This window comes from Lycium ferocissimum, chromosome 6, assembly GCF_029784015.1.
Source record: "Lycium ferocissimum isolate CSIRO_LF1 chromosome 6, AGI_CSIRO_Lferr_CH_V1, whole genome shotgun sequence".
In the NCBI taxonomy this organism is placed as follows: Eukaryota; Viridiplantae; Streptophyta; class Magnoliopsida; order Solanales; family Solanaceae; genus Lycium; species Lycium ferocissimum.
In genome coordinates, this window is record NC_081347.1 from 67,276,965 (window position 1) to 67,349,053 (window position 72,089).

The following is a 72,089-nucleotide window of genomic DNA, read 5'->3' on the forward strand; positions in this document are numbered from 1 at the left end:
TATTTTTGCTTACGCAAGTCTTAGATTATTTCTCTGTTAAAATATTTTTAGCACTACAAAAGTTTTATCTCTTCTGTACGCCAAACAAATTTTAAAACTCGGAAGATAGTAGAAAAGAAATTGGTGGCTTACCCCTCAATGAGCTGTTTGGTATCCAGTACCACCTTGGACTTCGTAAGACTGATAAGAAGCCGAGCTAGAAGATCCTGGTCCGTTTCTTTCCTCTGAAACGAGTCAGTTACCCATATCGATAACATCATTGGAAGGAAGCTTGGTGAGTTCAACTCTCCAATGCGTAGAACAACTTCGTCCTCATCAACTGCACTGGAACCAGAAAATAACACGCATTATAGCTGTAAAACGAATGAAAGAATAACGCCACATATATTATGTAAGTGTAGTTAATAGTTTTCTTTGCTATAAGTTTCCTTAACAAAGTCGGCACCCTGAATGCGAAGCTACAATCATGGAAGTACTTTCCCTTACTAGAATAACTTTCACGTTACAGATATGTACAAACAAATACTCTATCACATTAATTACATTGGGGCAGATAGTCTATAGAAGTTATCATATCTTAAGAACTTAATAATAACTTAATATTTGAATTTGTATAATTAGTCGTATTAATATGAGTTACATTTTCTAATTTAATTTTTTTTTTTTTAATATTTTTTGATTGGCCAAAATGGTAGAGGTTCATACGTTGCCAAAATGACTTATTGTAACTCTTCTAATTTTCATTAACTCATGATAAATGCATGAGTATAAAAACTCTGTAAATTTTATTTGGCCACGGCACACTCTTCATCTTCCCTCCCTATGTTTTACCCCATTTCTAATTACCCTTCCACTATGAAGCCAAAAGCCATGAAAATAGTAATATGATCCTTTATGCAATGAGAAAGTTTTGCCCAGGTGGAGTATTCTTTGGCTAACCATCACTCATTCTGAGTCAGAGGAAGTTTTGTCTCTGTCTTTTTTTTTTTTTTTTTTTGTAAGTGATATAGGGTTCTTAAAACTTATTGTTGGTTCTTGCAAAAATTGCAGTGATTTAAATCATGGGGTTGATCTATTAATCCCGATTCCTATGAATATATATGTGTTGCCATAAATAACGCTCCTACTACTGAATTGGTCTGCTTTTAGTAAAATTTTAAATTTAAAAGTAACTTTGTTTTTCGATCTATTTGCTTGAATTGATGCTAAGAATTCAAACTCTTCTCTGATGAAAGATGAAAGGTAACAACAAAATATGGAGAAGATAACGATAGAATAATGATGTTACTATCAAGTTCCGCGTACATGATAAATATTTTTACAGCCTTCTAATACTCTTTTTTTCCCCCTAATTTGTATTTTTCTTTACCGCATAAAAGCAAACTCACGTGCGATTGTATTCATATTAGTAGCATTTTATTTCTCTACATGTATGGTGTAATTTTTTGTGTTATGTTTTTGTTTGTAGTAGTGGCATATTGGTATAATCTTTTTAGTCTGGAGTGTTGAATTTGTTGTAGCCATTATATTGTATAGATCGAGAGAATTTTGCAAAAAGACAAATTGTTATCCGATTCTATTGGTGTTTCAATATTATTGGTGATAATAAGTTGTTTATTCTGCATGAATATTGAAGGATCGACATTAAAGCATGTTATACGAACATTATGATAGATCTCTTCAAAGTAAACGGAGTAGAGAATTCTCACATCTAAAGTAATGTTTCACAGAGGCAACGAATCCAAGAAGGGTGATGGCCTAATTCCTCTCTCCAAAGTAATTGATGTTAACAACTCTCAATCGCATCTTACCAATATTATGCGACCTTTTTTCTTCTCTTGTATTTCCTTTTCCAAACTACAAGCAGACCAAAGTACTAGCGTTAGAGTCTATAACTTTTACAATTCTCTTAATATGTTTTTATAATACTAACAATATAAAGAGCACTTCACTATGTAAGTTTGTAAGTATGATTTAGTGTAATACTCGGGGGGTAAATTTTTACCCCATGTCCTAATCGGTCATCTTAAATTGAGCGAAGCAATTCTTCTATTCTATTTTTTTTGGTTTGTATTTTGTTTCATCAAAAGTTTACTCTAAATAGTGATGCGGGAAAGGTTGTTGAGAAGGGGACATCTTTTCATATGTATGTCTTGACTTATATATAATTGTAATTTAATATTTTATGTAAATTATAAGAAGTTTTAGATAAATAAGATATTTTATAAGGTAGATTGTTTTTTTACTAATGTTGTATTTTAAAGATTCTTTTTAGTGTTTAAATTCAAAATATCTGAGATTTGGAATTTAATTCATTTTATTATTGATATTTTGTTTTTACATTTTTTTTTTTTTTTTTGTAATTTTGAATCGCCCTAGAGTTTATGATCTTTTGAAGATGCTTTTTGCATCTTTGGAATAACTTTGTTTAGTTTTTTGTAAAGAAAAGAAAGAATTTCATTAAGAAAAGTTGGAAGTGCATATGTGTATAAATATATAGTTTTTTCTTTTGAACTACTTTTTTTCTTTACGTTCAGAGAAGTTCCTTTGATTTCATAATTTTCTAACAGTGTAAATAACATAGTATGGAATCAATATGGATCCCATCTCTAATTTTTGCTTTACTTTTTCCTTTCTTTTGGAACATTTTAGTTTCTCCTCATCTTCTGTTCTTTTCTTTTCCTTTTTGTGCTTCATGTCTGTTCATTTTTCATGACCAAATGTCAAATATATCCTTTTTTTCCCTTCTCTAACTTGCCAAAATGTCAACAAAGATAGGAGATCAAAGAGACTCGAGGTCCTATAAAAATGTAACCTAAGGGACTCAAGGCAACAAAAGTAAGTAATAAAAAATGTGCAACGCATTAGTGAGTTAATTTTTTTAAAATATAATATAAATTGAAACTAAGGCAAAAATGGCATAAACTGAAAACAATAAATAAATAGGCAATTAATATATATATAATGAAAACGATGGACCAAATATTTTCATCAAGACTAATGATTCATATGTCAATAATAGTATCTTATATGTCAAGTTCAAATTATTAGCCGATTTATGTAATTTGAGGTTGATACACCTCTCTATGGCCTCCATTCCTATTTATCTTTTTTCTCCTTTTTTTGAATTTTTTTTTACATAATTTATTAACTAAATAACTTTAAAAAGCCTCACAAAATGAGTGTTGAACTAAATCCCACGTTAAGGTAATTAATTCAGATCTCTAGGACAAACAAATAAAGCCTAAATAACCGTTTTCCCTACATCAGCCTAAGGGTGTCAAGTGGGCCGGGCCAGCCCGAACCCGGCCCGGTAAACCCGGCCCACCACCGGCCCGGCCCAAGCCCACTAATATGTGTAAGGGCATTTGGGGTGGAAGTTTTATTGTGGGGGCGGACGTGGACGAATCGGACCGCCCCAGCCGACAAGCAGGTGGTAGCCACCACAAAATTTTAAAACCCACTTCAAAAAAAAAAAAAAAAAAAGATAAGTATTACATTTATTACTAATAATAAGTATTTTAAAAATATTGTATCCCAATAAAATAGCTGTAGTTATAATTGTGGGATTCTTAAAATTTTGGAAGCAAATATATGAAATATTTATTAATTATTCAAACCATAGTTAGAATCTTACTTTAGTTAATTAAAACTTAACCATTAATTTTAACTCATGTAATGTGTCTCTTATTCAAGTAAGAACTTGGGAAAAATGGAGACAAATAAAAATGAAGAGGAGTCGGATCCGTTAATATTTAATTTCTTAAATTAAAAACTAATTAGCTCTCTTCAAAAAATAAAAAATAAAAAAAATTAATGATCAGAGCCCCAAAGAATTAAAGTGGGCAGGGACCTTTTGTCCTTTTCCAACGGTTGAAAAGTCAACAATAGTTAGCTCTTCCTTTGTTTTTTTTTTTTTTCAATTAATGGGCAGGTGGGCCCCACAAAATTAATAAAGACATAAAGTGGGCACAAAACAATCGTTGCCAACGGTTGCTTTTTTAACAATTCCGCCGTTGGACCAAAAAAGGTCCCTCACCTTTAAGTTTAAAAAATTACAATTTAACCCATTTTTCACCTATGAATAGCTTATACATTTCATCATTTTTTACTACAATCCTCTCATTTTATCTCACTTTCCCTCTTAATTTTAAGAATTTCTATAATTTTAGTATTCTACTTTAATTGTTTTTGCAAACTTGCAATTTACAAGATCAAGCGGAAGGCTTCAAGTATTCAATTTATCAATTTACGATCACGTTGTTATTTCGTTATCTCCGAGAATTTGGTACCTTCGTTCCATCTCTCTTACTTTTATTTAGTACTTTAATTCTTGCATTTTAATTTTAATTTTCGTTATTTTAATTTGCATAATGGATCAACTAAAAAGTCTCGGTAAAGCTTTATGTCCGGTGGTAGTAGTAGCGGTAAGAAAAATCCGGTAGTGGTAGTGGTAGGGGTAGTACTAGCGCTAGAAATTATACTCGTGTTCCGCAAGCACCACCTAGTGAAATAGGCGACATAGGTGTGGGTGCACATGATATGAATTATATAGAATTACAAGAAACGTACGGTATAGAAGATGAGAATGAAGTTGAGATACAAGTAGACGATGATGATAATGACAATAATACACCCACTAGTCCCGCTAATGATATTGCTCAATCTCGAACTCAGGCTCAGGGTCGTCCTCCACTACACCGAAGGAGCCCCCAAAAAAACTAGCGCCCCGAAAAAAACTAGCTTAGTGTGGAATTATTTTGCCCGATTAGAAAATAATCCGGGTTATGTTGCATGTAAAATTTGTGAGACACCTTATAAGCATAGCACCGGGGTAGTAAGGGGGGACGGGTCAATTGACTAGACATTTGAATAACAATCACCCAAATTGGAAAGAAGAGATAGCGAGCTCGGAGGTGCCACCGGGGGATTAACCCAAACAAGACTGAACCTAAAGACCGGTAAATTAAGTGGATCATATAATAAAATGAAGGACCGTGAAGAATTAGCGAAAATGATAGCTGTGGGTTGTTTGCCTTTCACCTTTGCTTCTTCTGATGCTTTTATTCATTATATACAAAAAATTTATAATCCTATGTTTAGCGGTATTCCTAGAACTACTTGTAGATCTGATATTTTTAGACTTCATGGACAATATCCGTTTTATCTACGTTATTTATTGACATATCTCCCTTGTAGAGTTTCTCTCACCTCGGATCTTGGTCGTCGTTAATAGAAATGATTATTTAACGGCTACTTGTCATTGGATAGATGATAATTTTAATATGCAAAAACGTATTTTAGCTTTTCAATATGACGAAGACCGTAGACATACCGCACAATTCATATCTCGATATCGTCATTTGTCATTGCAAAATATTATGGTCTTACAAGCAAAGTTTTATGTATGGCCTTTGATAATGCTTTCTAACAACACATCTATCTACGATTTAAAATCGAGTTGTCTCCACCTTTACCCGAAATATTTCATGTCCTGTGCTTGTCATATTTACAATTTAATTGTTCAAGATGGTCTTTCTTTCTTTGAGCCTGTGATTGAGAAAATTAGACACGCAGTTGGTTTTATTCAAGGAAATAATAATAGGAAGCGACTTGCTGAATTTAAAAATAAATGTAGGCAAAATAATCTTAGACCAAGATTTATGCCTGAAGAAATAGACACTAGGTGGAATTCTACTTATGATTTCTTAAAATCTTGTGTTGAATATAAAGTTCCTATAAGCGCAACTTTTAACCAATTTGCTACGGATATCCCGAGTTAATGTTAAGTGATTTTGATTGGATCAAAATTAAGGATGTTGTAGATTTTTTAGAAAAATTTTATTTTGCTACTCTGGAATTTTCGGGTGCTTATTATCCTACTGTTTGTAACATTTTAGCTTATTTAGCTGATATCTCTTATTTGCTTAAAGAATATAAGTTTAAAGAAGGTTACACGTAGGTCTTTATCGCAATGATAATTAAATTCAAAAAGTATTTTTTTCCTATTCCTCCTATTTACTTAGTTGGTGCTATATTAAATCCGTGTATTAAATATATTAATATGTCGAATTGACCCGTATCATATATACTTCTTTAGATATTAAAACTATCGAGGAACCATCCCTTTCTTAAGGCAATGTGTGATGCAAATGATTACGCACAACAATTATATAACCATTATTCTACATTACTTGATAATGCTACACCGACTCTATCCCATGCGGTCTTTCTAACGAAACTTCATCTTCTAAAAGAAGGCACAAAGTGTGCCTATCATGGTGTTCCTAGATTATCTATTTGGTCTCAAATAGCACCTCAACAAGGTAATACAAACTTTGATGAGCTTCAATTTTTTTTGGAGACATGCTCATTGGAGCCTTTCAAGATGGAGTTAATGCACTTTGGATTGGTGGAGGAACAACAGAAGACAATTTCCCGTTCTTTCAACAATGGCTAGAGATGTGCTAAATGTTCCAATGTCAACTGTTGCATCAGAAAGTGCATTTAGCCAAGGAAGGCAAAGACGACTGGAGATAACCGACACTCATTGGGCAAGCAACGCAATGAATGTTCTAGTATGTTTCAGAGATTGGATTAGATCGAGTGAAGAAATCAAGGAAGAGAACAAGATCCAAGAGAAGACCAAAGAACTTGAAGATATAATGTCGCTTGGAGATCCATCGGTACAAACATCTCCAATGTATGGAGATGTCGATTATGAAAATTTTGAGCCAATTCCTCCTAATGTTAATATGGAAGAATTGAATAAAATGTGGAAAATATGTAGATTTAAATTTGAAGAGTTGTCAAATTGAATTTTCTTTTTCTAGTTTAAGTTTACGAAATCAAAGAAAAGTAGTTGTAAGTTTGTAAGCTTTAAAGTTTAAATTCGACTTTGCAATTATCGATTAATAAAACTAAAGGCTCCGAGCCTTTGAATTTCTTTTCAAATTTGTGTTATAATTTTATTTTTAATTTTATTTACAAGAATAATAATACACTAAATAAAAATAGAACTATAAATGTAATTGTGTAAAACTAATCACACAAGTAGCAACTCCAAGATAAATTTGCAAGGAGGTACAAACATTGATCGGTCCCAAAAGCAACAAGACATTATAATAGCCGACAAAATCGGTGAAATGACAAGCCTCTAAAATTGCCGATGCGTGAAATAAATCAAATACCCCTTTTAAGTTACTATCTTCCGTTGGCTTACACAAGTTCAAAAATATTTCAATAGGTTATAAAGATATAATAATATAAACTATTAGTTATATATATAATAATATATTAATATAATCTTATTAGTTTCAAATATTTTATATATAATAATAATTAAATATTTTTTAGCGTATTGAAATGTCTCCACCGATGATGGAGACGTGACAATCCACATGACATTAGGACTTAGGATCGGATGAGATAATTAAATTAAGAACTTTGGTTTAGTATCAAAACTCATGTGCATTGTTCCCATTTAGATGAGTAGGAAATTTAGAGAAAGAGAAGAGTAGGGAATTGTGAGATAATATGGAGAAGAATGAATGGTATTTATAGTTAGGGCCAAAGTATAATTTAAGGAACTTGATGGTTAAAATAAAGTTGACAACAACTAGATTTTAAAGTATCAAACTTAATAAATTTTAGCATTAGAATTTTTTTTTAAAATAATTAAAATCCGGCTCGGCCCACTAACTAAAACCCGGCCCGGCCCACTAACTAAAACTTGGCCCAGCCCACTAACTAAAACCGCCCGCCCACTAACGGGCCGGTTGCTATTCGACGTGTAGCCCCTATCCCGAGGTGGGCTGGGCCGGACACCCTTTCCCTCTCTAGCCGGCCCCCCCACCCCGCCCACTTAACATACGGCCCGGCCCGGCCCCGGCCCGGCCCCTTGTGGCCCACATTTAAATGGCCCGGCCCGGCCCACTTGACACCCTTACATCAGCCCACGTCGTAGCACAACCAAATATTGGGAGAGATTAGTGAGAGTGAAATAAATTAGTAGTCCAAATTATTACTTGCCCACTACTAGCTATTAACTACCAACAACCTTTCCTTTACTCCTCCTTAATGCTTGACTTTTCATTGGATAAAAAGAAGGAAAATTTACAGCCTATAACTACCTCTAAGACTTATTTATTAGTAATAGCTACTTTTTTTAAAATTATTTTTGGTAGCTTAATTATTTATTAAATTACCATCTATAACTTGTTTTTGTAACTGCAGTGTATTTCCCTAAAAATAAGGTAGCTCTCTCCCACTTACCTACAATCTTTTTTTTTTTCTTTTTTTTTCAAATATCTTTCTCTCACATCTTCAATTCATAACCGTATTTTACTCCTATTATTCTTCACCATAATTAGCACGATTTCTTCTTCTTCTTCCTTATCAGTTACTCAATCTCTACAGGTAACTAATTTTCGTTATGTAGTTTGTTGTATTTCTCTTCAATTGTTCATAAATTTCATCGTCTTTACGTTCACTTTTCATTCAATTTTTTTTAAAAATATTTTCAGCCATTGTTAGAATATCTTCAACAAGCTCTAACTCTCCATTTTAATGGCGGATATTGATACTCCAAGCAAAAATACACCAGTGGCAACAAGAAAAGCAATGAAGGATCTCCAGCCAATGGCCGAAGCTCAGCCATAACAATTCGTTTGCCAAATCTCCATGGATAGGCCGAAATAAGAGAAAAATCCTTCTTATGTTTGCTAATCATGTGGTGTTATTTATCTTATGAGTGATGAAAAATAGTATTGATTATAGCAATATGATATTGTAGCATCATCTAGGAGCAAGAGAATATGTTGTTGTTGTAGAAACACCATTGATGAGAGTTGTGAGCTTCATGCCCACCAAGTGTTTGATAAAATATTTCAATATATTTCAGTATATTTTCAGTGTAATTCTGTGTATCAACAAACAGTATATCTAATTTTTCAGTATATTTCAGTGTATTATTTCGCTCTATTTAAATGGATTTATTTCGCTGTATTTAAATGGATTTATCTTTCTTTCTTTTTTTGTTGTAGAGCCTATTTTTACTCCACTTTGTTTTCACGATTTTTGTATTTCGCTGTATTTCAATGTATTTCTGCATTTTGTATTTCTAATTTATGAAATAGTTTCTGATATATTTCATTGTATTCCATTGTATAAACGCATACAACAACTTTATATTTCTTAAACAATCAACCATATTTCATTGTATTCCAGCATATATTTTTCTATATTTGGAAGTTTTCGGATCTTTAGTGCTTTTTGAATTCAAAAAGTTTTGATTGATAAAAGTTGAGAGAGATTCGTGAGCTGTTATGGAATGCGTGAAATATGGTTGATTTAATTTAACTTACCATTTAAAAAGAAAAAGAAGAATCTGTTCAAAAAATATAGCCTATTTTGACTCAACCCGATTTTGTATTTTCGTATATTTCACTGTATTTCAAAAGATCTGTTCCATAAATAGCTCTTGATTTCACTAGAGCTTGTTTACTGTTCACTGTATTTCTCAATATTTAAAAAAAAAAAACAGAAATACACGCGTTTTTAAAGAAAAGTAGCTACGCTTGGTAATTTTGCATTTTATAGTTACATCTAGTTAGAAGCCAATAAAAGATAGCTATTTATGTAAGTTTTACTAAAAAGAAGGGACAAAAACATTTTCTAACTGAACTTCATCTCAAGTCAAGGTGACTTTTCTTTTACCCCACCTTTCAATTTTATTTAACTTTTCATTGTCTCAAAAGCTCAAAACCTTTTCACATGAACGTCAATTCATTAACTATATGTATATATGTATATAACAGAGTAAAGGTTCTTTCTTATTCTTCTTACAAATAAGCTTAAAAATGGCATTACATTTCCTTGGAAGTACTTATCTTTTTGTTCTAAGGATTAGTAAGTATTGCAGTGGCTATCTATTGAAACGGATTTATTTTGATTTATTCCAACAATTTATGTAGTAAATCTGGGTTTTCCCATCTTGAAACTATTCATACTGGGTTTGGAATTCTTCATCAATTTTGGCTTGTGCAAGTACTTCTCCACGCTCTTCTCTTTATATTTATGTTAGTTATGTCTTAAACACAATTTATATTTAGTGGCGAATTCAAAATTTAGAGTCAGTATGTTCTATCATTTATATATGAGCCCATTCTTTTAGAAAAAATAGACCAAGCTAGACATATTAAGTTAAATAAAAAAAGGCTAATCTAGAATCAACTTTTTTATACATATATAGTTTGAGGAGTTATTATTATAATTTTTGTTGTTTTAATCTTTATTTTGAGTACTTAGATTCTACATATATCATACCCGTATATTAATATGTTCATTTTTTTTTTAAATTTTAGAATTCCTCCCTTTAGCATGTGTGTGTGCATCTATGTATGTATGTATGTATGTATGTATGTATGTTTTATTTTAGAATTCCTCCCTTTACTTTCTCTACCTATATGTACACTATAGTACATGTTTTGTTGTCAAGATTCTTGCGGCAATATTTTTTTTCTTCTAAATTTGCATTATAGACTAATTGATTTTTAGAGGTGACAATCCAATCTACTATTGGCATATGGGGTGCTCATGACTGATTAAGGTAAAATGAAAAAGAAATTATCTTAAATTCTTGCTGAAAAGAAATTTATTATAAGTTGCAAGAATATAATTTTTATTCTTTTGCCTTTTCCAACTATTTTGTTTTTCTCCTTTTTGGAGAATTACTTTTCTCTATTTACAAGACAAACAATAAAAATATCGGAATAGAAATATTTATTTCAGCAAAAAACAAATAACGTAATAGGAGATAGAGACGAAATTAATACTAGGGATTTATTTAGATGATGGTGAAAAATTGAGAGGAAAAAGAAGAACACCGAAAGGACAAAATACAAAAAAGGAAATGGATTGAAATACTTATCTTTTTCACCCAATTTTAGTTTCATCACTTTTTTTTTTCTTTTACACGAATAGAAGAAATCCAATAAGAATTTTACCGTCTAATGAAAGCAAAAAAAGAGAAAGGAAATCTGTATGTACATGTATTTGAACTATATCAAGCCAAGAAAATCGTGTACACCCCCACCCTCCCCTCCAACCCCCCCAAAACAAAAAAAATATTTGACAATGAAATATAATTCCTTTTAGCTCTAATTCTACCAAAATGTCGATATTGTAATTTTATCATTTTCTAATTCATAGAGTTGAACCTTTTATTTCTTCTATCTCTATTAAATTTATATATAAAAAAAGGTGATATCTAAACTTATCGATTTTTCTATAACCGCGTGAAGCGCGGCAAGTTCCCTAGTTAGTTATTACCACCATCAACCATTGTATACATGTTTTAAAAGTATCTTATTGATGTAGTATTATTTATTAGTATTGTAAATAAATTTTATATCTATTATTTAGTTTTTAAAGAAAGAAAATTTTATACATTTAGATGTTTGAGAAAATAAATAGTCTTAATCTCTATTTTCAATTACAACAGTCAATCCTATATTTGCCTCTTTCAAACACACCCTGAACTTCTTTTTCTTATACACTTTATTCAAACCTTGCACATTCCACGTTGCCAGTGTCATGTTGCAACATTAGGAGTTATTTAATACATTCAATACTGGGATGTACACTCATCAGCATACAAGGACATCTTAACCCACTGCCAATTCTACTTAGTGAGTACTTACCCCTATCATATGCAATAACCTCCAGGCTATTGCATCGAATTACAAAGTACCCATTGTTAGGAAGAGTAGTTCTTTTGCTTCTATACAAACTTGTACCTAGATTTTTCTAAGAAGTTTTTTTAACCCACTTTACAATTCAAAGGGGAAAATCCACATCCCAAAAAAATTGTTGTTGCCAACGCAAAAATTACAGCAAAATATTGATCTTTTTCTCAAACTGTGGTGGCTCTGATACGAACCGTAAGAAATTATACCGATAACCAAATCAGAGATTAAAACACAATATATAAATACAAATATTTACTCTTGAATCATTTATTAACTCAATTCATTTTAACCCGTTCAAATTTGTTCATCTAAGAGTTGGGCTGAATTTGAGCTAAATATATAATTCAAATTGACCAAAGAAAAGTCTTGAAAGGATATTAAAATAATAGATATTTTTTAACTAATTTTGTATGATAACTAACAAATTATAAGAAAACAAATGAAGAAATAAACCTGGTAAGAGTTGGTCGGATTGGGCTATGACTCATTGTTTAGCCCGTCACTGACCTGCCTCATTTGTTTAACTCCATTCATTTTGACCTACCGAAATTAAGCTCAAGCTCATTTAATATCCTTAGATCAACTCAACCCAACATACCCATTTGACATCCTAATATCAACTATACATGCAATCGATAAGTAGGAATAGCTATTAGATGTTGAGCTCTAGCCATAACTAAACCGAATTTCTCAGTCATGTCTAAATCACTTGGCATCATACCATGTGGTAGCTCCCCAAAAACAATGAACCAATTGTGCTAGCACCAAGCGAACGATTGTGAGCCCTAATTGTAATCCAGGACAACTTCTTCTTCCAGAGCCAAACGGTAAAAGTTGAAAGTCACGTCCACGAAGATCGATATTGCTACCAATAAACCTTTCTGGCATGAACTTCTCGGGTTCCGGCCAAACTTCTGGATCTCTTCCAATTGCCCAAGTATTTACTAGAATTCTTGAACCTTTAGGTATATCAAAGCCATCAATTGTACAATCTTCAATGGATTCATGAGGAATCAATAGTGGTGCGATGGGGTGAAGCCTAAAGCCTTCTTTGATGACCATGTCTAAGTACTCTAATTTTTCCAAATCAGACTCTTCCACCATTCTATTTTTGCCAACTATTAGTTCCAACTCATTTTGTAGTTTTTTCATTACTTTAGGGTGCCTTAGAAGTTCAGAAAAAATCCAATCAATTGCTGTTGATGAGGTGTCCATTGAAGCTATTAGCATGTCCTGCATAGAGATTCCTTTTTGAGTTGCTAAATTAATAACATTTGCATGTATGTTAGTGTATGTTAAATACAATATCAATTACTTTTACCTAATAAATTTAAGAATTGCAAAGATATGTTGCCTCAGACAAAATTGCTCAGTCTGGAATATTAAGAAGAACAAATTTAACATACTTTTAAATAGAGTTTACGTTATATGCCTCATCGGTATACATAATTTTTATACTGTCAAGTCACCAAAGAATATCTAAAGTTAAGCTTCCTTAAAATGTAAGATTTCTAATCTTGAAAATAAACAAGTTAGATGTGATAACATGTAAAAGTGGCTTGATGGTGTAAAAATTTCTTATATCTATGGTGTATAACTTAAAGTCGAGTTTGACTTTATATAAACCGTCAGTGTATGAAATTTTAAAGAGGGAAATGCTCATTTTATGCACACCTCTTCTTGATTGAAATTTTCAATTGAGAAATTCTCAACAAATTTGAGTCTAATGAACCCAAGTCTCATATTTTTCTGATTTTAGCAGTTTTCGTCAAAAACTCAAAACTAAAATGACAACTTATATATTTCCGACGGTCTAGGCAACTCTAATTTCTATCAACTGGTGTAACCATCAGGAGTGTGGAAACATAATTTTTTGGACTGAATTCCTTGTTAGTTGTTAATATGCTAACTGCTAAGTATAGGATCCCATGAGAACTGCATCACTATATATGTGGAGGCCTATGCAGGGGCGGCTCAATACGCTAGGTGGCCTAAAACCGAAATATAAAAAGAGGCCTTATATTTATATATTTATCTATATAGTTTATTGATGTTTATTTTTATTGATTCTTAAATTGAAAGATAGTTAATTATATTTTGCTGTATCATTTTTCTCAATTGACAATATAGGCTATTCGTGAAAGTTTTCATGAGATATTGTTGATCTTAAGTAAGATCTCATTGATTTAATTTTGAAAACTTAGGCAATCATTACAAAAATATTTAAAAAATTCTATAAGCAATAGTAACATTTAAAAATACAAGTAAAACTTCACTTGATTGAATATGCCAATTAGAGTATCATTTTCTACTTATATAATTTTTTCTATTATGATAATTTTAAAAGTAGATTAAAACCATCAGTTTTTAGTGACTATTAGGGTGCGGCCCTTTCTCAGACTTCGCTAAAATCAAGAATTTGGACCAAAGCTACTGGATTCAGCCGAACTCGTAAGCTATACTTTAACTCCGCCCCTATATACACTACTTGTAATTTTTGGTTTGAAGCAAATCGTACAAAGTTAAGAGTGCCTAATGTACTTGATGTAGATGGAGAGGTTAGGCATTATCGTTTCATGTCTTTATCTATTGGTTATAACATATATACAGGTTGGAGTCATGGCCTAAACTCCCTACATGATGGTGAAATTTCAATTAAAAAATATATATTGATAGTGTAAAAGAATTATTTCACTATCAAGTCACCCAAAGTTATTTATAGGTGACTCAATATTAAAAAAAAAAATAAGATTTCTAATCTCAACAATAAGACAAATTACTTGTTACAATAGGTAAACATGACCTGCTAGTGAAATTATTTTTACACTGTCGATGAATATTAGTTAAACTTGAATAAAAATATACTGATGGAGTAAAAGAATTAGTACACTATCAAGTAAACCAAAAAAATCTACAAGTAAACCTACAAAAAAAAAGTGGAATTTATGACTTTAAAAATATGATAAGTTACTTACTATAACAAATAAAGATGACCTGCTAGTGAAAATATTTTTTAGGCATCGGTACATATTAGTTAAGCTCAACTAGAATTAAATTGCAACTCTATTCAAGTTATGATGAACAAAAATACGTTACCAGCAAAATTGCTTTGACATGACGACGATCGAACTCGAATTCAGCTTCACCAGATTGCATAATACTCATCATAGTATCAACAATATCCTTTGTTTGCTTATGTTCTTTTGAATCTTGAACATGCTCATCAATAACTCTCTCTAAAAAATCATCAAAAATCTTTGCCAATTCCTTCATACGACGATCAAATCGCTGCAAATCAAACTTCTCAAGAAAAGGAAAAAACTCGCCAATATGTGGTGTTGCTGTTATAACCATAGTCTCTTGAATCACATCCTTAAAACCCCTTTCATCAAATTCATCATCCATGTATTTTTTTCCAAATACCATTAAACAAGCCATGTTAGCACCTAATGAAGCAAGTTTAGCACTAATATCAACTCCCACGCCACTAGAAGCTACCCGATTGATAAAAGTCACAAAAGTTGCAACTTCTTGTTTTCTCATGGCTTGAAATGAGTTGATCTTGAGAGTACTAACCAATTCTAACGTGCACAACTTTCGCATATTTCGCCAGTAAGATCCATATTTTCCGAATGTCAAATTTCTCTGATTGTACGCGATTAATTGAGCAGCTCTATTATTTGGTCTACTAGCACAAACAAGATCATGGTTTTTCAAGAACTGTTCAGCAGCATAAGGAGTTGAAGCTACAATCACAGGAACTAGACCAAATCTCATCCTCATTATGGGACCATATTCTTTGGCTATTTTATGAAGATCTTGGTGGACATTTTTGCCAATCATATGGAGATTTCCTATAATTGGAAGCCCTTTTGGGCCTGGAGGAAGTTTTTTCTTTTTCTTCATGAATTTGTTGTGTAATTCTTGAAGAATGTATAGCACGGCAAGTAGTGCAAGAAGTTGTAAGAATAGTGAAGCCATGAAATGAGAGTACTGTGCTTTTTGCTTCCCAACTTGCAAATAATATAAAGAAGTTAAGAGTGGTGATTGTGAAATAAATGAATTTTATGGGTTCTTGTATTGAAATACCAACCATATTAATGGTTGGGATGCATCTGCATTGAGTCCGGAGCCTAAAGGGTACTAAAATGCTCAAAATAAATCAAATGAGGTGCTCCTTTCTACAATATACCAAAAGGGGTATAACGTGGAGGGGCCAACGTTATACCCCAAATTTTTTTTAAAACTGTCAGACAAAAAAAAATTAATTTATAAGTAGAACGTGGACTGATCCATGTTTTACTTATATATATTTTGCAAATCGTTCCTCAGTCCACGACATTAGATAGATACGCGATTTTTTGCGCTCGGACGTCCGATTTACGCAATTTTTTTTCCCAACATATTCGAAATAAAGTTACGCATTAAAAAATTAACACACTTAAGGAACACTTAGTGTTTTTTTCATTAAAAAGATCGAAACATCGTATTTTAATAAATCTTTTTTTTTCAACACTTAGTGTTTTTTTTCCATACTTTAACCAACGATTAGTCGTGTGTCAAGACTCCGAAATGTCAATATTTTATATAGAACCTGATATTTTTTTCTGTGTACTATAATGTACGCTCAATACATCAAGGATACGTAAACGTTCGGATCGTCGTTTTAGGGGTTGAAAAGGTACACGAAGTAAGTTTTGTTTGGAAACATTAGGTTTAAGCGTTTTATTTTTTAATGTTTGGATTTAAGCGTGTTATTTTTTAATCAAGACATAACTTTATTTTGACTTTAAATCTAATTCAATTAGAGAAGTTTTTAGTTTTCTTTACTTATAATATGATCATACGCAATAGATTTCAATGTAAAAATCCCGGGGCAATGTAGCTGTGAATGTCAATTTTACTTTTGTGGTTTCAATTTTCCAAAATAAAGCTGACTAATTTTCTCGACATATAAAGTTGACTAAAATAACCTTATAAAAATATAACACTTAAACCTAAAGTTTCAAACAAAACTTACTTCTGGCACCTTTTCAACCCCTAAAATGACGATCCGAACATTTACGTATCCTCAATGTATTGAACTTACAATATTGTATGCTGAAAAAAATATCAGGTTCTATATAAAATATTGACGTTTCGGAGTCTTGACACACGACAAATCGTTGGTCAAACTATGAAAAGAACACTAAGTATTAAAAAAAAAAAAAAATTGACCAATTTTTTTTCCTGGTTCTATAACGCAGTATTTGCGTTATAGAATTTTTTTTTTATTGGGTCCTATAATGCAGTATTTTACTGCGTTAAAGGTACTTTTGTCACAGTTTTTTTATTTTGGGTATTTTGGTTCAACCCCACTTTTTTAGGGGTATTTTGGTTCTGGACTCGCCAACGTTTTACAAAAATCAATTTTTGTAAAACGTCTGCTGGCGTAATAAAAGTCAATTCTTGTAAGACGTTGGCCAACCAACGTTTTACAAAAATTGATTGTCGTAAGACGTTGGCTTACAAGAATTGATTTTTGTAAAACGTTGGCCAGCCAATATTTTACCAATGTAATTTTTTTTTATTTTTTTTTAGTCTGACAGGGTGAATTTTTTTTTGGGGTATAACGTTGGCCACTCCACGTTATATCCCTTTTGGTATATTGTGGAAAAGAGTATCCCATTTGGTTTATTTTGAGCATTTTAGTGCCCTTTAGGCTCCAGACTCCATCTGCATTTGTCTAAATGAGGAAAAAACACAAGAAAAAAAAAGACAAAAAAAATCACAAGACAAAATTAGAAAAGAAATGTTAGGAGAAGATATTTATTTTCTACAGAATAAGATAAAAACTAATCAATGTTGAAAGGAACAAGAAAGAAAAGAAGAGAAGAAATGAGAGAAGATGCATGTGGCATAAAGTAATATATTCTATCCGTTTAAATATTTTTTATCACTTGAATAATTTGATAGTGTAAAATATTACAGTGTATAAGCTTAGCTTAAAGTAAGAAATTAACGGTAAAAGGGAGAGAAAAGAAAAGATTAAGAAAATCAAAGGGAAAAAATAAAGATTAAGAAAATAAAAGGGAAAAAAATATCCGATTTTTAAAAAAACACCTGTTATCCTATTCAATTTCAATTTTCCCCCAAATTGCCGTGAAGTTTTTAGTTTTCTTTACTTATAATATGATGATACGCAATAGATTTCAATGTAAAAATCCCGGGACAATGTAGCTGTGAATGTCAATTTTACTTTTATGGTTTCAATTTTTCAAAATAAAGCTGACCAATTTTCTCGACATATAAAGTTGACTAAAATAACCTTATAAAAATAGAACACTTAAACCTAAAGTTTTCATACAAAACTTACTTCGGGCACCTTTTCAACCCCTAAAATGACGATCCGAACGTCTACGTATTCTTGATGTATTGAACCTACATTATTGTATGCAGAAAAAAATATCAGGTTCTATATAAATTATTGACGTTTTGGAGTCTTGACACAAGATAAATCGTTGGTCAAAGTATGAAAAAAACACTAAGTATTGCAAAAAAGAAAAAAAAAAGTTGACCAATTTTTTTTTTTTACTGGTTCTATAACGCAGTATTTGCGTTATAGAATTTTTTTTTTTTTTGGGTCCTATAATGCAGTATTTTACTGCGTTAAAGGACTTAACCGCGCCGTTACGGTTAAGTCCTTTAATGCACCAAAAGCACTTTTGTCACAATTTTTTTTTTTTGGCTATTTTGGTTCAACCCCACTTTTTAGGGGTATTTTGGTTCTGGACTCGCCAACGTTTTACAAAAATCAATTTTTGTAAAACGTTGGCTGGCGTAACAAAAATCAATTCTTGTAAGACGTTGGCCAGCCAACGTTTTACAAAAGTTGATTGTTGTAAGACTTTGGCTTACAAGAATTGATTTTTGTAAAATGTTGAATTTTTTTAGCCAATGTAATTTTTTTTTTTTTTTAGTCTGACAGGGTGAAATTTTTTTTGGGGTATAACGTTGGCCCCTCCACGTTATACCCCTTTTGGTATATTGTGGAAAGGAGCACCCCATTTGGTTTATTTTGAGCATTTTAGTGCCCTTTAGGCTCCGGACTCCATCTGCATTTGTCTAAATGAGGAAAAAACCCAAGAAAGAAAAGACAAAAAAAAATGACAAGACAAAATTAGAAAAGAAATGTTAGGAGAAGATATTTCTTTTCTACATAATAAGATAAAAACTAATGAATGTTGAAAGGAACAAGAAAGAAAAGAGGAGAAGAAATGAAAGAAGATGCATGTGGCATAAAGTAATATATTCTATTTGTTTAAATATTTTTTATCACTTGAATAATTTGATAGTGTAATATATTACAGTGGATAAGCTTAGCTTAAACTAAAAAATTAACGGTAAAAAGGAGAGAAAAGAAAAGAAAAGAAAAAGATTAAGAAAATAAAAGGGAAAAAAATATCCGATTTTTTAAAAAAACATTTGTGATCCTATTCAATTTCAATTTTTCCCCAAATTGCCATGAAGTTTTTAGCTTTTTTAACTTATAATATGATGATACGCAATGGATTTCAATGTAAAAATCCCGGGGCAATGTAACTGTGAATGTCAATTTTACTTTTGTGGTATCAATTTTCCAAAATAAAGCTCACTGATTTTTCGACATATAAAGTTGACTAAAATAACCTTATAAAAATAGAACACTTAAACCTAAAGTTTTCAAACAAAACTTACTTCGGGCACCTTTTCAACCCCTAAAATGACGATCCGAACGTTTACGTATCCTTGATGTTTTGAACCTACATTATTGTACGCAGAAAAAAATATCAGGTTCTATATAAAATATTGACGTTTTGGAGTCTTGACACACGACTAATCATTGGTCAAAATATTGAAAAAACACTAAGTGTTACAAAAAAAAAAAAAAAAGTTAACCAATTTTTTTTTTTTTTTTTACCGGTTCTTTAACGTAGTATTTGCGTTATAGTTTTTTTTATTGGGTCCTATAATGCAGATTTTATTTTAACCGCGTTATTAAGGTTAAGTCCTTTTAATCACAAAAGCAATTTTTTTTTTTTTTTGGGTATTTTGGTTCAACCCCACTTTTTTAGGGGTATTTTGGTTCTGGATTCACCAACGTTTTACAAAAATCAATTTTTGTAAAACGTTGGCTGGCGTAACAAAAATCAATTCTTGTAAGATGTTGGCCAGCCAACGTTTTACAAAAATTGATTGTTACAAGAATTGATTTTTACAAAATGATTTTTGTAAAATGTTTTGAATTTTTTTTTTTTTTTTTTTTTAGTCTAACAGGGTTTATTTTTTTGGGGGTATAACGTTGGCCCTCCACGTTATACCCATTTTGGTATATTGTGGAAAGGAGCTCTCCATTTGGTTTATTTTGAGCATTTTAGTGCCCTTTAGGCTCCGGACTCCATCTGCATTTGTCTAAATGTGGAAAAAAACCCATGAAAGAAAAGACAAAAAAAAATGACAAGACAAAATTAGAAAAGAAATGTTAGGAGAAGATATTTCTTTTCTACAGAATAAGATAAAAACTAATCAATGTTGAAAGGAACAAGAAAGAAAAGAAGAGAAGAAATGAGAGATGATGCATGTGGCATAAAGTAATATATTCTATCCGTTTAAATATTTTTTATCACTTGAATAATTTGATAGTGTAAAATATTACAGTGTATAAGCTTAGCTTAAACTAAAAATTTAACGGTAAAAGGGAGAGAAAAGAAAAGAAAAGAAAAAGATTAAGAAAATAAAAGGGGAAAAAATAAAGATTAAGAAAATAAAAGGGAAAAAAATATCTTCTTCCTCGTGTGCCTATAAAATCAGTGGTGGATCACGTGTAACCGGTGAATTTACACGAATTTAATATATTTGCCTGTGATCCTATATACTCCATATACTGAATATAAATATTTAATATAGTAAATCATAAACAATTTAACGCAAATTTGCAATACAGTGGATAAAATCCAACCTGGGGCTTCTTCTGCTTCCATACAAACCTGTACCTCTTTCTGTTTAATTTTTCTTAACCCACATTACAATTGGAACTGGAAAATCTACATCCCAGAATAATTGTTGTTGCTAACGATAAAATTACAGCAAGCGTAATTTTGTATGCTCAAATTTAAGATTAAGTATGATCTTATTCTCATACTAGTAAACTTGTCCGCACTTCGCGCGGTTGTAAAGAAAAAATTATTAAAAATTTAAATATATGAAATAATCCTCTTAATAATATTTTGATATAGAAATTATGTTAAAAAATCATTTTAGTGTTTCACATCCGAATAGATTAAACCAAAGCCTTGATAGAATATTAGATTGTGTATTTAACTCATTTGCATAATTGCGTCTTTGCATTTTCTATTTTATTATTAGTTCGGTTAATACAATAACTTTTTACTTTTTATTCTTTCATAATTTTGCTGTTAACTTGAACTTGAAGAGTTTCCAACTGTGCATGATATTGATTACAGTTGTTTTTTTACTTAGAAATATGTGCAATCACTTTCTTGTCTATATCAAAAAGTGGTCACTATTTGAATTATTTGCCGTTCTAATGATATTATCTTGCAAATTGACTTTTCATGCTTCGAGCAAATTGAATTTTCGAAATACTTAAACTCGTTCTTTTTTTAGTTATCTGAAAATATTAAATTTCAAGTTTTAACTCATTATATTATTAACACAGTTTTATAAACTTGTCACCCCTTGGCTTAGGTTATGGTCATCAGGAAATAGATTTTAATATCATTTAATATTATTAATTTTTCTTAAAAGAGCACGTTGAGCAAGATAATTTTTTTTAATCACTTCATGTGCATATGTCTAAATATTTGGATGGGTTGTAGTCATCAAAAAGTAGATTTGAAAATCATATAATATTTTTTTCTTAGAAGAACACGTCGTGAAAGATCATAATTTCTAGAATTTTACCCTTTATGTGCATATCAGCATATATACGTCTAACAGAATTTGGATGGATTTTTCTTATGTGCATTGATTAATATATGTATATTTCTAACTTTTTCCCTTTTGTTAGAAAATTTGATTTCAATGCTTTCGTAATATTCTCCTTGTTAAACCTAATAAGAGTGTAAAGAACTATAGCAACAACAAAGATGAATGGAAAGGAGTGAGAATGCGAACTCTTATTTATCGATCCAAATCTGCGAAATCAACTTGCGTGAATTTCTTCTATTATTTTTGCTTAATTTAAATGAGAAAAAAAGGTAATTAGCTATTCTGTCTTTCTATCATGTCATTTCTCTAGTTTAAAGATGAAAAAAAAAAATACTAAGATGAAGGAGAAACACAACGACTTTTTGTTTTTGTTAATAAAAGATAGGATGGACCAATTATAATTGACGATCATTGGTTTTCTAAAATCTCCTAATTGAATGTTTCAAGTTTTCATAGTACAAAATTTCCTATTTGGAAATATAATAATCCTATTTATGAGTTATGACATCTAAAGATTTATCTTCTAAATGTGAGAAGCTGGGTTATTGAGACTTCATTAGTATCAAACCCAAATCATCAAGGGAAATTCCTTTGAAAGAGAAGAGGTAATTCATTCATGAGAATCAACATAAACTTACTATCATTTTTCAAATCAAAGTGAAAGAGATAGTAAGAAAAATATACTGTTATAAACTACTTATTTGTAGTTTCGCTGAGCATTGAGCATTCATTTCGTCCAAAAGTTACATACAAAATATGAATGGGTGTCAGTTATTAATTAATAAATCATAGTCTCAATTAGGGGTGTACAAAGCAAACCGACAAACCGCACCAAATCGATAATCCGAACCAAACCGAGAAAAAAACCCGACTAGTGGTTTGGTTTGACTTGGTTTGGTTTTAAAAAGAAAAACCCGAACACTATTGGTTTGGTTTGGTTTAAACTAAAAAAAGTCAAACCGAATCAAACCAACCCGACATTACATTTTTAAAATTTCAAACACATTTTATACATAGAAATATTTATCTATAATGTAATTTATAAATGTTTCTTTAACTTTTTCATATTTTTTTGTCTTTTAACATATTATTTCAAGTTTGGAATTAGACTTTTGAATGGTTTAATAAGTTTTATAGCCCAATGATATTAGTAACTCAAATAAAACTCAACAAAAATCAAATCAATACTAATGCTAACAAAAGAAATTCATATCTAACACTGGAATGACAATAATTTTGATATCTATTCTTTAGTTTTATATTAGTTTAGAAAGTGAAAATGCATAACTTAATTTTATTTTTTTTCTTTAATATTTAGTTATATAATTAATACTTAGTAGCCGTACTTATTTTAGCATGACTTAGTACTTTTAGATTATGATCATTTTTTACATGCCTTATAAATTAGTTGTATTTATTGTAGCATGACTTAGTACTTTTAGATTATGATAATTTTATTTTATGCAATTTCATTAATTTTTTTCGTTGAATATTTTAGTACAATGTCATCTCTCATCACGTTTTGTGTTATTTTCTTAATAAATATCTTAATTAGATCGTTGTATCTTACTAGGCTAAAGAAATATTTAAAGTATAAGTTATATGTTTTGTATGAAGACTTTACCTAAAAAAAAACCCGAAAAACCCGAGCAACATAAAAAAACCAAGAAAACCCGAGGTTGAAAAACCCGACTTTGTTGGTTTGGTTTGGTTTAAAGATTTAAAAACTTCTGATTGTAATTGGTTTCAAAACTTTAGCATATTTTTAAAAAACCCGAACTAACCCTATCACTTACGTTAATTCCCTAATCTCAATTATGAGAAGTTCTGGAAATGAAATAGGAAGACAATATAAACAAGAAGACTTACCCGTACTTCTTGTTCAGAATTAGTGCATTATCTACAGATATTTATATCACCGAAATATACAAAGCAATTATGATGAAGAACGTGGGATGAAAAATGGGGTGGGGAAGATGAAGAGTGTGCACATATTGTGCCTAATTAACCCCACGTCATCGTTAATGTGGTGTAATATGAATCCATCCCACTTAATTGAGTATGGAACGTTTTTTTTTTTTTTTACAATGAAATGCCAATTCATTTAATTGTGTAGTAATTGCATTTATTTTTGTATAATAAAAATAGAGAAATAGGGGAAATTGTCCAAAAAAAAATGAGAAAAAGATAAATGTAAAGTGGGACTGACCTCTGGTTAGAAAGCATATATCAAAAACATCACTTTTTGTCTATGCCTAACTTTATATTATATATAGATTAGGGTGACTCTCATACGAACCTTAAGAAATTATATCGATAACCAAGCATAGAAGTTAGAGATTAAAACACAATATATAAATACCATGGCATAACCTTGAATCATTTATTAACTCAATTTATTTTAACGCGCGCAAGTTTAGTACTAATATCAACATTCACGCCACTGCCTGATTGATAAAAGTCACAAATTTTGCAACTTCTTGTTTTCTCATGGCTTGAAATGAATTGATCTTTTGAATGCTAAGCAATTTTAACGTGCACAGTTTTCGCATATTTCTCCAATAAGGTTTATATTTTCCGAATGTCAAATTTCTCTAGTCGTACGTGACAAATCGAACAACTCTATTATTTGGTCTACTGGCAAAAATAAGATCATGGTTTTTCAAGAATTGTTCAGCAGCATGAGGAGATGAAACAACAATTACAGGAATTACACCAAGTCTCATGTTCATTATAGGACAAGTCTCATGTTCATTATAGGACCATACTTTTTGGCTATTTGTTGAAGATCTTGATGGATATTGTTGCCAATCATATGGAGATTTCCTATAATTGGAAGCCCTTTTGGGCCAGGAGGAAGGTTTTTCTTCTTTTTCATGAATTTGTTGTGTAATTCTTGAAGAATGTATAGCACTGCAAGTAGTGCAAGAACTTGTAAGAATATCGAAGCCATGGATTTGGAAATTATTGTGTTTTTTTGCTTCCTTACTTACAAATATTTATGAAGAAGTTAGGAGTGGTGGCAGTGAAATAAATGAATTCTATAGGTACTTGTGTTGAAATACCATCAACAATATTAATTGTTGGGGTCCATCTTCATTTGTCTATGTGATTGATGGCGAAATTTTGGCGTGTCAGTGTCTCACATGGGGATGCAAGACAATGAAATATCTGCCCCAAGTAGTGGTCGGTATAAAGTGAGAGGAAAACTTTAGAAATATAATTTTTTATAATAAATTACTAATTATTAATTACCATTTTATAATAAGTAATAATTTTTTTATTTAATAAATCATTAAATATTATGGAAATCATAATATAATATTAATTATTATATGTTTTAAACTTATTTTTTTAGAGACGTATCCGTTTCTAGTCCGTCACAATTTGTGATGGATTTATCCTTTGTTACGTCAGATATTTTATGTCCGATTAGTAAAATCCTTCTCTAATTGAAACAGACTTTTCGTCAAACATTTGTAACCGAATTATTATTCTGTCACTAAATTTTTATGACCAGCGAATTTGTATTTGTCACAAAGTCGAATTTGTGACTAAATTGTGATAGATTCTTATAACAATTTTTATTTTTTCGTTGTGAAAAGGACAAAAAGAAAAAGAAAAAAAAACAAAATGAGAAAAAAGAAATAAATTATGAGAGAAAAGATATTTTAAGGAGATAAGTGGTGCAAAGAAAAAGATCTTATATATAGGAAAGAGAAAAGTCTCATCGCTCACTTTAGTACTCAATAACAATAAATTTATCACGTGACTCCAATCCTCAATGAAAATTTATGTGCTTATAAAGGTTATTAATTATTATTCCATCTAAAAATATTCCTTAAGCCAGCTTGGTTTAAGCATTAGAAAAAAAAATCTTAGGGGGTAATAGGATTGTTAGTTAGAAAGGGAGTTATTTATGTATTAAGACTAGCATATACTACTATGTTTGTTAGCTTTTTATCTGCTTTGTATATAATTTATCACACCAATTAGGATTGTTCAAAATCTAACCGTTACCCAGTGGCGGACTTAGAATTTTTACCAAGTGGATTCAATATATAAGAAATATATAAATAACACTGTATATACATATATATTTTTAAAAAACAGATTAAATATACATGTATATACAGTGTTATTTTTCAACGAAGTAGGTTCATATGAACCCACTTGAAACCACATAGGACCGCACCTGCCGTTACCGATAATCAAACCGCAAAATTGGCTTGTTGGTATTGGGTAATCGGATGAACGGTTGGTGAGGGATTAAAAATTTATAGTTAACGGTTTATCGTGTGGGGGCGGATTACTCAATTTTCTTATCGGGTAAACCGTTAACCTGTTAAGAATTATTCTATTTACATTTTTACCCTAAGTATATAAAGTATCTATTGTGTACCCTAAAGCTAAAGTCCCATTCAGATTCAATATTGTATTGGTGAAATCCTCTACTTTTAACTGATTATGGTGATCCAGTTCGTTTCGATTTGTCATCGTGAAAATTCAGGACAATGCAAATGAGTCTATTTTGCTATCTTGTAGTGTCAGAGTGAAATTATATCCAAGTTACTTGTTCCCAGTGAGTCTATTTTCACCTATAATTCTTAACTACCACCACTCACTACCTTACCATCCTTATCCACAACCACCAGGTTACGAATCACTACAATCAGTCGTCACCACTATTAGCCACCATTTAAAATCATCACCGCCAATTATCTAACCACAACAACCACCATACTGGCAATCACCACCATCATTGCCATTTTTTTATTTTATCTTAATGAGACGGGACCCGCTTTGAGTTCGCTTCCTATTTGGCTTGACTTTTCCTTCTTCCGATGGTTGCTCCTATAACTCGGGCTTGAAGCTTCTATTAGCGCTGAGGTGAGATATGAGATAGTATAGAAGGGGAGTGTTGAGTCCCAAGGCCCTCGCACAGAATATTAGTAGGGATACGACTAGCTTGTCATTTGAAAGTAAAGGCTCTTCTCCCGTTTTTATTTTAATCCTACAACTCTCTTTACTGAGCGAGACTCCATCCATATCCCTACGTTTGGTTTTTCTTTCATTATATTTTTAACCACCATCATTAGCTATCACTATCATCCGCCACAAGACCACAACTATCAGCCTCCACCACTAACTACCGCCCTCAACCATTACTATATATCAACCACACCACTAGCTACTACACATAACATCACCATCAGCCAACATCATCTCAATCAACACCTACAACCACCACCACTAGCCATCCGCACGACCAACCGTCATATGATTTTTTTAAAATATTTTTGTTAAGAACTAGATTAATTTAGTATTTTATTAAATTTTAAATAAAAATAATAAAATTTTACACCTTCACATGTTGAAAAAATAAATAGTATCAATTATTTAGTATTCATAATTTTTTACAACATTTTAATATTTAGATGTGTATTCAAATTCAGAAATCTAGATCTTACATTTTAATATTCAAACGTTTATTCATTCAAACGTCTTGATGAAAACAAATACGGCCTTAGTGGTGCCAACTTTGTCTGCTTATCTGACATTTAGTTTTTAGCAGCCCATAAATTCATGGAGAAAAACTTGAAAGTCATGGTTCATTTAATTTTTAGCAGCGATGAAGTTCATGGAGACAAAGGTGAAAGTGATGGTTCATTTAGTTTTTTATTTTTTATTTAGGAGTTTTGCATTCGACTAATAATTTTTTATAGAGAGCATTTTGTTCACTTAGGGCTTGTCTCGTTGGGAAACAACTTATCCCGGAATAACTAATTCCAGGATAACTTATCTTGAAATTAGTTATTCCACCCTCAAGATAGGATAAAATAAGGCTACAATTCCGGGATAACTAATCCCGGAATTAGTTATTCCGAATTTTTATTTCAACCAAACATGGGATAAGGAGCCACTAAAATTTTATCGCGGGACTATTTTTGCTTATCCTTCACACCAAACGTCCCCTTATTCCGTTAACAAACCTATTTAACATGAATATGGATCTATCGAATCAATAGACTACTGGTGTCAAATGATTAAATCATTAAAAAAAAAAAAATGAACAGAGAAAGATCGAGAATGAATAGGATAAAAAAATAAAAAAAATGAACGGAAGAAAGCCTAATTATTTTTAGGCTTATTTTAAGAAATGATGCATAATTAAAACATTGTCAAAAATGAAATATAGGACTCCAATCCAAGTCTAAGTTAGGTAGGTCGGCTATTTTCCTATTCTCCATTTTTTCAAATATGGTACTTAATTAAATGAGGTTCTTACAGAAACCACTACAATTTGATAGATTTTTTTTTTTTCCAAATATGGTACTTAAATAATGCCAACATTATTCACCAACTATTATCATCTGGGTCGTTTGGTAAAATTTAATTAATAAGTTAATTTTACATTCATGATAAATAATTCTAATTTCTAACATTTCGAACATTGTGATATACATCAAAATGGTATTCTTTCTTTTGAAGGGACTCCAATCCTCAATGCAATTTTATGTGCTTATAGTTTGCTTATCATTACTTCTTGTTGCTTACTTTTTCCGTCCCAATTTATATGGCACAGTTAAAATTTCGAGAGTCAATTAAATATTTTTTTTATTTTTTTATCGAGAGGTTTTTATATGTCTTTTAAATATTTCAAGATGTTAACTATTGTCATTTATAGTACTTTTTACATAGTTTTCAAATATATAAATTTTATTTCAAAAAATTTAAAGCTTCTATGTTCGAAATCACGGTTAAAGTTTAGAAATTTGAATCTCTAAATTTCAAATGTGCCACATAAATTGGGATAGAAGGAGTATTTGTTATTGTTTGCCTATATTCATTGTCCCTTGCGAATATAAGACATACATTATTCGTTATGTCTCTCGGCCTAAACATACGTCTATCGGCCTAAAATTGCCTCCCAGTCCAAATTATTTGCCTAATGGTTTGATTAATGTTGATTGGACTAACTCATCTAGAGGGCAATTCACAGGAATGCCCCTTATTTGGGTGGTCTTTAATTTTTTCCCCTCAAATTGCTGATCTTTAATTCTTGTCCTTCGCCTAAAATACCATGAGGTTCCGGGTCGAACCCCTGCTCGGGCATAAAAATTAAAAAAAAAAATCGCAAGGCAAGACTTTTGGAAAAGTATGCTTTATGTGGCATAAGTTGCCTTAAGGCATAACTAAAGTTCTGCCGGATCCGGCAGAAGTTTCCTTATAAGGCAGACTTTTAGTTATGCCTTAAGGCAACATCTGCCGGAGACAGCATAGGTTGTCTTAAGGCATAACAAAAGTTATGCCAAATCCAGCATAGGTTGCCTTATAAGGCAAACTTTTAGTTATGCCTTACGGCAACCTATACCGGATCCGGCATAACTTTAGTTATGCTAATCTATCTTTGAATAAGGTAGACTTTTCTTAAAGCCTTACCTTGCGATGTTATTTTTATTTTTATTCTGGCGAGGTTCTAACCCGTTTAATATTCGTATTTTTATCACCTTTTCAAGCGAAGGGCAAAACTTGTGAAAAGAATACATTTTCAATTTTAGTGGGAAAATCTTAAAGACCACCCCAAACGAAGGATAATCCGCCCAAAAAAAAAATGTCATCTAGAGGGTCACCTTATATCCTTGGGCATGTCCGAATTCAAATCTCGGCCCAAGTCCAGCTAATGTCCAAATTAGTCCATATTATACTCAATATGCCAAGGTATACATTTGAATATACCAACATGCATGACGAGTTAATCCCGCACCTAATATTTATTACATTAATAATTTGGCTCATAACAAATCTGATTATCACTAACATAGTTTGATTTAGGTGTGTAAAAGTGGTGGGTTGGGTTGAATTCGGTATGATCGAAATGGGTTAGATTAATAAAAGGGCGGGTCATTAAATCGCCAAAAGTTACTTTAGCTCAAATGAGTTGAGCTGAAATGGACTAAAAAGCGGATCATAACCCGAATCACATAATTCTTACTTAATTTTCAATTCTTTGTTTCTTCTTTTATTTTTGAAGTACCTAATAAAATATTGTTTTTTTTATTATGCCTATACATAACATATCAAACAACAAAAGACTTTTTGAAAATATTTTGACAAGGTTTCTCACGGGTCAATTTGGGCTACATATCAATCCAATTTTGCTTTGGTCGAGTCAAAATGGGCTAAATTTAAATGAGTTGGATGGATCATGAAGTTTTTATGAGCTAATTTTATCAGGGAAATTTGCACGATTGTCCTTATTCGGGGGTGGTCTTTAATTTTGCCTCTTAAATTGATGGTCTTTAATTTTTGCCCTTCGCCTTAAAACCCATGGGTTCCGGGTTCAAAACCCCGCTCAGTCAAAAATTAAAAAAAATAAATTGCAAGGCAGAGTTTGCTACCTTATAACACAGAGTTTGCTACCTTAACGCAGAGTCTGCCTTCAGGCATAAGGCAAACACTACCTTAAGGTAGAGTTTGAATCCAAAACTTTGTCTTGCGAAATCGTTTTTCATTTTTTACTGAGTGGGGGTTCGAACCCGAAATACATGAATTTTTAGAAGAAGGGCAAAAATTAAAGACCAATAATTTGAGGGGTAAAATTAAAGACCAGTGACTTTGAAGGGAATCCGCGTAAAAAATTGATTTTATCACACCTAGTTGATAGGTCAAACTTAAATAGGTTGGGTGGGTCATGTTTTCTTGAGCTAAAATTAAAAACCCCCAACCCCCGCCCCGCCCCAGTTGGATTTATCTTAAGCAAGAAACTCATATGTTCTTACTTAAGTCTCCAGTGGGCCAATAGGAGGTGGCCCAAGTCTGCACTAAAGGAACGAATCAAATTTTATTCAAGCCCCATATTGGGTTGCCAGATCAGTACCTAATTTCACGATAAAATATGAGAAATGATATTAAATTACAACCATAGTTTCAGAGAAACATTGTAATTCCTTTCCTGTTTTCACTTAATTAGGCTTCTAGTAAGATTCATATCAATTATACATGCAACCGACAAGTAGGAATAGCCATTAAATGTTGAGCTCTAGTGGTAACTAAACCGAATTTCTCAGTCATATCTATATCGTTCGGCATCATACCATTTGGTAGCTTCCAATCAAAACAATGAACCAATTGTGCTAGCACCAATCGAACGATTGTGAGACCTAATTGTAATCCAGGACAACTTCTTCTCCCAGAGCCAAACGGTAAAAGTTGAAAATCACGTCCTCGAAGATTGATGTTGCTACCAACAAAACTTTCTGGCACTAAAATTCTTGAACCTTTAGGTATATCAAAGCCATCAATTGTGCAATCTTCAATGGATTCACGAGGAATCAATAGTGGTGCAATGGGGTGAAGCCTAAAGCCTTCTTTAATGACCACGTCTAAGTACTCTAATTTTTCCAAATCATACTCTTCCACCATTCTATTTTTGCCAACTATTAGTTCCAACTCATTTTGTAGTTTTTTCATTAATTTAGGGTGCCTTAGAAGTTCAGAGAAAACCCAATCAATTGCTGTTGATGAGGTGTCCATTGAAGCTATTAGCATGTCCTGCATAGAGAGTTTTTTTTTTGTCAATTGCTAAAGTGGTCAACAGTATTCACATGTTTAAGTATAAATAGAATTTGTAATCTTGAAAATAAAATAAAATACGTACTACAACATGTAAAAGTGACAAGATGATACAAAAATTCCATATATGAATGATATATATAATATAAAGTCAGAATAGATAAGAAACAATAAAGAAATAAAGTCCCCAAAGTGGGAATAAGCTCATTTTTTTTTGGCTAAAATTTTCAATTGTGAAATTCTCAACAAATTTGAGTCTATGAACCCAAGCCTCAAATAAAGCTAGTGGTCCATCTTTTTCAGATTTTGCCAACTCTCAAACTAGAATGATAATGTATGCACATCGATGATGTAAAAGACTTTTTTCACTATAAGTCACCCCAAAATCAAAATTTTTATTATTAGACCCTCTATTACGAGTCGCGCGTACCTTTACACTATCCCTCCGAATAGGCTTAAACCAAAAGTGAGATTTGTAATCTTGAAAATCAAACAAATTATCTCATCTAAGCTACAATAGGTAAAATGACAAGTTTGAAAATACCATATGTGTAAAAACGACCTTAAAAAGTGACCACGGACCCACAAGGACAAAACTAAAATTTTATTGAAAAATCATATCACCCATAACCTAAGGGTCATATATCCAGAAAATTAGTCAATTTCATCCATAAAACTCAAATCCTAAAATTAGACTTAAAACCTTCAATTATCTCAAATTCTTAATGTCATGAATTTGAAGGTGTGCATATAATTCAACAATTTATGAATTTCCAATAGATTAATTATCACATGGCAAATATAAACATGGAAGAAAATTACTACAGCTCTGTATAAAAGTGAAAATGCGGAAGCTTTTAACATCAACACTATCTGAACGTTCCATGCTAGCAGTTCACTTAAAAATCATAAAAATATGCATCCCACCAAGTAATCTCTCACTGCCCCGTTAGTTAGTCCCCCATCATTACCTAATCATTTGCTAAGTTCTGTTGGTTAATGCTTTCCTAATTCAATTCATTTATTTTCTTTTTAGCAATTCGAAAAGATAAGTCCAAAGTGTGCATAGCAATAGGTAATAATCCAATGATGATACAAGTAACAGCAATAGGTACGAGATATTGATTGTAAACTAGTTGTTCTCTGCATTTTGTATGTTGCAATTTAGTTACTAGTGACATCAATAATTACTCTTAAAAAAAATGTGCACGTAGAACAATCTGATATTTTCCCTTAGTAATAATAATCAAATGATCTTCCAAATCATTGGTTCATTAAATAAATTATGCACTTTCCAAAGGCCTCTATATAATAATCAATAAATAAGTGCATGATATGAACTAACACAAAGGTAATACCTGAAGCTTAAAACCAGTGAATTAATCACTGTGTCGTACGCCAAGACCTCTTGAGTAGCCCCTTTGTTTATTTTTCTTTAAGAGTCAAAGCTCATTTACCCTAATATTTTTATCCCCACAACCACTACAACGTGGTTTCAACCAGAATAGGTAATGGGCTTGGCCCACTTCTTTACCACAATAGCCTTCCTATTTCACTTATTCAATTAATCACTTTATTTTATTTAAAAATCATCCACTCCGTCAAATACGATATTTACCAACTTATCCCTTATATGTGTGAAACTCATATTCTTATAAATAAACTATTCACACATATTAAATAAATATCCTACAATTAAATCACCGTTCCATATATGTCAATATATAATTCAAGAAAGAAACAATTTAAAGAGCTAAAAGTGCTAAACGACCAAACGGTCCATTATCCAACATCTGATTTTGCCAACTCTCAAACTAGAATGATAATGTATGCACATCGATGATGTAAAAGACTTTTTTCACTATAAGTCACCCCAAAATATATATTATTAGCTCTACATAAAAAGTGAGATTTGTAATCTTGAAAATCAAACAAATTATCTACTACAATAGGTAAAATGACCTGCTGCTAAAAAAAATGTGCACTATCAGTGGATATTAGTTAAACTCAACTAAAATTAACTTGCAATTCTATTTATGTTATGATGAATAAAACATTATCAGCAAAATAGCTTTAACATGGCAACGACTTCGCTCTACCCGATTGATAATATTCATCATAGTATCAACAATATCCATTGCTTTTGTTCATTTGAATCTTGAACATGTTCATCAATAACTATTAGAAATTCCAGAACAAGAACGTCTACGTTATGGAAGGAAAATTCAGAATCTTTGTTGAAGAACATGCCAATTCTCTTATAGGAAATAGAACACAAATATCCACAAACTAAATGCCCTTTTGTTTTGTGTGTGTATTCTTTTCTTAGAACACGATAATTATTTTTCTCTCTCGCTAAGAAAAGCGTTCGGTTTCTTTTAGTAGCTAGAAGTGGTTACTTAGGAAGAAAGCGATCTCACAATTCCACGTTGTTAACGTTTAGAGTAGTGATAACCTCTTTGTAGGTTCATTATTATCCTACTAACCGGTCGGGTCACTTAACATGAGCTACCCGCAGCCTGACCCATTATCCAACATATCCACAATTACACTTGACCCAAAACCAACATTACCTCAACAACATGGTAAGTGTAATGGCCGAGCTACAATACTCCTAACCCATCAAGGTTGTACAAGAGCTATGTATAAATACATACGTGGAAGGGTTGAAATTAATAATTTTAATTGTCTCCTCTAAAGAGGTGAACTCGAGTTCATGTTTAACTTTATATCCACAATTACACTTGACACCCTTATGGTAAGTGTAATCCTATGAATACAAGTTAAATTAATAATTTTAATTATCTTCCTTTCTACTCGAATCTATGCCGTTCCAAATTGCTTTCTAGACATCACTCATTGCGAATCACTCATGGCTATTAGTAACATGCTAAAGTAGCAACACTGATTTAAACTTCAGGAAACAACTAAAGGTCAAAGTGTATTCCATTGAAAAGTTAATGTAACTTTTCGGGGTCTCACACAATGAAGAAGCGGGGATCCATTCTTCCATTAACCCATTGGTCGCTTAGCACACGTGGTATGAAACACGTGCTATGGTGTTCTCATCTTCTAGTGGCGCGTGTATCTCATTCATTTACTTATTAAACACCGTATAGATCTTGATCTAGACACCTCCAGATGTCCAACCTGAGCTTCTCTCTTCAATGATCCTCAAATCTATCTTATTAGAGAAACTCATACCTGGCTTTCAAAAAAAGTCATAACATGGTAGTGGAACTCATATCTTCACGTTACTCAATGTAAGAGGCGATTGCTCATGTGAGAGAGCCAATCTCGCCACTTGTTCGACACACTTTATCAATAAAATTACATCATCACATGCATATAAGATATGAACACAAATTCAAGAGTAAAATATTGATGAATATATTATAACAACCAAGTCATTTTATAATACAGAAATATAATCATATCCTACGCAAACCTAGAGCCATAACATGTTTCTCAAACAGGTCTCTAGATATCGCCTTTGTAAAAGGATCAGCTATCATTTCTCGCGTAGGTATGTATTGTAAAGTTACGTCTCAACTTGCTACCGTGTCTCTTACAAAGTTATACTTGCTATCAATGTGTTTGGTTTTGCTGTGATACTTAGGATCCTTTGTGTATGCAATAGCTGCTTAACTATCAGAATGTAAAACCATTGATCCTTGAGAATTCTTTGCTACGCCCAAATGCTCAAAGAATCTTTTTAACCAAAGCATTTCTTGCTTTGGATGCACAAGCCACAAATTTAGCTTCCATAGTTGAAAGCGCCGTGCAAGTTTGTTTCTTACTTTTCCATGAAATAGCACCACCATTAAGTAAGAAAGCATAACCGAATGTCGATTTTCTATCATTCCGGTCACCACCCCAATAAACATCGTGTATCCTCTCAGCGTAAATCATTTCTCTATAACATAGTGAATAATCAATGATTCCTTTGGTCTGGGAAGATCCTCTTCCATGACTTTCTAATGATCTCTTCCGGGTTCGGCGATGCACCTGCTAACCATACTACGGCATAACAAATGTCCGAATGAGTACATATCATAGCGTACATCAAGCTCCCGACAGCACTAGAATATAAAACTCTAGATATGTCTTCTTTTTCTTTTTCAGTCTCTGGACACATTTCAAGGCTTAAAGTCTCACCCCTTGCTATAGGAGTATCCATGGGTTTGCAACTATTCATTCGAAAGCGTTCCAAAATTTTCTTTATATAAGTTTCTTGAGATAGACTCAAAGACTTATTGGAACAATATCTTTGGATCTTAACACCCAATATATAGTCTGCTTCACCCATGTCTTTCATGTCGAATGACTTTGAAAGCCATGACTTGATAGTTTTCACATACTCCAAATTATTTTTGGCTAATAAAATATCATCCATGTAAAGGGAAAGAATTACAAATATTCCATTGCACTTCTTCACATAGATGCAATAGTCTTCATCGATCATGGTGAAATCGTATGAAATCACCTCTTTGTAAAATCTCAAATACCACTGCCTTGAAGACTGCTTCAGGCCATAAATAAATCTTTTTAATTTGCAAACTTTCTTTTCTTGGCCTTTAACGATGAAACCTACAGGTTGTTCCATATAGATTTCCTCGTTTAATTCTCCATTGAGAAAAGCTGTCTTCACGTCCATTTGGTGCAATTCTAGATCCAAACATGCAATAATAGCCAAAAGTAACCGAATTGAGATAAACTTCACAACTGATGAAAAGGTTTTCTCATAATCTATTCCAGCTTGTTAGGTATATCCTTTTGCGACCAATCGTGCCTTGTATCTTTCTATTAACTCGTCCGCTTTACGTTTAACCTTGAGAACCCATTTGTTCCCAATAGCTCTACGCCCAGAAGGAAGGTCAACCAGATCCCAGACTTTGTTGGTTCTCATGGACTCCAATTCTTCTTTCATTGCTTTCATCCATTCATCTTTTTCAAGACTAGTCAAAGCCTCAGTCACAGAACTAGGCTCATCTAATTCTGTAGGAGACACCGCGAAAACGTAATCTTCAATCTCATAAGATCATTTAGGTACACTTTTTCTGGTACTCTTACGTTGTTGAAATTTAGATTCCTCTAAAGGATTTTAGGATTCAAAACTCCCACTTGGATCAGGAACTGATCCTTGATCTATTTGACTATCAAACATGTCCCAAGACATTGTCTGATCATCTAAATTCAACATTTCGTAAAGAGGCTCTCCTTCCTTTATTTCGCCTTTTTTTGGAAAGTCATTTTCTAGAAAAGTGACATCTCGTGATTCAATTTCAGTAATACTTCCATCTTCTAATTCACCAATGAACACATACCCTTTGGAGTGTTCTGAGTATCTTATAAAGATACATTTCTTTCTTTTTGGACTCAGTTTTCCAAACTTACCAAAACGATCTTTTACGTATGCAGCACAACCCCAAGGTCGTAGATCATTCAGGTTCGATTTATGACCAGTCCATAGCTCATAAGGAGTGGAAGTAATTGATTTAGAAGGCACTTTGTTTAGTATGTAGGCCGCAGTCAATAACACATCTCCGCAGAAAGAGCTAGGTAAATTTGCCTGCGCCATCATTGACCTTGTCATGTCCAATAATGTTCTATTCCTCCTTTCTGCTACAACATTCTATTGAGGTGTGTAAGGAGTAGTTAACTACCTGGTAATGCCTTTTTCATTACATAATTCTTCAAACTGTTTTGATAAATATTCACGGTCTCTATCGGTTCTTAAAGTCTTTATATTTTTATCTAATTGATTCTCAACTTCATTCATATATTTTCTAAAGTATTCAAGTTCTTCAGATTTGTGAGAAATCAAATAGACGTAACCGAAATGCGTGAAATCATCAATAAACGTAATGAAATACATAGCACCAAAACTTGCACTCACATTCATTGGACCACAAATATCAGAATGGATTAATTGCAATGGGGAATCTGCTCTCTTAGCCTTCCCAAATATATAGTTTACGTGTAATCTTTCTAGCAAGATAATTTTCACAAGTTGGCATTTCAATTTTGGAGAAAGGACTTAAATGCCCTTCCTTTGGGAATCTATTCATCCGGTCTTGTCCAATATGACCTAATCTTGCATGCCATGTAATAACATGAACATCACTGTTACTAAAATAACATGTCATTACACAACGGTCAACATAATAGTCATAAGTTGAACGATTACAATCTAAAATGATAAAACCATCATAACGAAGTCCAAAACCATAAAAAACATTGTCTTGAGTAATTCTAACACCATTGCGACTAAACTTTAAATCCAGACCAAGATCTAGAAGAACAGACATAGACACTAAGTTACGTTGGATCTATGGAGCATATAGGACGTCATGCAACATCAAAGTTCGGCCACCACGCAAGTCTATTTTGCAAGTGCCTATCCTTTTGACTTCAAGCTTTGCATTATTTCCTACATATATCCACCTTGATCCAGTTGAGACTCGACGAAACTTCACAAACGCTTCTCGATCACGACTCACATGGTTGGTGGCCTCTGAGTCTGCAATCCACATAGGATAAGATTCAGTTAGTAAAATAGTGCTAGAAACATATGTAGCACTTAGAGATGCGTTTTGAAATGCTACCTTTTTCGGCTTGGGACACTCATGAGCAAAATGCCCTGGAACATGGCAGTTGTAGCATTTCATCTTACTCTTGTCTTTCTTCTTGAAATACCATTTTCCCTTCTTGGGCTTTGGCTTGTTCCTTTTCTTGGAGGGTCCTTCTTCGGTCTCTTTACCCTTTCCGTCATTTTTCCAATTCTTCTTGCGTTTGAATCTTGAAGACTTTGTGCCACTGGATTCTGCCACATAGGCATTAGATACAGTTTTAGCAGCACCAAGCCGCTCGTCTTCAAGCTCGACATGACGGGCAACATCAGAAAAAGTTTTGATGCTATCATTATGGGTTAAGTTAACCTTCAAATGTTCCCAACTATTGGGAAGGGACCGGATCACTGCCTGAACCTGTTGCTCATCAAAGAGAACATGACCAGCACTTTTGAGTTGAGCAATCATGTTAGACATCACCCTAAGGTGTTGCTTGACATTGTGATCATGACGCTTCTTGTAAGTGTCAAATTTGATAGTCAGCTGTCTAAGGCGGGTCACAGTGGTACCCCCATAAGTCCCTCGTAAGTTTGCCCAAATAGCATGAGCAGTAGTGTATTCTTCACATTTGTGAATGAGATCATCAACAACAGGACTCACAATAATTCCACGTGCAGTAGAATCTTTCTTTTTCCACGCATTGTAAGTTTCCAGATCTCTTCTGTGTTGGCGGTGTTACTTCTTTCGGGTGAACCAAAACATGGTTAATACCTTCCGAACATCTTGTCTTCCAATACATACCACATTTTATGACTCCAGATATCGTAATTCTCACCGTTTAGTTTCTCACCCTTGTTTAAATCAGCAATGATTCTCTTAGATGCCATATCTGTTGATTGAGACAATTAAGCAAGTTTTTACTCATCAATATTTACCCTTAAAATAAAAGCATGTGATATTCACACTCAAGCAAATTAATTCTCATAAATGACTTCACATTTAGTGTAAAATCGAAAGGTCACAAAGTTTCGGATCATCATCTACAGTCTAAACGTTTAATCAAAAATAGAAAAAAAAATCTCGGTGTGAATATTATTTTGATAACTTTCAATTAAGTCTCAACCCATTTTAAAATAAATAAACAGGATATAAAAGAAAGTTAAACAACATAATTTCATATATTGAAAAGAAATTCACAATGCAAATTACAAGTTCATAAGGACATGACTCTCCCACTCGGCTTCAAGTATTCGAACGTACAACTCAAAATGTTGACTTGGCCAAACCTCGTGATAAATATCAATTAAAATACTATCCCAAGGTTCTCGGAGGGAATCTACTAATAATACAAAAGCTTCCCAATCCGTGATTACAATAAATTTAGCAAGTTCATCACGTTTCAACCGAAAAAGTTCAATATGTTCAGGCACTGAAGCATTAGGAGACATCTTAAAAGCCTTAAATTCTTTGAATTTCTTCTTTTCTTCTCTTCGTACAGCCCTTTGATACCTTAGTAGATTTTGCGTCGCCCTCGGGACATTATTCCTTATGACTTCACGTCCTGGGGAATATGTCCTACGACAATGTACTCTTCTACATTGTTCCCTTGCTTGATTTCGGGAACTCCCGCTTGGAGTACTTCAAGCTTGTCCCTATCCAGCCATGTCTATAATAGGAATAATGAAACAATAAGAATGGACATACCATTCAATGTGACAACATATGCCATAATTACTCGTAGAAGAAAAATTAAATCCAAGGCCATATAAAAAAATAAAAAAAAACCTTCTCGATATGGCCTTGGATTTAATTTTTCTTCTACGAGTAATTATGGCATATGTTGTCACATTGAATGGTATGTCCATTCTTATTATTTCATTATTCCTATTATAGACAAAAAAAAAAAAAAAAAACACCCAATACTACTGGCTAAGAGATATTTATCTCTAACTATTTGGTGCCACAAAATCATTAACAGAGAGTTATAATTGACTACTTTCAAGGACCATTCAGATGTCCCAAAATAAGAATTATAAATCGGTCAGTTAAAATATGATTAACTAATCATTAACCTTTCTAAAGTAAGCATTTCTCTTGGTCCCTCTTTTCTGATATACATATATTTACTTGTGTTATATATACAGAATTATAAAAATAAAAAATAAAAAATAAAAAAAAAACAAGTAAAATATATCTCTGTTAATAGCAGCCAATACATGACTCACGAGAATAGATTAAGGCAAAATTTCGTCCTCTTATGAAAATTAGTATAAGCCAAAAAAAAAATAGGGAAAACAACAAATATAGTTATCAAGCCAATACACCATCAGCAAAAAATAAACGATGCATTAGGTCCCAAGTTTCATGGCATTACTTTCATCTATTAAGTCATGTTTCCTTTAATGCCAAAATTCACTTCTGATAATCTGATTTCAAGGCCGTTCCATAGAAAAATACAGTGAAGAGATCCTTTTGACCAATAAAGCCAATCTCTCACGATGCCATATTTAGGAAGACAGTTTTTTATTTTTTATTATGTTTATGGCAAATTATACCATTCTACAAAAATCCTATCTCACTCGTTTTTAATCCGTTTATAACGTGTAATATATCAACGGAAAGCTTCTAACGAGTAGATTAAGAAAATATAAGTATCATGCCAAAACACTAAGCAACAATTCTCAAAAAAGGCAGTTTACAGAACGAAGTTTACCACTCATAAAAGAAACTAACAACTAGGGTTTCTTCAATTTCATGGGGTAAACCAAACCTAGCTCTGATGCCAATGTTAGAAATTAGTAACAGGAACAGAAATCGTTCACCTGTTAACAGCAGCGGAAAATTCACAGAATCTTTGTTGAAGAATTGCTCCAAGCCAATTCTACTTTGCTAGGAAATAGAACACAAATATCCACAAACTAAATGCCCCTTTTGTTTTGTGCGTGTATTCTTTTCTTAGAACATCAGATGAATATTTTTCTCTCTCATTAAGAAGAAAGCGTTCTGGTTTCTTTTAAAGCAAAAAGGAGGAGAAGTGGTTACTTAGGAAGAAACTGTTCCCACAATTCCACGTTGTTAACGTTTAGAGTAGTGGTAACCTCTTTGTAGGAAATTGCTCATTATTATCCTACTAACCGGGTCGGGTCAACCCAACATTGAGCGACCCGCAGCCCAGCCCATTATCCAACAATAAATCTCTCAAAAAATTCATCAAAAATCTTTGCTAATTCGTTCATACGACGATCGAATCCTCGCAAATCAAACTTATCAAGAAAAGGGAAAAACTCACCAATATTTGGTATTCTTTGTTATAATCAAAGTCTCTTGAATCACATTTTAAAACCTCTTTCATCAAATTCATCTTCCATATCTTTTTTTCCCAAATATCATTAAACAAGCCATGTTAGCACCTAATGAACCAAGTTTCAGACTAATATCAACTTCCACACCACTAGAAGCTACCCGATTGGTAAAAGTCACAAAATTCGCAACTTCTTGTTTCCTCATGGCTTGAAAAGAAAGGATCATGAGAGTCTTTGAGCAACTCTAACGTGCATAATTTTCGCATGTTCCGCCAATAAGGTCCATATTTTCCAAATGACAAATTTCTCTGATCTTACGCGATTAATTGAGCAGCTCTATTATTTGGCCGACTTGCAAAAACAAGATCATGATTTTTCAATAATTGTTCAGCAGCATGAGGAGATGAAGCAACAATTACCGGAACTAGACCAATCTCATGGGACCATGTTTTTTGGCTATTTTATGAAGATCCTGGTGGACAATTTTTGCCAATCATATGGAGATTTCCTATAATTGGAAGCCCTTTTGGGCCTGGAGGAAGTTTTTTCTTCTTTTTCATGAATTTGTTGTGTAATTCTTGAACAAAATATAGCACTGCAATTACTGCAAGAACTTGTAAGAATATTGAAGCCATGGATAGGAATTGATGTATTTTAATTTGCTTCCTAACGTTCAAACAATATAAAGAAGTTAAGAGCAGGGGGTGAAAGAAATTAAATAAATTTATGGGGACTCATGTTGTAACACCTTGATTTCGCCGAATGACAGAAGAACAAAGGAAGAAAAGACAAAAACGAAATTTATACTATATATAAGCATCAGTTTGGAGGTGGTTTCGTCATCCAACTCATGTAAAAAAAAAAAAAAAAAAAAAAAAAAAAAAAAACGTGAACCCCATATTAAAAGATAAAGCAATATCCAAGCTTCATTTTTTAAAAATTACTATTACAACTGATTACATTTTGTAGTGGGTGATATCTTACCTCACCAACTGTAATTCTATAATCAAGTTAATTGAATATTGTTACAACTGATAAAATAAATTACTCGGATGTTTATTGCAGTACTGTTTAATATCCTAAGAAGAAACTAAGATGGGTATTACATTCTCAAAAGGCATTTTCCAATGTCTTAAGTTTCTAATTATATACGGAGCACCATAATAGCCAAAATAATTTATTAGTGCATACTTATGATAGGTTAAGTAAAACAAAAAGGATAGAAATCTTATACCGCATCTATGCCCATGTTATATGACACAATATACATAATCACCATATGTATAAAAAGTTTCACATTTTAGCCTAAGGGAATGGTAGTTCAAATGACGTTTTCGTATTTAGAAGTAGTTAAAAATTCAATAAGTTTTGAAATTCTGGTTCAAATTTGATTAATGCGTAGTTTAAAATGTGTCTATTAGCCTTTTTCTTAAATAAAGTCATATAAACTGAAACAAAGAAATAACATTATGGTACAAATTATTGAACCCGTGCTCCCAAAATTTCTATCTTTACATATGTGACTTTCAAGAAATGCTGTAGAATATATCAATTCTTTTTATAATTGCATAAAAATAAAATTATAAATATATGTTGGGCCCGTGCTGCTATCTAGTAAAAATAAGAAATGAGAGGAGAAGATAATTTTTTTTTTTAGAGAAGAAGATAATTACAAAAAAAAAAAAAAATGAATGGTGAAAGGAAAAAAAAATCTTATCAGGAAAGAGAGAAAAGGTTCAAATATATTTTTAGAGTACTTGAAATTAAGCAAATACTAATAGAAAAAAAAAATGAATGGTGAAAGGAAAAAAAAATCTTATCAGGAAAGAGAGAAAAGGTTCAAATATATTTTTAGAGTACTTGAAATTAAGCAAATACTAATAGTTTAGTTCATATGTTGTGTTATCGTTCAATAGTTGATCAGATATATCCTTAATTTAACTTAAGCCCCCAGTTAATCTAAATTAGCAGATTCATAAGCAAAAGGGAAATACAAAATTGAACAACTATATACTTTGTTGTTAATATTTCCTTAACACGTACTATTTTTGTCCCAAAAAGATTGTCTTACTTTCCTTATTAGTTTGTCCAAAAAAGATTGACTCATTTCTACATTTAGAAATAATTTAACTTTATAGGATGATTTATAATCACATAAATATCTTAGGCTTATTTTGGACCACACATTTGAAAAATCTTCCTTTATTTCTTAAATTTCATGCCAAATTAAAAGAAGACAATTTTTTTTGGTACGAAAGGAGTACAAATTTAACATCTCATATTTTATAATTTATCAAAATCAGTAACATGTCATGGCACTAGGGGCGGATCTACGTGTTGTCGAGGGTGTTCACCCGAAAACCTTCAACAAAAATATTAAAAAGCGTGTTTATGTGCATATATATATAGGTAAATTTTCTTTTTTTTTTTTTTCGTGTTTATGTATATATTAACTTTCGAACATGCCATCAGTTTACTACTTTGTAGCAAAAATTATTACACCTTGTATATTTAGTTTTTTTTTTTTTTTTCGAACACCCTAAATGATAAAATCTTGATTTAATAAGTAGATCCGCTAAGTGGAAGTTTTTTTTTTATGGGAGGAGTATCATTTACTACTTTGTAGCTACATGTCACATCCCACTCCAATCGCCAACGAGCCAATTTTATCAAAGATGCCATCAGTTACTACTTTGTAGCTACATATTTTGGAAATCCAATTAACATATTACGGATAAAAAAAAAGTATCCCAGTTATTTTTACCATTAGGTCATGGTTTATATTGAAATCCCAACACGACCCTGCACCTGTAGTGCTCTCTTCCTAAACTATCCACAAAATTATTATTTTTTCAAAAAAAAGTCAAGAAAAAAATATGTAAATTGACTAAACTACCCCTTAATTAAATAGGCATTGAGATTTGATCACATAACACTTAATATGGTTACTTCTCTATTTTGTCAAAAGAGTACTTAAATATGTTTTACTAATAGACTATTTGACCAAGGAAAGATAAGGTTAACTGTTTCTTGATTTAATAAGTAGATACTTTTTTTTTTACCCAAAAAAAAAAAAAAAAAAAAAAAAAAATTCTCAATCAATTGAGGACACTTTTTTTTTTATCTTGAGAACAAAATCTATTTTCAAGTTTTTTCGTTAAGCTTCAAACTCTAATGGCTAACATGTCTTTGAGCATTAAACTAACAAGATACCGACTAACTTCAAGTCGTTAAATGAATTGTTATTTCAATTTAACCCTATTTAGGTCTTCATAGAAAAATTCACCACGATAGACAACTGTGTTAGTAATTTTCTATTTATGAACTCACATATTAATATATTTTACGTAGATATGATATCATTAAAGAAGCCCATTTTATGATATAATAAAGAATTAGTATATGGGCCTACCTAGAAAATATTTGTTATTTCTTTTCATTTATTTTTTATGGAAATATATGAAAAGGTACCTTAAAGTTGAAAAGACACTTCAGTACCTTTTAAATAGAGATGGTCCTTAAATTAGAAGAGACGCTACTTTTCTTTTCTCTGCATCTCAGAAAAAGAACATTAAAAAGTTAAAAAATCTTGTCTCCTTCAATTAATTCTAGCAATGGGACAAGGTTAGTACCCTAACGGTGGGTTAAATATTGCTAAGACAAGAAGGTTGGGATTTGGGCTTTCGGTTTCACGGCAGAACTGATTTCATTAATTATTTTCGGAACTTTTAGGTTTGTAGTTTTGTCTCTTTGTGATTAATTTTCCTCTATTAATAATAATTTAGGCTTAACTTATATTTATGCTTTGGATCAAGAAACTACACAAACTTAATCCTTCACAGCGTGTTTCTTTGGCATCTTAAACCTTTATTTCACTTTTTATTTCCCTTTTAAAACATATTTTTAAAAGGATGGTTTGGTTAGGGTGATGGCAGTCGCTGCAATTGGATTTTTTTTGTACATTAATTTTTTTTTAGTTCGTTAATTAGAATCTTAACACCCTAACCATTAAATAACATGTGTGCTTTTTGTTTCAAATTGAATAAACAAGTCTAATATGTTGCCAAAGTAATCTCTATTGGATAAAATTTATTTATTTTGAACATGTAAGCGTGTTTTATCTATGCGAATTAACTATCCCAAAGGAAGATTATTTTGGCCAGATTATGGATAGTCATGAATATGTGATGTATTTAGTAATGATATGCTGATAATGTGTCGGTCCAAAGAAAGGCATATTGTTAGGCCGTTTTAGTAATCAATGTTCATGAACTATGTATATGAGTACCACTTACAAATTATTATTTCTGTCCAAAGACTAAGAGCCTATTTGGATGGGCTTAAAAGAAGTAGCTTATAAGCTGGAAATAACTTATCTTAAAAAAAAAAAAAAGTTAATGCGGTCAACTTATTTTTTTTTGCCTTATAAGTGTTTTCAAAACTTATAAACATGCTTTAGATAAGTTAAACCAAACAAACCCAATTAATTTTTTGGGCTTATTTTAAGCATAAAATGACTTTACCCTATTTAGGTCCATAAACACTCAAAAAAAACGAAAACAAATTTATATAGGCAACTTATAAGCCAATCCAAACGGGCTCTAAATGATAATGTTGTGCTAGGTATCTTGAGATGTGCCCACTTTATGTATATGTGTTTTGAAAAATGTACAATTTTATATTTATTTATTATTGTTACTTCAGTTTTATTTGATTTAAGTTATCTTCACATATACATGATTGATTAATTGTGAGCATTATTTGTTTTATTTTATAGTTTCTTCTATATCTGCCAATATGAACAACATTCATGTGCTTAACGGCACAAACTTCAAGAAATGGAAAGAGCACATTATGATTGTGCTTGGTTGCATGGATCTTGACTACGCATTAAGATTTGATCGCCTTGCGGACTTGAACGAAACTAGTACTAATGAAGAAAAGGCCGCATATGAGAAGTAACTACAATCACAATCAAATCGCATGAGCTTGATGATGATGCAACACTCAATTCCGAAAAAGGGGCGGTATAACAGAGGATTAAAATGCCAAAAGTGTCCTAAAGGAAATTGCAGACCGATTCGCTGCTAACAAAAAGGTTGAAACAAGCACTATACTTAATAAGCTTGTTTCAATGCGATATAAGGGCAAAGGGAACATAAGGGAGTACATTATGGAACTGTCTAATCTTGTGACAAAACTTAGGGGCTTTAAGCTTGAATTGTCTGATGACATACTTGTGCACCTAATTTTGATCTCTCTTCCTGCACAATTTAGTCAATTCAAAGTTTCATATAATACCCAAAAGGAAAAATGGACTTTGAACGAGTTGATAGCTCAATGTGTGCAAGAAGAGGATAGACTGAAACAAGAGAGGATTAAAAGTGCTCATTTGGCATCTCCTTCTGGAACTAAAAACGCCTCACATAAGTGAAAAAAGAGTAAGCCTAAAGAAACTGCAGATGAAGGAACATCACAACCTAAGGATCAAAAGAAACAGGACTCTTGTTACTTTTGTAAGAAATTTGATCACATAAAGAAAGATTGTTCCATGTACGCTGCCTGACTCAAAAAGAAAGGTAAACTTCTCAACTTTGTTTGTTTAGAAGTTAATTTGGCTATGGTACCTACTGACACTTAGTGGATAAATACGGGTGCAACAACTCACATAAGTGTCATTATTATAGTTTCGTCTGAGGAGTCGAAACCAATTTATGCTGAAAGATACATCTATGTGGGCAATGGCAATAAGGCAGCTGTGGAGGCTATTGGTGTCTTTAAAATTTTATTAGATACTGGTGTTTATTTGGAATTAGAGGAAACTTTTGTTGCACCGTCATTTAGATGAGCTTATAACTTATGGCTTATAAGTCATACACCATAAGCCATAAGTTAGGAATCGTAATTTATGGCTTATTTTTGCTTATTTGACTTAAAAATAAGTACTTAAAAGTATTTTTTTAATCTTATCCAAACACTACAAAAATAATTAAAAGTTATTTTATCCTAAAAGCACCAAAATGAAAAGGTAATAAAATAGACAATTTTAAGATGCAGTATAAATCAAAATTGTATGACTTCCTATAATAGATCAATTTCAAATGTGATTTCCATGTGGTTAACCATAACCAAATCTGTCGTTATCAACATGCCAACTAAATAGATACTTAGGCCTCATTTGTTTGTACTTATTGGAGGTCTGAATCTGAATGGTTCAGACCTTAAGCCATTAAGTGCATTTGTTTGCATTAAGATCTAAGCACAAATTGAGTCTGAATAGCTCTTAATCATTAAGATCTTGAACCAAGTCTTAATATCATTAAGAGGTATTTTTGTATGGAACTTTTTCAACCCTAACCCTAACCCCAACCCCAATCCTCCACCTCAACCCCACCCTCACCTACTCTCCACTCCAACCCCCCCTCCCCATCCACCTCAACCCCACCCCACCACCCACCCACCTTCCACTTCAACCCCCCACTCTCCACTGCCCCATCCCGCCACCAACCCCAATCCCACCCTACTACCCCCACCTCCCACCACCAACCCCACCATCAACCTCTACCCCACACCACCCACCCCCATTCCCCACTACCCCACCTCCCACCCCCACTGCCTACTCCTCACACCAACTACCCACCACCCACTCATCCCTTCACCCCTACTTACCACCCACCACGACTACAAAACATCTCCACCATTACTAGTGAACATAAATGTTTTATTTTTTTTAATCAAATAATATTTTGTTTTAGTAAATTTGTATTTATTTTCTAAGATTTAGTTACTTTTTAATTTGAATTGTATATTTATTATGTTTAAATAAATACATTATGCATAAAATAGATATTGAAAAACAAACGATCCTTAATCATTCGGTGTTGTATGACTAGAGACAACATCTTAATCATTCAGATGTGCATTCAGATTCAGACGTCTTAATCTTAATGAAAACAAATGAGGCCTTAAGCTACCTACATACAATTTCTGAATGGAAAGCAATTAGATTCGGCAATTACACCCCAATAAGGACGTTCCTAAAATATAATATTTTACCACTTAAATTAATGCCCGAAATCATTCAATAAATGTTTCCTCAACGATGAATCGATGATGCATGTCTCGATTCCCATTGATCGATCTGCTATCCATCATACCATGAAAAATATGTTAACATATACTAAGACTTTATTTGTTTGCACTTATTGAAAATCTAATAATCATTCAGATATCAGTTATTAAGTGTATTTGTTTTTTAGGTTTGAATCTTAATCATTCAAACGGGAAAAAAAATAATCTTAATCATTCAGATTTTAATTCTTAAATGCGTTTATTTATTTCAATTTTACAACCGATAGATCTTCTGTAAAGATGACATTCCACCATTAGTCCATCCACTTCCACCGCCAAACACCTCCCTCGTCGTCGCCCACCATTATTAACTACTACCACTCATAAACACCATCTTCCGCCACAATCATCACCTTTGCTAATCACCACAATCAATTATCCTCACCATTAGCCATCATTTATAATTATTACCACCAACCATCATTACCGCAACAATTAGCAATCATTACTGATATTAATCACCACATGGTAAGTTGCCAAGTACTAATATCAATCATCACCACCACCATTAGATATCACTATATTATCCTTTGTAAATGTAACCATCAATTGCCACAATCAACTATCACTATTAACCAGTCCACCACCATCATCATTAGCTACTATGTACTCATAACCACCTTCCTTAGTTAGTACCTAGACCACCATAATTAGTTATTACCACCATCAACCATTTTATACATTTTTTAAAAGTATCTTATTGATGTACTATTATTTATTAGTATTGTAAATAAATTTTATATCTATTATTTAGTTTATAAATAAAGAAAATTTTATACATTTAGATGTTAGAGAAAATAAATAGTCTTAATCTCTATTTTCAATTACAACAGTCAATCCTATATTTGCCTCTTTCAAAGACACGCTGAACTTCTTTTTCTTAAACACTTTATTCAACCCTTGCACATTCCAAGTTGTCAGTTTCATGTTGCAACATTAGGAATTATTTAATACATTCAATACTGGGATGTACACTCATCAGCATACAAGGACATCTTAACCCACTGCCAATTCTACTTAGTGAGTACTTACCCCTATCATATGCAATAACCTCATTGTTAAAATTGAAATCTGGGCTACATACCTTAACAATGTGGTCTATTTGCCATCATAGATGGACCTGAGTATAGTACTTCATCTTTGTCCTCCAGGTTATTGCATCGAATTACGAAGTACCCATTGTTAGGAAGAGTAGTTCTTTTGCTTCTATACAAACTTGTACCTAGATTTTTCCACTAAGTTTTTTTAACCCACTTTACAATTCAATGGGGAAAATCTATATCCCAAAAAAATTGTTGTTGCCAACGATAAAATTACAGCAAAATATTGATCTTTTTCTCAAACTGTGGTGGCTCTGATACGAACCGTAAGAAATTATACCGATAACCAAACCAGAGATTAAAACACAATATATAAATACAAACATATACTCTTGAATCATTTATTAACTCAATTTATTTTAACCTGCTCAAATTTGTTCATCTAAGAGTTGGGCTGAATTTGAGCTAAATATATAATTCAAATTGACCAAAGAAAGGTTTTCAAAGGATATTAAAATAACTTCTTTGTTTGATATGTTATATATAACTATAATAGATATTTTTTTAACTAATTTTGTATGATAACTAACAAATTATAAGAAAATAAATGTAGAAATAAACCTGGTAAGAGTTGGTCGGATTGGGCTATGACCCATTGTTTAGTCCGTCACTGAACTGCCTCATTTATTTAACTTAGTTCATTTTGACATACCGAAATTAAGCTTAAGCTCATTTAATATCCTTAGATCAACTCAACCCAACATACTCATTTGACATCCTAACATCAACTATACATGCAATCGATAAGTAGGAATAGCTATTAGATGTTGAGCTCTAGCCATAACTAAACCAAATTTCTCAGTCATGTCTAAATCACTTGGCATCATACCATGTGGTAGCTCCCAGTCAAAACAATGAACCAATTGTGCTAGCACCAAGCGAACGATTGTGAGCCCTAATTGTAATCCAGGCCAACTTCTTCTTCCAGAGCCAAACGGTAAAAGTTGAAAGTTACGTCCACGAAGATCGATATTGCTACCAATAAACCTTTCTGGCACGAACTTCTCGGGTTCACGCCAAACTTCTGGATCTCTTCCAATTGCCCAAGTATTTAATAGAATTCTTGAATCTTTAGGTATATCAAAGCCATCAATTGTACAATCTTCAATGGATTCATGAGGAATCAATAGTGGTGCAATGGGGTGAAGCCTAAAGCCTTCTTTGATGACCATGTCTAAGTACTCTAATTTTTCCAAATCAGACTCTTCCACCATTCTATTTTTGCCAACTATTTGTTCCAACTCATTTTGTAGTTTTTTCATTACTTTAGGGTGCCTTAGAAGTTCAGAGAAAATCCAGTCAATTGCTGTTGATGAGGTGTCCATTGAAGCTATTAGCATGTCCTGCATAGAGAGTTCTTTTTGAGTTGCTAAATTAATAACATTTGCATGTATGTTAGTGTATGTTAAATACAATATCAATTACTTTTACCTAATAAATTTAAGAATTGCAAACAGATGTTGCCTCAGACAAAATTGGTCAGTCTGGAGTATTAAGTAGAATAAATTTAACATACTTTTAAATAGAGTTTACATATGCATCATCAGTATACGGAATTTTTATACTATCAAGTCACCAAAAAATATCTACAGTTAAGCTTCCTTAAAATGTAAGATTTCTTATCTTGAAAATAAACAGGTTAGCTGCGATAACATGTAAAAGTGGCTTGATGGTGTAAAAATTTCTTATACCTATGATGTATATAACTTAAAATCGAGTTTGACTTTATATAAACCTAAACCATCAGTGTAAGAAATTTTAAAGAGGAAAATGCTCATTTTATGCACACCTCTTCTTGATTGAAATTTTCAATTGAGAAATTCTCACCAAACTTGAGTCTAAAGAACCCCAAATCTCATATTTTTCCGATTTTACCAGTTTTCTTCAAAAACTCAAAACTAAAATGACAACTTATATATTTCCGATGGTCTAGGCAACTCTAATTTCTATCAACTGGTGTGACCGTCAGGAGTGTTGTAACATAATTTTTTTGGACTGAATTCCTTGTTAGTTGTTAATATGCTAACTGACAAGTATAGGATCCCATGAGAACTGCATCACTATATATGTGGAGGCCTATGCAGGGGCGGGTCATTACACTAGGTGGCCTAAAACCGAAATATAGAGGCCTTATATTTATATATTTATGTAATAATTTTTTATATAGTTTATTGATGTTTATTATTATAGATTCTTAAATTGAAATATAGTTAATTATATTTGGATGCATCATTTTTCCCAATTGACAATATAGTCTATTCGTGAAAGTTTTCGTGAGATATTGTTGATCTTAAGTAAGATCTCATTGATATTATTTTGAAAACTTAGGCAATTGTTACAAAAATATTTTAAAAATTCTACAAGCAATAGTAACATTTAAAAATACATGTAAAACTTCACTTGATTGAAGATGCCAATTAGAGTATCATTTTCTACTTATGCAATTTTTTCTATTACGATAACTTTAAAAGTAGATTAAAACCATCAATTTTTAGTGACTATTAGGGTGCGGCCCTTTCCCATACTCTGCTAATCCGAGATGCTTTGTGTAACGGATTGTCTCTTTGTTATGCTTTCAAAGACATTCAAGGTTAAGATAATATTTTTTTCTTATCTAATCGTTTAATAATTGCTTAGCTTGAACTTGAAAAATGTTTTAAAAAGCACTCAAAAAATTGAAGATCTTCCAAAGCCAAAGTTATAAACAAGATTGATCCAAGTTCAAAGTGAATTAGATAACATTAGGAAGTATAAAGTAATTAAAAATTCAATTGCCTACGCCATTCAATTGTAATGACATCAATTATATATTATAGAAGTAGCATGGACTTTGAAAAATATGTGTGTAATCATTATTAAAAAAATTCACAATAATAATTAAACGGATTTCATTTATGACTAATAATAAATATATAATTATTTATTATTGTGGAATTATACTGGGTGTGTTGTTGTTTTAATAAATATATAATGATTTAAATTATACATATAATATGAGTAATTTTGGGGCCTTAATATAGTTGGGGCCTAAAGCCTGCACTGGACTTATGTTGTTCGGATTTTTTAAAAATGTCGTTGCCTCCGTATCAGATCCTTCAAAATTACATTACTTTTGAAGGATCCGACACGCATCTAATGACATGTTTGAAGAGTCCGGCCAACGCATCTTAAGACAAATACTCCCGGACATGAACTCATTAACTATACTTTAGCTCCACCCCTATATACACTACTTGTAATTCTTGGTTTGAAGCAAATCGTACAAAGTTAAGAATGTCTAATGTACTTAATGTAGATGGAGAGGTTGGGAATTATCGTTTTCCTTTTTCATGTCTTTATTTGTTGGTTTATATATATATATATATATATATATATATATGGTGGAGTCATGGCCAAAACTCCCTACATGATGGTGAAATTACAATTACAAAAAAATATTGATCGCGTAAAAGAATTATTTTACTATCAAGTCACCAAAAGTTATTTAGAAGTGACTCAATATATAAGATTTGTAACCTTAACTATAAGACAAATTACTTGTTGTAAATAGGTAAACATGACCTGCAAGTGAAATTCTTTTTACATTGTCGATGAATATTAGTTAAACTTGAATAAAAATATACATATGGAGTAAAAGAATTAGTACACTATCAAGTAGACCAAAAATACCTACAAGTAAACCTACAAAAGAAAGTGGAATTTATGACTTTAAAAGTATGATAAGTTACTATAACAAATAAAGATGACCTGCTAGTGAAAATATTTTTTACGCATCGGTACATATTAGTTAAGCTCAACTAAAATTAACTTGCAAGTCTATTTAAGTTGTGATGAACAACAATACGTTACTAGCATAATAGCTTTGACATGGCGACGATCGAACTCGAATTCAGCTTCACCAAATTGCATAATATTCATCATAGTATCAACAATATCCTTTGTTTGCTTACGTTCTTTTGACTTTTGAACATGTTCATCAATAACTCTCTCAAAAAAATCATCAAAAATCTTTGTCAATTCCTTCATACGACGATCAAATCGCTGCAAATCAAACTTCTCAAGAAAAGGAAAAAACTCACCAATATGTGGCGTTGTTGGCTTGCTGCTATAACCATAGCCTCTTGAATCACATCCTTAAAACCCCTTTCATCAAATTCATCATCCATGTATTTTTTTCCAAATACCATTAAACAAGCCATGTTAGCACCTAATGAAGCAAGTTTAGCACTAATATCAATTCCCACACCACTAGAAGTTGCCAGATTGATAAAAGTCACAAAAATTGCAACTTCTTGTTTTCTCATGGCTTGAAATGAATTGATCTTGAGAGTACTAACCAATTCTAACGTGCACAACTTTCGCATATTTCGCCAGTAAGGTCCATATTTTCCGAATGTCAAATTTCTCTGATTGTACGTGATTAATTGAGCAGCTCTATTATTTGGTCTACTAGCACAAACAAGATCGTGGTTTTTCAAGAACTGTTTAGCAGCATGAGGAGATGAAGCAACAATTACATGAACTAGACCAAATCTCATGCTCATAATGGGACCATATTTTTTTGGCTATTTGATGAAGATCTTGGTGGACATTTTTACCAATCATATGGAGATTTCCTGTAATGGGAAGCCCTTTTGGGCCTGGAGGAAGTTTTTTCTTTTTCTTCATGAATTTGTTGTGTAATTCTTGAAGAATGTATAGCACTGCAAGTAGTGCAAGAAATTGTAAGAATAGTGAAGCCATGAAATGAGATTGCTGTGCTTTTCTCTTCCCAACTTGAAATAATATAAAGAAGTTAAAGAGTGGTAGTTGTGAAATAAATGAATTTTATGGGTTCTTGTGTTGTAACATCAACCATCATATTAATGGTTGGGGTGCATCTTCATTTGTCTAAATGAGGGGGGGAAAATCAAGAAACAAAAAAAAAAAAAAAAAAAAAAAAAAAAAGAACGTCAAGACATAATTAGAAAAGAAATGATAGGAGAAAATATTATTTTCTAGAGAAGAAGATAAAAAATAATTAATGTTGAAAGGAACAAGAAAGAAAAGACAAAAAAAGAAGAAGAGAACAAATGAGAGATGCAAGTGGGATTAACTATTAAGTAATATATTCTGCCGGTTTAAATATTTTTTATCACTTCACTTGAATAATTTGATCATGTAAAATATTATTCAGTGTATAAAGCTTAGCTTAAACTAAAAATTAACGGTAAAAGGGAGAGGAAAGAAAAGAAAAAGATTAAGACAATAAAAGGGGAAAAAAAAAATGTCTCCTTCCTCCTGTGCCTATATATAAAATCAGTGGTGGATCATTTAATAACTTAGCTTGACCGATCTTTGCAAGAATAAATAGCTGACCTAACAGGCAACATTTTGGATTCATAAATCATAAACGAGTTAATGCAAATTTGTAATACAGTGGATAAAATCCACCCTGAGGCTTCTTCTGCTTCCATACAATCGTGTACCTCTTTCTGTTTAATTTTTTCTTAACCCACATTACAATTGGAATTGGAAAAATATACATCCAAAAATAATTGTTGTTGCTAACGATAAAATTACAGCAAACATAATTTTGTATGCTCAAATTTAAGATTAAGTATTGATCTTATTCTCAAATTATGGTGACTCAGATATGAACTGTAAGAAATCATACCGATAATCATGCATAGCAGTTAGAGATTAAAAACACAACATATAAATACAATCGCATAACCTTGAATCATTTATTACCTCAATCTATTTTAACTCGGTCAAATTCTTTCATCTAAAAGTTGAGGTGGACTTGAGCTAAATAAGTAATTCAAGTTGACTCAAGAAAAGTCTTGAAAAGATAATATTAAAATAATTTTCTTAATTGATATGTTATACATAGCTATAATAAAGATTTTTTAATTAGATTTGTGTGATGATAATTGAACATAATTAAAGAGAATAAATCTGGTAAGAGTAGGGTGGGTCGGGCTATGACTCATTATTTAGCTCGTCACTGACCTGCCTCACTTACTTAATCCATTTTGACATGCCTAAATGAGCCCCAAATTAAATATCAACTCAACACAACCTACTCATTCGGCATCCTAATATCAACTATACATGCAAGAATCGATAAGTAGGAATAGCCATTAGATGTTGAGCTCTAGCCATAACTAAACCGAATTTCTCAGTCATGTCTAAATCCTTTGGCATCATACCAGTTGGTAACTCCTAGTCAAAACAATGAACCAGTTGCGCTAGCACCAAGCGGACGATTGTGAGTCCTAATTGTAATCCGGGGCAGCCTCTTCTCCCAGAGCCAAATGGTAAAAGTTGAAAATCATGTCCACGAAGATCGATGTTACTACCAACAAATCTTTCTGGCATGAACTTTTCGGGTTCGGACCAAACTTCTGGATCTCTTCCAATTGCCCAAGTATTTACTAAAATTCTTGAACCTTTAGGTATATCAAAGCCATCAATTATGCAATCTTCAATGGATTCATGAGGAATTAGTAGTGGTGCAATTGGGTGAAGCCTAAAGCCTTTTTTTTATGACCATGTCCAAGTACTCTAATTTTTCCAAGTCGGACTCTTCCACCATTCTATTTTTGCCCCCTACTTGTTCCAATTCGTTTTGTAATTTCTTTATTACTTTTGGGTGCCTAAAAGTTCAGAAAAAATCCAATCAATTGCTGTTGATGAGGTGCCCATTGAAGCTATTAGCAGGTCCTGCATAAAGAGCTCTTTTTCAGTTTCTAAATTAATAATATTTACGTGTATGTTACCCTATGTTAAGTACACTATCAATTACTTTTACCTAGTAAATTTAAGAATTGCAAAACGAATCTTGTATCAGAAAAAATAGTTCAATCTGGAATATATTAGGAAGGATAAAATTTTAACATACTTTTTAAATAGACTTTAAGTTATATACATCATCAGTATTAGTTTTTTTTTTTTTTTACACTATCAAGTCACTCAAAAGGATGTCTACAGGTAGCCTCCTTAAAATGTGAGATTCATAATTTTGAAAATAAGATAGGTTAACTGCTATAACATGTAAAGTAGCTTGATGTTGTAAAAATTCCTCATACTGGCGATGCATATAATTTAAAATTTGAGTTTAATTTAAATTATATAAACAGTCGGCGTAAAAAAAATTAGAATGGGAATAAGCTCATTTTATGGACAGAATTCAAATGCCTAATTCTAAAATTAAGAGAGAAAAAAGGACAAACTTTTGTTTATTGTTTTTGCACGTAGGTAAGGTGTCCTCCCAGATTTTTTTTTTTTTTTTGGGAAGCTTAGTTGTGTATACCAAGTTGTTCTCACGCTAGGATCACATGTTAGTATAGGATATATTACATAGATAAGGGTGTATACTGCGCGATGGGGTAAAAGAATTATCAAGTCATCCTAAAAAATCTACAAGTAGCCCTAAATAAAAAGTGGAATTTATGGTTTTGAAAATACGATAGTAAAATCTTTTTACACATCGAAAAATATAGTCAAACTTAACTAAAATTGACTTGCAACTTTATTCATGTTATGATGAACAAATCATTACCAGCAAAATAGCTTTGACATGGCGATGATCGAACTCGAATTCAGCTTCGCCTGATTGCATGATATTCATCATAGTATCAACAATATCCTTGGTTTGCTTCTCCTCCTTAGAATCTTGAACGTGTTCATCAATAACTCTCTCCAAAAATTCATCAAAAATCTTTGCCAATTCCTTCATACGAGGAACAACGCTCTGCAAATAAAACATATCAAGAAATGGAAAAAATTCACCAATATATGGAGTTGCTGATATAAGCAAAGTCTCTTGAATCACATTTTTAAACCCCATTTCATCAAATTCATCATCCATGTATTTTTTCCAAATGCCATTAAACAAGCCATGTTAGCACGTAATGAAGCAAGTTTAGCACTAATATCAACTTCCACACCACTAGAAGCTGCCCGATTGATAAAGGTCACAAAATTTGCAACTTCTTTTTTCTCATGGATTGAAAAGAAATGATCTTGAGAGTACTGAGCGACTCTAACCTGCACAATTTTCGCATGTTCCGCCAATAAGGTCCATATTTTCCAAATGACAAATTTCTCTGATCATATGCGATTAATTGAGCAGCTCTATTATTTGGCCAACTTGCAAAAACAAGATCATGATTTTTCAAGAATTATTCAGCAGCATGAGGAGATGAAGCAACAATTACCGGAAGCAGACCAAATCTCATGCTCATTATGGGACCATGTTTTTTGGCTAATTTATGAAGATCTTGGTGGACATTTTTCCCAATCATATGAAGATTTCCTATAATTGGATGGAAGCCCTTGTGGGCCAGGAGGAAGTTTTTTCTTCTTTCGCATGAATTTGTTGTGTAATTCTTGAAGAAAATATAGCACTGCAATTACTGCAAGAACTTGTAAGAATATTGAAGCCATGGATGGAGATTATGGTGTTTTTAGCTTCCTAACTTGCAAATTAAATAGAGTTACGAGTGGTGGGTGTTAAAGAAATTAAACGAATTATGGGTACTTGCGCTGAAATACCAATTATATTAATTGTTGGGGTCCATCTTCATTTCCCATATGACAGAAAGACAAACAAAGAAAAGTCAAAAAGCAAAATAAAAGAAAATAAGAAATGATATAGTTGCGGGTGTACTGGAGTTTTTTGAGTCAGGTGAAATGCTCAAAGGGGTGAATGATACTGTTATAACCTTAATCCCGAAAGGGACACACTCTGAAAGTGTAGGGGATTTTAGACCCATATCATGTTGCAACACTTTGTATAAAATTCTCAGTAAGATGATCTGCTCAAGGCTGAAAATGGTATTGCCTAGCATCATATCTGATAACCAAAGTGCCTTTATTACTGGCAGGTCTATTGTTCAAAATATTTTGATATGTCAGGACTTATGAGACTATACAATAGGAAGAACTCTACTAAAAGTTGCTTGATGAAGATTGATTTGAGAAAGGCATACGACTCAGTCGAGTGGGGGTTTGTACAGGAGATGCTATATCGGCTGAATTTCCCAGTAAAGTTTATCAAGTGGATCATGAAATGCATTACTACAACCCAGTATACAATAGCTATTAATGGGGGACTACATGGAAATTTCAAAGGAAAAAGAAGATTGAGGCAGGGAGACCCTATATCTCCACTCTTATTTGTGATTTGTATGGAGTATTTTACTAGAATAATGCCTTTGGGTGACAAAGCAGCCAGGGTTTGCATATCACACTAAATGTAAAGAGCTGAAGCTGAATCATTTGTGTTTTGCAGACGATATGTTAATTTTCTGCAAAGGGGAATTTAACTCTATAGTATTGATGCTGAGGGCACTAAAGACTTTCTCTCTGACTTCAGGGCTGAATACTAATGCAAGTAAATCAAATGTGTTCACTGCCAACATGGACCAGCAGGAAGTAGCAGATGTATGTGAGCTGACCGGATATATGAGAGGCAAGTTGCCATTCAAATATCTGGGGGTGCCCATCAAGTCAAAACGACTGAATGCAGTAGATTGTGAAATGTTGATAGAAAAAATGACAGCTAGAGTGAAAACTTGGGGTACTAGGAATTTATCGTATGCGGGAAGGGTGCGCACTTGTGAACTCAGTGTTGATGCACATACACACTCTTTGGTCACTGTGTTTTTATTGCGAAACAAGTCCTCAAAGATATTACCGCAATATGTAGGAACTTTCTATGGATAGGGCGGTGTGTGTACAAACAAACCACCCCTTTGTGGCATGGGACTTAGTGTGTCGACCCAAAGAAGAATGAAGGATCGGGGATTACAAGCGTAGTGTGGAATGAAGGCTGCTATTGGGAAATATGTGTGGAACATTGCAAATAAAGAAGATAACCTTTGGGTGAAATGGGTGAACCACGTGTACCTGAAAGGAGAAGACTGGTGGCAATATAAACCATCACAAGAGAGTTGCTGGTATTGGAAAAAGATATGCAACATAAAAGAAAAATTCAGAACTGGATATAGGGGTAATGAGTGGTTAACACCAGGAGGGAAGTACACGATTAGAAGTGGCTATTCTTGGAGCATGGGGAGTGGCATACAACAACCATGGTGGAGAGCAGTTTGGTCTACAGTGGCAGTTCCAAAGCATAGTTTTATCTACTGGCTGGTGATGCATGAGAGACTACTCACTCGGGTGAGACTAGAAAAAATGGGACTATGCCAGGACAACCTGTGTGGCCTTTGTGGAAGATCCCCGGAAACTATAAACCATCTCTTTTTTTAATGTGCATACTCACAGATGTGTCTTGAAACGGTGCTAACTTGGATCGAGGCTCCAAAATGCATTAGGGAGCGCAAGGGGGGTGGAGAAATTTTGGTGCAAAGAACGAAAGGGAAGATGTGTAGAGGGCTTATATGGGCAATATTGGCTGCAACGGTATATCATATATGGACTGCAAGGAATGATGCTGTATGGAATCAAAAAATTATCAGGCCTCGGCCATTGGTGCAGCAAATACAAGAAGACAGCAGGATTGGAGCCTTAGAGATGCTAAAGAGAAGAATAACCTGTAACGATAGGAAATGGATAGAACAATTGTATACGTAGGAAATATATAGGGTCTAAAGAGGGGTCATAGTAAGTGAAACTGAAGAGGTGGTCGTGGTATGTTCGGCAGGAGAGTTTTACTTGGCTTTTTGTTGTTTATAGGCTATAAGATATATGTAACTGTGTTGGGATGAAATACAATGAGTTTGTTTGACCAAAAAAAAAATAATAATAAGAAAATAAGAAATGAGAGGAAAAAGATCTTAGAGGAGAAAAATATGGTCTCTTCGCCAACTAAAAATATGGTTCCTATTTCCCTTACCCTCATTTTAGAATATTCACTAAAACTAATTGACGTTTGAACAATAGTTGATAGAAGCTAATGTAAAGGAACAAAAAAGTATTTAAAGTTGAGATTAAAAATGAGTATTTTTATTTGAAAATTAATTTCATTTGAAAATCTGAAAATTTAATTTATAAAAAGTATTATTTCATCTAAAATATTCCTTAAACAAGTTTGGTTTAAAGCATAAATGAATTATGAGTTCTTGTCACCTCACGCCAACCATTATGTTGGGTCCATATCCATTCCTCCACACGGGGAAAAGGAAAAGAAAAAGAAAAAGAAAAGAACGCATAAAGAAAAGAAATGAGAAAAATGTACGTGGGAAAGAATTAATGGTGAAAGGGAGAAAAAAGGAAAAAATATTAGGGATAATTTTAGAGACCTCCCTTCACGTTTGTCTTAATCATAGTGACCTTCCTTATGGTTTATAATATTACGTTTACCTCTCTTATTTTGATTTTTTTGTAACAATACTTTTAACCCATTTATTATTAAATAAAAAAAAAATATAGTAGGACTAATTTGCCCGGTTTAATATACTCTTTGTTCAATTTATTTTGCACATATTTTTATATAAAATTCCCTTATAATAAAATATTCTTCCGTCTTCCATTAAAATTTACAAATTCGATGATTTCAAATTTTTTCTGAAAAAATATCCATTCGATTATAAGTTGGATTTCTCTTTTCATTATGCTTAGAACCGAAATCTTCCCCTTCTTATCTGTTGATTTGATGCCTAAATGCTAAACACAGACAAACAATCAATTTGATTTGTTACACTAAAATTCGATAGTTATTGAGAGAATTATGCTAATCATAATGAGATGAGATTCGCAACAAGGGGAAGGGATATCAAGACAGATTTTTTGATGCAAGGGAACTTATAGCTTAGGTTAATGCAATGCATCATGTCTCATTATGACTTAGCTTAGCTTAAGAAATTTTGGCCACACATTTTAGGCTTCAAAAGTGTTAGGAGAGTTATTGTTTATTATTGGCTTTTTACGGTATAATAATTAATTGGGATACCTGAGAGACGGTGGTTTATCTGCAGCGAATTATGATGGACGATTGATACTTTTTAATTATTAATTAAAGGTTTCCGATTCAAATTTCTTGTCAGGAGTGCAATTCTCTTAGTAAGTCTATCCAACACATGAATCAATCGAATGAATAAATTACGAATATAATTTTAATAAGCAATTCGATGCAAGTTTTAATTAGTTAATAGATTATAAATATCGAACAATTAAACAAAAAAAGAAAAACGAAGGAAAAAAGAGAACGAATTGTGAGGCCGAGCTAGGTAAGTCAGCCATGTTTGCGTTCTCCATTTTTTGTCAAGAGTACTTGAGAAGAAAAATGAAATTGTAACAAAACAAACATTTTTAAGATGTAGTTTAAATAAAATATCATCACATCCTAGAATAGATCATTTTCAAATTGTAGGGATCTAGTAGCTCAGTTGGTTGGCTACGTGAGCTTTCACCTTGTTGGTGAGGATTCGAATCCCTACGTTATAATTCCCTCCCCCATTTCTCCTTCCCCTACCCCCTATGTAATAAATAAATAAATAAATAAAAAGATCATTTTCAAATATGAATCACTAATCTTTCTTAGGGATATAAGAAAGGCGATCTGTTAGGATTTGGTGTTAAGTAATTAAAAATATAATTATACAATTACATAATTGCCTTAGATTAAGCCAGAAGAGGAACATAGCCAGCCCTATACTTCTGGGCTTGAAAGTTTTAATCTAGTGGGTGCTCTCTATTATAAACTGATCATTTTTCAACATATCTATACTACTATCAGCCTGTAGCCCAAACTCATTAAATAAAAAGATGCACACCCATCATGAAATCCACACAATTATGTAACATGTGTCTTGTACTCTTGTTAACCAATAACTATCATTTAGCTTATTTGGAAAAATTGAATTAGTAAGTTAATATCAGATTCATATTTGATAAAAGTTGTAATTTTAAAATGGGAAAAGTTCTAAAAATGCCGCTGAACTTTGGGAAATGGCTTAAGTATCCGTTAATAGTTTGAGTGAAATATGCCCCTACCGTTACAAAATTGGTCCAAATATGCCCTTATTCACTAAAGGCAGGAGGTTTTTATAACACGTGACTTCTTTTTTTACAAGAGAAAAGGCTCAAAATTTGTCCTTGAACTTTGTGAATAGTCCATATTTACCCCCAAACTTCGCGAAATTATGAATATTTCATTTTTCATCATCCATCATCATTTTACTTTTATTGTAAGACCAATGATCCTCAACCACTATAACTCATTCTTAACCGTCACGATATTACTTGAAATGATTTAGAAGCTAAACACTGTATTTCTAAGTTTATTTCAGCATTAGGAGGTTAATGGTACGTATGAAAGGGTAATTTTTATCTAAAGTGACTTCAATCATCAATGCATGCGGAATAAGTTTGTATTCTTGAACTAAAATTCTATTTTTTGCAATAGAAGCTTAGAGAATTTGGCATTTTTCACAATAAGATCATGAAACTTGATCTCTAGAAGATTCACATTAAAATAGTCCCATTTCATGACCTAACGGTACGCATAGAGACGTAACTTTGGCATTGTCATACCATGAAAAATATGTTAATAGCCCAACAATGACTTTAATTTTAGTCCCCAATAATAAAACTTCAGCAATTTTGGACTTCCGTCAGAATTCTTTCTTCTTCTTTTCGTCCATCTCCCTCCTACGTGATTATCCTCATATGCGTTTTTTGAAATTGAAAACGTATTAAGTATTGTGGTTCCAATTACCAGACTATCGAATTAACGCTGTTACACTAGACATTTTTTAATTCAAAAAAACAGATTCAAGGCAATTGCTTACCACCTGAAATACATTATCAAATTTCATATGAAATTTTTATTCAACTACAACTAACAGTGTAGAAATCGACTAATCAAGTAAAATACAATACATAACAAACTAATTCAGACCTGAAAAAAAGCCTTTTATCACTGCAGTTGGACGATTTCTGAAACAAAAATCACTACTGAATTCGTTAAGACCTCACAAAAAAGTTGTGATCAATAAGATTCTAAAATACAACTGAACCTTAAGTGTATTTTGAAACATAAATCATGTATTTCGAATTACATGTTCAATAAAGTATGCACTGTTTTGCTTTTCCTCTTCAGTTTAAGTTTATGAATTTTGAATTTACGTTACGTAATTTGAAGAAGGAAAGAGGAAGGAGAAACGTGTAGAATTATGAAAGCTAATAACAAAGGAGTGAATTGTGGAAGATATTATTTTGTTTTCCTTATTTAAACGGATTCACTCCACATTTAATTCCTATTTTACAGCGTTCTATTTTTTGGATACAGGATCTGCGTGTATTCGAATACACGCAAATACAGCGCCGGTTGCTACAAATAGTAGCTACGAAATGTAATTTCAAAAAAGATAGCTACGGATTGAAAGCAGCATTAAAAGGCAGTTATTTATGTAAGTTGCCCTTTAATTTAATATCTTAATATCAACTCAGCCCAACCTACTCATTTGACATTCTAATATCAACTACACATGCAATCGATAAGTAGGAATAGCCATTAGATGTTGAGCTCTAGCCATAACTAAACCAAATTTCTCAGTCATGTCTAAATTCTTTGGCATCATACCATTTGGTAACTCCCAGTCAAAACAATGAACCAATTGCGCTAGCACCAAGCGAACGATTGTGAGCCCTAATTGTAATCCGGGGCAACTTCTTCTCCCAGAGCCAAATGGTAAAAGTTGAAAATCACATCCACGAAGATTGATGTTACTACCAATAAATCTTTCTGGCATGAACGTCTCGGGTTTGGACCAAACTTCTGGATCTCTTCCAATTGCCCAAGTATTTACTAGAAGTCTTGAACATTTAGGTATATCAAAGCCATCAATTATGCAATCTTCGATGGATTCATGAGGAATCAATAGTGGTGCTACGGGGTGAAGCCTAAAGCCTTCTTTTATGACCATGTCTAAGTACTCTAATTTTTCCAAGTCTGACTCTTCCACCATTCTATTTTTGCCAACTACTTGTTCCAATTCGTTTTGTAATTTCTTCATTACTTTCGGGTGCCTTAAAAGTTCAGAAAAAATCCAGTCAATTGCAGTTGATGAGGTGTCCATTGAAGCTATTAGTAGATCCTGCATAGAGAGCTCTTTTTCAGTTGCTAAATTAATAACATTCACATGTATGTTACTCTATGTTGAGTACATTATCAATTACTTTTACCTAGTAAATTTAAGAATTGCAAAACGAATCTTGTATCAGAAAAAGTTGTTCAATTTGAAATATATTAAGAAGAAGAGGGTTCATTCCCCGGCAACAACAGTTTAACTTTACTTGGTTTTTTTTTTATGGAATAAAACACCACTAGCACACAGCTATATGGTTTTAATTAAAAAGAAATAAGAAGAAGAAAATTTTAACATACTTTATTTTAAGTTATATACATCATCATCATAAGGATCTTTTTACAGTATCAAGTCACAAATGATTTCTACATGTAAGCCTCCTTAAAATGTGGGATTCGTAATCTTGAAAATAAGACAAGTTACATGTTATAATAGATAAAGGTGGTTTGACGTTGTAAAAATTCCTTATATTAACGGTGTATATACTTAAAATTTGAGTTTAATTTAAATTATATAAACCATCGGCATAAAAAAAATTAGAGAGGGAATAAGGTCTTTTTATGGACCAAATTCAAATGGCTAATTCTAGAATTAAGAGACAGGAAAAAGGACAAACTTTGGTTTAATGTTTTTGCACATAGTTAAGGTGTCCTCCCAGGATTTTTTTTTTGGGAAGCTTAGTTGTGTATGTCTAGTTGTTGTCACACAAGGATCAAATATTAGTATGGGATATTACATAGATAAGGATGTATACACTACTTGTAATTTTTGGATTGAAGCAAATTTCCCACAAAGTGAGGGATGTCTAACTTACTTGACACAGATAGAGAGGTTAGTCATGATGTACTCCTTCTCTTTTTTAATTTTTTTTTTTTTAATTTTATTATGTGCCCCTTCTTCATGTCTTTATCTACTGGCTTGTAATATACATGTAGGGATCATGGCCCAACCCCCTTCAATGATGGTGATATTAATTACTATTAAAAAAAATATGGATGGTGCCTGTAAAATCATCCAAGGCTATCTACAAGTAATACACATAAAAAATCGGATTTGTAACCTTTAAAATAAGGGAAAATACATAAAAACACCCTCTAACTTGTCCCGAATTACTAGTAACACACCTATACTTTGCGGGGGACCTATAACCCCCCTGAACTATTTTGAATTGGAATTATAAACCCTTAAGTGATGATGTGGCAAGACTTAATGTGCTCACTCGTATAGTCGTGTGAGACAAAAAAAATAAGTCAAAGTTTGACTAAGATATACAAGTGTCATTTTTTAATTAGATACCATAGAATTAATTATAATAACTCTCTCTTTCTTTCCCTGTAACCCTTTCCCCTCTTTTTTTTTCCCTCTGTAAATAAGCCATGGCAGGCAAATTGTCACCCACACGCCTCTCCAGCCATCTCTTTCTTCTCTTCCTTTCATTTTCATCCACAATATTCTTTTCTCATGAATCTCTGTTATCTTCCCCCAAAATCATTCAACACCACTAAAAGAAACAAAAGATAATCCTTCAATTTCTTCACTTAGCCGGAAAACAGTTCCGGCCACTTGCTCAATCATTTATCAGCACCTAATATATCAATAGTGTAATGTAAAGCACAATCAAATGGATAGTTTGCTTGTAGATTTCACTAGTCATGAAAGTTTATTCCAATTAGTCCCACCCAATTATCACCCAAATCGGACAATGACACGTGGAAAGGGAAAATCAAGATGAATAATATTTTTGCAGATTTATGAATCATAATCAATTGACATCTCAGTAGTAACTCTTTATTTTATAGTTTTTTTTTTCTATGAAAAAATGGGGTTTGTTGATAAAAATAATAATCAAGAAATGCAATACCATAAAAGGAAGTGATTCAAGAAGGAAAGGGAACGAGCAAGTAAAAACACAAAAATGGAGAAAAAAGAATATTTTAGGGGAGGCATTCAAAGTCAGCAACGAAGCTTTGGAAACAAGAATATTGACATATATCAACGAAAAAGCTTATGTAATTAGCAGCATGTTTAAAGAGATCAATTTGTGATTATTTTTTCTTTTCCCTGTCGTAAGAAAAAATAAAATAGGGCTATGGCAGTTTGGGAGTTGTCTTATGGTGGGATTGGAAGAGATGGTGGAATAAGAGGAATGCAAATAAAGAAAGAAAAAAGGATAAAGAAGTACTGGAAAATAAGGCGCGTGTATACACTGCGACACAAAGATCTGGGTGTGACATTTTAATGATGTCAATATTCCAGTTTAAAATGATCCAGGGGGGTCATAGGACCTTCGTAAAGTATAGGTGTGTTACTGATAATTCGAGACAAGTTTGAGGGGGTTTTTATGCATTTTCCCTTAAAATAAGACAAGTTACTTGCTACAACAAATCAAGATGAACTGCGAGTGAAACTTTTTTTACCCTTCAGTGAATATAAGTTAAACTTAACTAAAAATATATCGTGAGATGGAGTAAAAGAATTGACAAAGTCATCCAAAAATATCTACAAGTAGCCCTACATAAAAGTGGAATTTGTGATTTTGAAAATACGATAAGTTACCTACTATAACAAATAAAGATGATTTTGCTAGTAAAATCTTTTTACACATCGAAAAATATTCTTTGAACTCAAATTAAATTGACTTGCAACTCTATTCATGTTATGATGAAGAAAACGTTACCAGCAAAATAGCTTTGACATGGCGACGATCGAACTCAAATTCAACTTCGCCGGATTGCATGATATTCATCATAGTATCAACAATATCCTTGGTTTGCTTCTCCTCCTTAGAATCTTGAACATGTTCATCAATAACTCTCTCCAAAAATTCATCATAAATCTCTGCTAATTCCTTCATACGAGAAACAACTCCCTGCAGATCAAACATATTAAGAAAAGGAAAAAACTCACCAATATTTGGTTTTGCTGTTATAACCAAACTCTCGTGAATCACATCCACAAAACCCCTTTCATCAAATTCATCATCCGTGTATTTTTTTCCAAATAACATTAAACAAGCCATGTTAGCACTTAATGTGGCAAGTTTAGCACTAATATCAACTTCAACATGACTACAAGCTGCCCGATTGATAAAAGTCACAAAATTTGCAACTTCTTGTTTTCTTATGGCTTGAAATGAATTGGTCTTTTGAGTAGTAAGCAATTCTAACGTGCACAATTTTCGCATATTTCTCCAATAAGGTCCATATTTTGCAAATGTCAAATTTTTCTGATTGTACGCGATGAATTGCATAATGTTATTATTTGGTCTACTGGCAAAAACAAGATCATGGTTTTTCAAGAATTGTTCAGTAGCGTGAGGAGATGAAGCAACAATTACAGGAACCACTCCAAATCTCATGCTCATTATGGGGCCATATTTTTTGGCTATTTGATGAAGATCTTGGTGGACATTTTTGCCAATCATATGCAGATTTCCTATAATTGGAAGCCCTTTAGGGCCAGGAGGAAGTTTTTTCTTTTTTTTCATGAATTTGTTGTGTAATTCTTGAAGAAAATATAGCACTGCGAGTAGTGCAAGAACTTGTAAGAATATTGAAGCCATGGATGGAGATTATGGTGTTTTTGGCTTCCTAACTTGCAAATTAAATAGAGTTAAGAGTGGTGGGTGTTAAAGAAATTAAACTAATTATGGGTACTAGGGGTGGGCACGGTATGGTATATACCGATTACCATATCGAAATCGAAATTTTTGATACCGCGGTTTCGGTAGTATGGTATTTGGTACGGGATTCGGTATTAATAAAGAAAATACCAAAATATCGAATACCATATCGAAGTATTCCATATAGTTACATATACAATTCATATATATATATATATATATATATATATATATATATATATATATATATATCTAATACTAACAAATATATAATTAGTATTAGTACAAACTGATTGTTTAGACGTTGGAATTGCTTGTACTTTCTTTTGAATATTTTTACATGTGTAAGATGTTAGTATGATATAATTGATTGAAATGCATATTTTGTGTACCGAAGATATATATCTTGACTGAAATGCCCTTTTTATGTAATTGATTAACGAAGGGCATTACTTGTACTTTCTTTTGAATATTTTTACACGTGTAAGGTGTTAGTATAATATAATTGAGACGTTTCTTGAATAACCGAAGTATAATTCTTTATTATATGTATATATGTAAGTCATAGTCGAACAAACAATGGCTACCGAATTACCGTACTGCAAAATACCGAACCATACCGAATTAATTTTGTATGATAATTGTATTTTTTAAATACCGAAAAGCGAAATTACCAAACCGAAGTTTCAAATACCGTACCATGCCCACCCCTAATGGGTACTTGTCTTGAAATAACAACTATATTAATTGTTGGGGTCCACCAAAAATAAAAGAAAATACGAAATGAGAGGAGAAGATAACCTTTTTATTGAAGAAGATAATAATAATAATAATAATAATAATAATAATAATAATAATAATAATAATAATAATAATAATAATAATAATAATAATAATAATAAAAAATTAATGGTGAAAGGGAAAAGGTTTTATAGGAGAAAAATATAGTCTCCTCGCCTATTAAGAAAAAGTTCCTATTTCCTTACCGTCATTTTAGAATATTTACTAAAACTAATTGACATTTGAACAATAGTTGATTGAAGCTAATATAAAAGAAAAAAAGGTATTTAAAGTTGAGATTAAAGATGAGTATTTTGATATTAAGCTCTTATTTGAGAATGAATTTCATTTGAAAATTTGAGAATTAATTCATAAAAGTTTTTTTTTTTATGCAAATCCACTAGGCGAGATGCCTAGGGCTAGTTTTTTATTTATATAATAAAAGCGAAACACAAAGGAAAAATACAAGCAAGGGGGCTAGGCCTTACCTTACTAAAGGCGTAAAAAACCTCTACTAACTAACATGCATGTAAAAAATAAGAAGAAGACTAAATATTCTATGATCATCACAGAGTTTATAATACACTCTATGACGATATTGCAACTGATAATACTTAAATAGCGAAATATTAAAATAAGCAAGAATATAGAGTCAGACCCTTGTTTTTTTGGAATTGTGAATTCTTCAAGGCGATGCCCGATAAAAATCTGATTCTTCACCTTGTCTTCTTCTTCTTCTTCTTCTTCCAACAGCTTCAAAATCTCTTGATACTTCATCAAATCTTCTTGGATCTATTGGACCTTGTTGATGTAGTTTAACCTTGTCTCCTTCTGTTTTGCCACTCACATTGGTAGTTACCTTAGAACAACCTCCTCAGACACTTTACCATCCCAACTATGTTTTCTTCCATGAGTCTTCTTTGTCTTGAATCCACTCCTTTGCAGCCTAGGTGAAAGATCTCCATCCTTAGCCACCTTAGCAAAGCATTCGTCTAATATTTCATTCTCATCTTCTTTATCAAATATGTCAAAGCCCAAATCAACATCAAAAGCTTCCAAAGGATCTTCCACTAAAGCTCCTGGCTCATACCTCTCGGCCACAATTCCAATAGGCTTCCTTTTAGTAGGATTATCCATAGTATTCAAATTTTCCATATCGTGTGACACTAAAGCATGAAGAACATTAGTAGGGGTCAAATGAATATTCGGAACACTTACATTCAAAGGTGCACTCATTTGAGCCACAAGCTGACCAGCGGCTAAATATGGAAGAATCATTGCATGGCTTGGCACAAATGCCGGGGCTACTGGACTCAACTTGCTGCGCATTGAAGGGGATGAAACCCGCCCATCCTCCTCCATTATGTCCGCCTAACTCTTCACACTCATACCACCTTTTCGCCACTCTTCGTTTCAACGTTATTGCTTAAACGTTCTGGAGCGAAGGCCACAATCTTATCCACATCTTGGTCATTTCCTGTAGGCATTACTTGTTACCCAGAGTCATCATGTTGCTCACCAAATATCTCTATAGATTGAGTAGGGATCTTAAATGCCGAAGTGTTCAATGTGACCATCAACGGCTTCAAGACGGGGACGGGACAAACTAAACTTGCAACTTGTTACTGCATTAGCATATTTGCCAATTCCGGATGTGCAATATGATGTTTAGAACATCCTGAAGCAGATTGGTGCTCCTCTCTACCTGAAAGAGCCTCAAAAGTGTTAGGACACACAATGTCCTTTGTTGCAATGCCTTGTTCCTTTGTCACATTAAGTTCTTTGACAATTTGAGGACTAACAGATTGTTTGCGTGAGACCACTATCCAGCCTTCACTTCCAGCATCATCTCTAGCATTGTTCAAATCCATAGCCTACTCGAAAACCGCTGAATCCCCAACTGCGACACTCGTATCACTAAAACTAGGCAACTCGTTGATTTTGGACGGTTGCACCACCTCTTGCACTTTTCCAACCAAAACCTCCTGATTTTCATTACTATTAAGAGGATGGATTGCCTCAGATTTACTATTACCCGATGGACTACCCTCATTTCTTTTCGGATTAGGACGCGAATCTGGAGCAGCTTCCTTTCCAACCCATAAGCTTTCAGCGAGGTTTTTGGACACCCTAGCCAATGCTCGACCTACTGGAATATCTCCCATGTTAGCTCCCTTTTGTAGTTGCTTCTTACTGTTTAGATAATCATGTGCATCTCCTTGCAATTTCTCAACCGAAGTTCCCTCAATCTCCATTGCCACAACATCTTTTGTTTGAACCACTACATTTTTTCCAATTAACAATTGACACTTTTTTTCATCATGACCTTGGTGCTTACAATGGGTGCAATATTGAGGCAAATTATCATACACAACCTCCTGAAACTCGTCAATAATTCTGCCCGTAACTTTGTCCACACTTTGAAGTCGAATACGATCCGGATGTTTGTCCAATAAGTCGAGAATGACCCTAACCCTAGCCGTGCTAGGTCTTGATCTCACTTGTGTGGCCTTATCCACGGCAATAGGTTTCCCGACTGCTAAAGCAATGGAAAGCAAGATCTCTTAGCAAGCAAATCAGTCGATAGGTTTGGAAACAAAATCCATACTGCCGCACGTGAAGTCTCCTCCTTAGGGTTGAATCCAATAGTCCATGGGAAAATCCTAATCTGATGGTCTTTGCCATTGTGCATGAAATAATTCACGCCTCTTGATAATGCAGCCACAAAATCATCATATTGATCCATACGAATAAGAAGTTGTCTTTGAGCAAGCAACCCAACGAGAAATGTCCCTTAATGACGAGGAACCTAGGCAAAATCGATCTTAAAGTTGGCAAATTCGGTGATCCCATGGATAGTTTAACCACAATGGCTTGATAAAGTCCCTCCTCCTTAGCGAAAGCTTGACGTTCATCCAACGAAAATTTTAATGTAGGAATCCCATGAACAAATTCAATAGGTATCAAACTAGTTTGAGAAAAGTTAACGGTTGATTCGGTTTGATTCAATCTATCAGCATAAGTAGGGTTTGTATTGGTGTTTATAGTGTTGTTTGTAGGGTTTTAGGCTCTCCCGCAAACCAAAGGTCGGGAGAGACGTGCGGCCATGGCTGCCCTAAATCTCCATGGTCTCAAAGGAGAGAGGCAAGAGGAGAGAGCCTAGGGTTTCGTGAGAAAGAATTTCATAAAAGTTATTATTTCATCTAAAATGAGTTTTGTTTACATTTTTTTGCGCGGATTTCCCTT

At 32.7% G+C, this 72,089-nt stretch overlaps 1 protein-coding gene and 4 pseudogenes across 1 annotated transcript; all 5 read right to left on the minus strand.

Moving 5' to 3' along the window:
* Positions 1 to 11,933: 11,933 nt before the first annotated feature.
* Positions 11,934 to 15,773, minus strand: LOC132060141 (cytochrome P450 71AU50-like; annotated as a pseudogene).
* Positions 15,774 to 30,713: 14,940 nt separating this feature from the next.
* On the minus strand, positions 30,714 to 43,851 carry LOC132061576 (cytochrome P450 71AU50-like; annotated as a pseudogene).
* Positions 43,852 to 50,041: 6,190 nt separating this feature from the next.
* LOC132060142 (cytochrome P450 71AU50-like) lies at positions 50,042 to 54,252 on the minus strand (annotated as a pseudogene).
* Positions 54,253 to 55,272: 1,020 nt separating this feature from the next.
* Positions 55,273 to 57,890, minus strand: LOC132060143 (cytochrome P450 71AU50-like; annotated as a pseudogene).
* Positions 57,891 to 63,753: 5,863 nt separating this feature from the next.
* LOC132060144 (cytochrome P450 71AU50-like) lies at positions 63,754 to 68,030 on the minus strand. The gene is made up of 2 exons (XM_059453036.1): positions 67,119 to 68,030; positions 63,754 to 64,450 (listed from the first exon to the last, which is right to left on the minus strand). Exons 1-2 carry the CDS (start codon positions 68,001 to 68,003, stop codon positions 63,836 to 63,838), a joined length of 1,500 nt encoding a protein of 499 aa, XP_059309019.1. The 5' UTR covers positions 68,004 to 68,030; the 3' UTR covers positions 63,754 to 63,835.
* Positions 68,031 to 72,089: the final 4,059 nt, after the last annotated feature.

Coding starts and splice junctions, on each gene's coding strand:
- LOC132060144 (XM_059453036.1), bottom strand. CDS start 68,003: ATGGCTTCAATATTCTTACAAGTTCTTGCACTACTCGCAGTGCTATAT. Junction 64,451..67,118: donor ATGTCAAAGCTATTTTGCTG/GTAACGTTTTCT, acceptor CTCTCTATGCAG/GATCTACTAATAGCTTCAAT.